We start from the raw sequence: 71,224 nt of genomic DNA on the forward strand, positions 1-71,224 counted from the left end.
TTTTAAAATGTTTGTCTAAAATAGCCATATTTTAACACAAATGGTGTGAAATGGATAAACAACATTTGTATCTTTGTGTTTAACTTGTGCTTGTGTTTGTTATGCATGAGACAGCATGTCCCTATTAAATGTAGCTTCTGACTCATATTCAGACCATATGTGGCTGATTTTGATTGAATTATTTCAAATTCTATGTATTTGTATATGCATATTAAATATGCTACAGTTATTACAAGACATTGGAATTTAATCAATCAATCAATCAATCAAGGCTTTATTCGCCACGTGCAGGTTGCCCTGCAGTGAAATAGGGCGCCCCCCCCAACCCCCCCAAGCTTACATACACAACACAGACATCACATGGGGATACAGGTCGGAGATCGGTAGCGTTACAGAAAAAAGACACTGAAATATACACTACAATGGGAAAGTACAAGAGGAAAAAATGAGACCTCTACTCGTGCTGGTCTCCTGGGAGGACAGCATGAGAACAGGAAACAAAAAAATTCCTCTGCACAAAAAAAGCACATAAATGTCCACAGCACCACATTATGGAACACGTGACAAGCCACAGGGTCGGGTGGGGAGTGAGGAGTAATCCGAAGCAAACACAGCAGCCATCCTGCCCAGCGCTACCATTCCAGCACGGGCTCAGACCCGCCGTGTTCCCAAGAGGGAACAAGCATCGGAGGCGTTTGGAAAGGAAGGGGGGATGAGTGTGTGCATATCAGTGTATATGTATGTGTGTGCGTGTCCAGAGTTCAGCTGAGACAGTGTCCTTCGCCCTGCTAGGCTAAGTAAACAGTCTTCCAGCCAACCCAGGTGGCCTTGCATGGAATGGGAAGAAACGGACTAAACACAGTCGTTATCAGGGTGTTTTTGTTCGGCTCCAGCCTTGAGACCGCAGCTGGCGCCAAGAGGGTTTCCGCATGAAGTGATGGTGCTTTTTACTTTAGTGCGAACAGCTCTAAACACTGAGTCATCGTTTAATAACTGCAGCTATGCATTAATGGAATTACGTGTACCTGTGCCAGTAACCTGTCAAGAGGGAATGAATGCATCACTCTTCCATTTTTCAAACTGAACTTAATTAAAAATACCTTCTTTGTTTGAAACTTGTTTAACTAGCACTGGAAACCGAAACATTTTACCACTCCCTTATTCAAACACTGAATTGTTCTGTTTTTAAAAGCACAGAAGCTTTACTGCGCTGTTCAACACTGGGGCATAGTTATAAAAGCATCTGCTTAAAACCTTCTTTTTTTTAAAGTTTTGATATTATATGTGGCTTTTTGGTTTTCAGCCTTATTACCATTTATTAAATAAACACAATATTGGGCAAGGGTTAACATGATGACCTGCTCTAACTGTACTTCTTGTAAAACTGTTCTTTTCATCCTTTTTACCCTCGTCCACTGCTTAACTCAGGTTACTGCTTAGCTTTGTAGCAATGAGCTTGTTTTAAAAACCAACAAGAATGAGACCATGGTTACAGCTCCTTCTTTTAATTACATCCTAAAATCATTCATGCCCTCCTTTTTGTTCAACTGATAAGTCCACCATTTGAAATCTTGGTGTAATATTTTATTCTTCTCTGGGCTTCGACGCACATGTAAAATCTTCGTTTCATTCCTGTTAAATTTATTTAAGGAACATTTCTAAATTCCAAAATATCCTCAGCTGAACTGCAAAACATATTCATGCATTGGTGTCATTGGGTTTAGATTATTGTAATGCCCTGTTTGCCAGCTTGGACAAATCTCTTTTATGCCTCCAAGCAGTACAAAATGCTGGCCAGACTATTAATATGTTCTGGCAAGCAAACTCACAGAACTACTGTTTTATATTCTACACATTGGCTCTCAGTAGAGTTTAATGATTAATTAACTTCTGATTAATTGAAAAAACTGAATGAAAAACTGAATGCCTTGCCATCAGGATCGCCGGGATATTTCTGAAGTGCTCTGAGGCTCATTTTGGTCTGCTGTGAACTGTCAGTGTGATGTGATATAGAAACCGCATATGTGTAGTTTCTCTTTCTCTGTGCAGTCTCCATGACGCACACAGCGAATGACAAAGATCCATGTAATTCATGGCATGCAGCCTCTCTTTCTCTTGATGGTAACACACATTATGACTACAATTGTACTTTTGTACAGTTTTTGTGTAGTTATGTGGTTAGAGGTTCTCTCCTCCTTTCTACACTTTATTTTAATTACATATGAATTTAATAAATGCATATATTCTTTAATCTGATGGTAATAAAACTGTTGTGAATTGTTTTGGTCACATGTAAGTCTGAATGTGAGATTTTGACAGCTCTAAGCAGCAGGTACAAATCATCTGCAAAATCAGCAATGTGGTGTTTTGGAGTTGCAAATATGACAAAGATGTGATCAATAAAATGACCAAGCTATCGTATTTGCTTAATGAAATCAGACATGACCTGGAAACCCCAACAACAAACTTTCTTCCATCTCTTTACTTTCTGGTATTGGGGTCTTTTCAACATTTTGTGGCTTCTGTAGCAGCAGTTTCACAGCGTGTGCAGTTAATAACCTCTGCTTTATCTGAATTCAGAAGCAGAAAATTAGAGGTCATCCAGGTCTTTATATCATGAAGACACCTGGATGCCTTCTCTCCTAACAAGACCAGAGGTCCTTTAGAAAGTTTTCAATTATCTATGAAGCCCATGTAGTTTTTCTGGACTACATGGGCTTCTGATTTTGCAGATGGAAATTTAAGAACATGCAGCTAAAGATGTCCCTGGCCCTGATCCAGTTTGGGGGGGGCAAACTTAATATAAATTTTAGTGACCTCTGATTGACGTAACATGGTGTCATTACTGCCGACGTAAATTGTAATTTTTTTCTGAATGAAATTATAATTATAAATTAAAAATATATTATAATCCATGTTGCGCATAGCTACTTCATGCTTGTCCACGTCCTGTTCAGTCATGGCCTACACTTCTAGCACGCCGCTGGTCACCTGCCATGCCACACCGTCACCAGTTGCCTGAAATGTTTCAGTCGCAGTCATCCATCTGAACTTGAATGTTGTATTGTGTCCCTTTTGTGTTTTGGGGGGATTGGTTTTGAGCCCTCCTGAAGTCAGCCACAACTGCTGCTCATCAGCCCTTGCCAGCTGCAGCTCATTGTCATCAACAGCAGCAGCCTCCCTACTTAACTGTGTGAAATGTACTAAAACAATAAAAATGTCATGGTCTTTTATATTTAGATGTGTTCTGTTGCTGTCTCACATGCAATTGGACAGTCTTAATAATCCCCACAATGCAATAAGCACTGCCAAGATACAAGTCAAACAGGTGCAGAACAAAACGAAAGGTGCAGTCACAAAGTCTTTGGGTTGTGAGTAATCGTGTGTCTCTGACCTGGTTTTGTTTCTTTCAGAAAGATGGACGGTAAGTTATTATCATTTATTCTGTATTAATAGTCAGCACAGGACACTTAACTCCATCTAAGAATAAAATGTTTGTTTTCATTGTCAAGATTATTTACTGCACTGAATACCTAAACAAAATTTTTAAAGTAAAAAATATTAAGTAAATAGTATAGTATGTAAAAATAGTGTTTAAAAAATATTTTTTACAGCAGCTTTATAAACAGGATAAGTTTGTTGTTTCTATTGCATCTAAATGCTATTTATCCTTTTGTATATATTATTTTATTACATTCTATTGCATATAGTATTTTATTTTATTTTATTCTATTCTGTACAGTTGTGTACAGTATATTGTTCTTATTGTATTCCAGTGTTCTCTAATTTTTGCTATATAACTTTGCACTGTCCACTTTCTGCTGTGACAAACAAATTTCCCACCTATGGGACTAATAAGGGTTATCTTATCTTATCTTAAATCAGCATCTAGCTGAACAACCTAGTTTAAACTGCACAATGGTCTGTGGAATTAAACTCTTTTCTACTTTTACATATTTACTTGTAAGCCAAAGCTGACTGATTTGTAAAGAATATGCAATTTTACTTACACTTAAAAAAAAAGCAGACTGGACATTCATTTTTTTAATTGTAGTGTCATTAAGGTTTAAGTGATATTTTACTACTTCTATACTATTTCTTGCACCTTTTTAGACAGAACAATAGATAAATAACTGACACTGAATCATTACTGTTTTATAGAGTCAGCAAGAAGGATTGTGGTCCTGGGAAAAACTGGAGCTGGAAAGAGCAGTATTGCCAACACCCTGTGTGGAGAGGCTGTGTTTGAAGTAAATCATACCCCGATATCTGGAACAAAGGAATGTCAGGCAAAGTTCATGTCAGTCGGTGGAAGAATGGTACTCTTTATTGACACTCCTGGATTTATTGACACAGACAGGTCTGAGGAGGACATGAAGTCTGAAATAGTGAAGTGTATCACAGAATGTGCTCCTGGTCCTCATGTGTTTCTCATTGTGCTTAAAGTGGAGAAATACACAAAGCAAGAAAAGGCTGTAATAGACAAAATTAATCAATATTTCTCAGATGAAGCGCTTAGATTTACTATAATAATCTTTACTCATGGTGACCAGCTTCCTGAGGAAATGAAGATCGAAGAGTTTGTGAATGAAAGTGAAGCTCTGGGCGATCTGATCAAGAAGTGTGGTGGCTGCTGCCACGTCATTGATAACAAATACTGGAAGAACAACCAGGGAGATGAATACAGGAGCAACCAGTATCAGGTGGCAGAATTACTCAAAACCATTGACAAGATTATTGAGGCAAACAAAGGAGGCTACTTCACCAATGAGATGCTGCAAGAAGTGAAGAGAGATATTCAACAAGAGGAAGGTCGCATCAAACAGTCAACTCCAGACTTAACAGAAGAGGAAACTGCAGCAAAGGCAAAACAATCTGTGTCTAAAAATCTGTTGTCAAAAGCTGCAGGAGTTACAGTAGGAGCTCTACTGGGTGCACTCCTTGGTGGAGCGTTAATGAAAGGAGGAGGAAGTCTAGGTTTAGCAGTAGGAGCAGCATTCGGAACAGCAGCAGGAGTAGCTGCAGCAGAAGGAATGATGGCAGACGCAGCAACAGCATCTGGCTCATCTGTCACAGTTCCGACTGGGTCTGCAGAGCCAGCAGCTGAGTAGCATCAAGGTTTGAAACAGGTGATAGAGCTGACATACAAACTATAGCACTAAACCACATTTTTTGAATGTATGAAAGGGTTAGAAATTAAATGTCAGATTTTTTCAGTCCTCTGTTAAGCTCTCAATAAAGTACCTTTAAAATCCAGGATCAGCGTATATTGCTAGATAACTGGGCAAAACTACTCACATTCACCTTTACAAGCTGCCATCAGAGCGTCATTATTAAATTTATAGAATGGGAAGTTTTGGAATCTTTTTGTTCATCGTGATTGGATTTCTGTATTTGCACAGCATAAAGTTTCTTACTTAAGAGTTTTTGTTGAAGACTTAGTGTTAACAAATAAATGAATATATATATTAATTAATATATATAAATTAATATATGTAAGCATGTGAGTTTTTCCCTGTCCATATGCTATTAAAAGCCTTTATGTTGTAGACTTTCAATTACTCCAGGTAAAAAAAAATAAATCTCTGGATATAATATTAATAGATCTATAACTTTCAAATAACTTTTGCTTTTGTTTTGTGATGTTTTCTTTGTTACAAATGATGTTCAATTATAAAACACCTAATTTTTTCACATGTAACCAAGTGTCTTCACTTGACAATATTCATCTTTTGGCTGGATGACTTCATGTTAATGATGAGCAGTAAATAACTTTTACTTTCAGTTACTTTCATTTTGATTAAACAATTCAGCTAAACTTGTTGAACCTCCTCAGCAGGTTCAGCCAAACATGTTTAAGAGGCAGTGCCAACTTAAACAGTAACTTTCATTTTTACTTAAATTGGCTTCCACTGACTTCACTTCAGCTGAACCTGCTGATGAAGTTTAACAAGTTCAATTAGAACTGCCACAGCCATTTTCAAATCAGAACAGTAATGGAAACTGCTGGGATGAGTGGACAGACCACTTTAAGTTGTTCTATTCTTTAAAAAAAAGATTTGATCTTAAATAAACTTTATTATAACATCAGTGTTAATGCTTTTAAGTGTTGCTCATGTTGCCAGACTCCTATCAAAGTTCACTTATTCAAAACAACGAAACAAGTTAGACATTGTCAGGTTATTTTATGAGAGAAGATGATCCAAACTCAAGAAATAACTTTCTCTTTTCTTTATTCAAGCAGTCAAAGGTTCAAGTTAAAAAATGGCTGCCGTGTCTTTTTGCTACCTCTTAGATCAAGATGGACAAAGAGCACCACACCCAGGCAGTAAATGCTTTTTATTATATGTAATAAACAGGACACTAAGGTGATTGGGCAAAAGTTGGAGGGAAGTTCTCCTTATATCACTGAGATCCAGTACTTCGGCTCATGTTTCTCCTGCCATTCTCTGGCCACTTCTTATGTGTAGATGCTAGCCTTGTAGTCAAGACCGCCCAAACTGAGACCAAGACAAGACCAAGACCAGAGGACAGACAGATGCTCCACTTGACTGTCGCGTCTCTCACCCTCTCTGTTTTTCACATAATGATATTATCCTATATCCTCGCGTGTGATTGGCCACAATATGGAGGGATTGGAGCATAGCTGAGCCACTGTGTGAGAGCTGAGCAGTGAAAGGAAATTAAGTGAGGGTTGAAATGACTGAAAGATTAATAGGCTCTGTTTTGAGTTTTGTTCAAAAAAGAATGACTTCATATAGGGAAAAAATAAATATCACATATGCAGGACACCTTAAACTAGTTTTTTTTTAATTAAGCAGCAAGGCAGAACAAAGTCGGGGCTGTATCAAGACACAGGGACTAAACCCCAATTCAACCAAACCCAGAACTGATCCGGAATTAAAACAGGACTACAACAGTTCAATATCAGGACTAGGACTTAACCAAGACAGAACCAGAATCAAAACTAGATGATAGTAGCACTAAAACATCCTGACAACAAAATTGTAAAACCATATCCCAGATTGCAATTCCAGTTTCCAACAATGGCTAGTACTTCAGCTACTTAGTTTTAATATTACTCTTATTTCTCTTTCTGGGTCGCAAAATAAACTTTTAACATATTTTCAGGCGAGAATGTAGCTGTGTAAACTTCAAATAACTTAAATATGTTGTTTTGCCTTTTTCAGTGTTCTATTTGTTCGTGAGTAAATTGGTTTGGCTGAGATTAAAGTTTTTATCTTAGATTAGATTAGATTAGATTAAATAAAACTTTATTAATCCCTCGGGAGGGTTCCTCCGGGGTTTTCACACAGCTGAATAAACGTCAAACAGAAAACTGATTAAACAGAAGTGTGAGATGGTCGAGAATCTACACCAGCGTCCAGTTATATTTTAGACAGCAAGGAACAGACGGCAGAGGTGACATAATTCTGAAGGCTAGACCGTCCAATTTCACAGTCGCTCATTTCCGGTCTACCTGGCTTTCGGACGACCCGGCCCACTTAGGTCGCGAAGGTGGACGCAGCCTCTGAATTTGGACACCCCCGGCCTGTTTCCGGCCGGACAATAATAACAGTGACATTTAACTTATTTTATCAAGTAAACACTGTAAAATTCAAATGTTTTGTATGTATATATATACCCGCCCCCCAATAGCCCTTTTGAATGTCTCCCTAATTCTGAGGTCTCAAGGTTGGCAAGTATGTGCCAGGCTTTGGCCCACATCAGTCTAAAATTGTATGTAACCATGAATAACGTGTTGCCATGTCCACCAGGAGAGACTGGACAGTATAGATGTAAAACAAATATGCCAGCAGTTTATCTCAGTTAACGAGAGGAGCAGGCATGTGTTTGGCTCCTTCACATAGTGGACATTGAGTTGTTGTGTGGGGCACCTGTAGTCCATGTCTGTTGCTGTAACAGTAGTTCATGTTTAGAATAAAAAATCCCAGCTCACTGATTTGACAAGGGCAATAGTGCCTAAAATGCTGCTGAGAGATCTTTTACTTTGTGGTAATCTGTGGTAAAGAGAAACTTGTAAATAACTCATGAAAGAATAAAGTTACGTTGAAACCAAGCACACAATTGTTTTTCTTGTGACATTACCAATGAGTTTGATGTGTCACATGGTCCTCTTCCTATTGAAAAAACAAAAGTTGTATCCAAGATGGCCGACTTCTAAATGGCCACCATGGTCACCACCCATCTTGAGGAGTTTGCCCCCTCACATATACTAATGTGCCACAAACAGGACTTTAATATCACCAACATATATATATATATATATATATATATATATATATATAAGATAAGATAAGAGATAAGATAAGATAACTCTTTATTGTCATTGCACAGTCATACATAGTACAGTAGTACAATGAAATTGGAGAAACTGTCCTACGTCGGCACTACATATAACACAACACGACACGATATGACACATCACAACGTAACAAACAACACAACACAGTATATTAACTTAGTATAAAAAAGAAGAATAAGTGTATGTGTATTGCACACTGTTATTATTGCACATTAATTATTATTGCACCTTGTTATAAATATAAATATTATTGTTATCGTTTTAAACATTGTTACCTCCCCCTAAAAAGTCCAGGGAGGTATCCAGTCAGGTCAGCTATTTACATTGATCAGGGCTATTGCCCTGTTGTAAAAGCTGTCCTTGAGTCTATTTGTTCGGGACCGAGATAGAAGCCACTGACATAAAGACAAGAAAGCTCCTTACCATGCATGGAGGGTTTCACCCCAAATCCAGCACCCTGAGGCTGTACGCTAAGCGGAAGGAAGGGGGCCGGGGACTGGTGAGTGTCAGCACCACAGTCCAGGATGAGACAACGAACATCCAAGAATACATTGGGAAGATGGCCCCAACTGACCGAGTGCTCAGTGAATACCTCAGGCAGCAGAAACCCAAGAAAGAGGAGGGAGACGAGGAACCATCATGGAAGGACAGGCCCCTGCACGGTATGTACCACCGGCAGATAGAGGAGGTGGCTGATATCCAGAAATCCTACCAGTGGCTGGACAAAGCTGGACTGAAAGACAGCAGAGAAGCACGAATCATGGCAGCACAAGAACAAGCTCTGAGCACAAGATCCATAGAGGCTGGGGTCTATCACACCAGGCAAGACCCCAGGTGCAGGCTGTGTAAAGATGCCCCAGAGACAATCCAGCACATAACAGCAGGGTGCAAGATGCTAGCAGGCAAGGCATACATGGAACGCCATAACCAAGTGGCCGGCATAGTGTACAGGAACATCTGTGCCGAGTATAACCTGGAAGTCCCGAGGTCAAAATGGGAGATGCCCCCAAGGGTGGTGGAGAATGACCGAGCTAAGATCCTGTGGGACTTCCAGATACAGACGGACAAAATGGTGGTGGCTAACCAACCGGACATAGTGGTGGTAGACAAACAGAAGAAGACGGCCGTAGTGATCGATGTAGCGGTTCCGAATGACAGCAATATCAGGAAGAAGGAACACGAGAAGCTGGAGAAATACCAAGGGCTCAGAGAAGAGCTCGAGAGGATGTGGAGGGTGAAGGTAATGGTGGTCCCCGTGGTAATCGGAGCACTAGGTGCGGTGACTCCCAAGCTAGGCGAGTGGCTCCAGCAGATCCCGGGAACAACATCGGAGATCTCTGTCCAGAAGAGCGCAGTCCTGGGAACAGCTAAGATACTGCGCAGGACCCTCAAGCTCCCAGGCCTCTGGTAGAGGACCCGAGCTTGAAGGATAAACCGCCCGCAGGGGCGTGCTGGGTGTTTTTTTTATATATTAGGGGTGCAACGATATTCGTATCGATATTGAACCGTTCGATACAGTGCTTTCGGTTCGGTACGCATATGTATCGAATAATACAACATTTGTAATTTATTTTATCAACTTTCCTTCTGACGATGCTGTCTGTGTTGAGCGCTCAGTGAATCTGCGTTCGACTACTCCGCCTAGGCTGCACTGTCGAGCGCAGATCCACTGAGTGCTCAACACAGACAGCATAGTCAGAAGGAAGAGCGCAGGGCAAGCTAGCAAGACAGAAGTTAAGCTCTCCAGATCTGGCGTTTGGAATTATTTTGGTTTTCATGTGATGTATGACCCTGAAGATAAGCGAGTCATGGACTAAAGTAAAACAGTATGTTGGATGTGCCGTGCAATGCTCAATTACATGGGTGGGAGCTAGTGTGTTAGCGCAGTTAGCTCGTTAACGTGTTGGCCGTCTAGCCCCATGCACGGGGCGATCGGCGGTAGCTCGTTAACGGAGATTTGCCGTGTTGTGGCGTTAAGGTCATTTCAACGAGATTAACCTGAAATCACAAGTGGGAACACAACGAATATGACTGCACATTTACGCCGACATCATCCTAGTGCAAAGACAAAAACAACAAGCATGCTACTAACTTTAGCCGAGTCATTTAGACAGCTGTTAGCACATGATTCTCCTTATGCTGCTGAGAATATAGCCCAGAAGAAGCGGATAGTAGAGCTTTTATTTTGGAAAGAGACATTTCTCTGTAATAAACTCTCTTTTCCAAAGATGAGTGATTCCTCAATCAGATACAGGGCTTGCAATATCGCTAGCCTGACGTCCTGGGGCTAGCGATTTTTTTCAGTCGGGCTACCAAAATCTATCTCTTCCCTGCCCGTCGGGCTATTGTAGGAAGAAAAATATATGTCAATGCTTTTGCATTCTTTTAGAAATGTAGCTGGGTAATTATGTCATTGGCATCGGTGAGCCACTGTCAATATGTGACATATTGAAATCGCGTTTGAATTTGCGCTTGTTTTTTTGCTTTCACTTTGCAATCACGCGAACTGTGTATAGAGAGCGACAGCACTGATCTGTGAGTGATGAAAATTTGTGCACCAATTCCTCTGACATCGTCTTATTAATCGTTAGCTTACTATGCAAACATGACAAGTGAAATCTCCCGCAGCAAGCTTAAACATGTGAGAGGTTGATCGCGCAGAGAATCGCTGAGCTTATGTGAGTGCATGTGTAAAAGCAGCAGGATATATATTTCATTTCTTCTGAGCCAAATAAGACAGGTCAGGGTGAAGAAGTGACAGCCAAAGAAAAGCTTACCACAAAACGGAGAAGTTATGACAAATCAGACTATAAGGCAAAAAGAAAGTGCAGCTTCATGGTTTCATGGACAAAAGAATTTCTGTGGCTGCAATATGACGAGCTAAATAACTAGGGCTGCACATAAGTGGTCCGCAGGTGCGCATTCGCTGTCAAAATAAAAAACGCGCACAAGGGTTAGGGTTAAATTTAAAAACTGTACTTTTGAGTTAAAATATATATTTATAATTTTAATAAATGACAAATTAAAAAGGCATGAACATTTTTTTTGTATCGAAAAAATATCGAACCGTGACACCAAAGTATCGAACCGAACCGAACCGTGAATTTTGTGTATCGTTGCACCCCTAATATATATATATATATATATATATATACATATACATATACATATACATATATACATACAAATACATACACACATATATATATATATATATATATATACATATATATATATATACACATATATATATATACACATATACATATATATATATATATATATATATATATATATACACATATATACACATATACATATATATATATATATATATATATACATAAAACAATCTAATGAGCAGATACACATTAAAAATATCTCTCTATTTCTTAACAGGTACATACACAGACATATCTTCAGACATATCTTCATATAATGATTGTAGGCAGTGTTGGGGAGTAACGGAATACATGTACCGCCGTTACGTAAAGCAGTGGCTAATGCCATATTTGGAGAGGCCAAATCAAAAATTTATTTGATTTCATTGAGTTGATCCAACCCATGCAAATCACATTAGACCAACAAAAGTACTTAATACTAATAGGGGGACATTTATTAACGTGGAAATCCTTTCCATGATTATTTTAGGTTTGTTTAAAGAGGGGTTTTTTTTTCGAATGTTCAACAAACTCAGAGTCTGGTTAACATAATTTAATGGATTTAGAACATCACTCCATCCATCCTTTAACGTTTGTCCTTATAGGTGTCGCAGGGCAGCAGGAGTCTATTCAAGCTGTCATCAGGCGAGAGGTGGTGCACACCCTGGACAGGTTGCCAGTCTATTTACAGACAACATTTCACTCTCACATTCACATCTATGGGTAATTTAGAATCATTAACCTAACCCCACATATTGTGTGTACCCAGAGAGGCACACAGTGCGAAATTGCTAACTCCACACAGAAAGATCCTGACCAGTTGATGGATTTGCAGGAGCTTCTTGCTTTTGTGGCAACAGTGCTAACACCCATCGAGCTGTCACTCCAGACATAAAGTAGTATGACAGCTACAAGGTTTGATACTGAATTTTCTTAATGTTTTTGTCCTTGATAGGTTAAGCCACAATAAATAGCAATAGCATATACATGGTGTCTTTAAGCTTTTCGTCCTCTTATAACTCCAGTGATTTTCCTGCGGTTTGCAATCTTGTGTGATCTTGTGAATTTAGCAAGGCAGGTAACCAACGACTCTCACTAGATTGTATCACGTCATCTCAACAAGAATAAATGTAGCAATTTTTAAGTTGTTGAATTTCATGCAGATTGTACATGATTTAATTACGTTAACCATAGAAATATAAAATATTTTTCTTCAAAATTACATGTTAGTCTTGTAAATGTAAAAAACCCCCAATTTCACTCTTTTGAGGCCATGATTAATAGTTTCACCAAAATTTAGCTTCTAGCTCATATTTAGACCACAGGTTTGGTTTCTGATTGTAAGACTTGGAGTGGGTGTAAAAATTGACTTAGTTATTAGAGCTTCTACATGTTTTCAGCCCTAAATATTTTATATTTTTATGAATTTATCAAAAAAAGAAATTAGATGTGATGCACTGATTGATTGTTTAATAATGGCAGTTATGTATTAATGGCGAAGCTTTACAGTAAACCTTCACAGGCATTACAGTAAACTGTCAAGAGGGAATGACTGCATCACTCTCGCATTTTTCAAACTGAACTTCATTAAAAATACCTTCTTTGTTTGAAACTTGTTTAACTAGAATGAGGAACAGAAACATTTCACCCCTCCCTTATTCAACCTCTGAATTGTTCTATTTTTCAAGGCACTGAGAGGATTTACTGACACTATGTCACAGTTCAGTGTGCAATCACAGTTATTGAAGTATCTCCATGAGACTATATTTTTTCCATTAATCGCCTTTTTTAAATAAATAGTTTTGATGTTATATGCAGCTTTTGATTTTCAGCCCTATTACCACTTACACAAGAAACAAAACGGTCCACATTTCATATATCAGTACTCGTCATTACAGTTTAATGTGATGACCAGTTCTGATACATAAATTATCAACAGTTATACAGTGACATGTTGTGGGTTTGCATGGATTTACAGCAAAACATATCTTCTGGGTGTACTGCAGCCTGCAGCATGAGGTGTTGCTCATTGTTTTGTGTAGTTACAATGTCAGTTAACAAGTTCGACCAGTGACAAACGAAAGCAAAGCCAAAGTGGAGCAAGAGAGCAGGTGAAAAACACACGGCAAGGACATCGTGAGGTCCCGGTGACGACTGTGATTTCTTTTTAACAACATGGACGGTCAGTCAAGCTTACTTTATATCAAATACAATTAAAGGGAACACATATGTGTTTAAAGGAAATGTTTTGTTTTGACAAACACAATTATTAGCTTCTGATTAATTGGAAAAAACTAAATGAATCAATTAATTGCTCCAAATATTAGAGAGGGGCAGCCTTGCCATCAGGATCACCAGGATATTTCTGAAGTGGTCTGAAGGTCGTTTTGGCCTGCTGTGAACAGTCGGTGTGATGTGATATAGAAACCACATATGTGTACTTTCTCATTTTCTGTTCAGCCTCCATGATGCACAAGGGTGCATGACAAATACCCAGTAACTTATGGCATTTATGGTAACACACATTATGCTTATAATTGTGCTAATTGTGCAGTTATGGTTACAGGTTCTCTCCTCGTTTCTACACTTTATTGTAATTATATATAATCTGATGGTAATAAAATTGTTGTGAATTCTTTTGGTCACACTTAAGCCTGAATCTGACATTGTGGCAGCCCTAAACAGCAGGTATAATTCATCTTCAGAATCAGCAAACTGGTGATTTGGAGTAGCTAATCTGACAAAGCTGTGATAGGAAATTTACCAAACCGTCAAGTTTGTTTAATGGACTCAGACATGACCTGGAACCCCTGACCTTAAAGTACTCAAAATAGAAGAGGCAACAAAATTTCTTCCATCTCTTCAGTTTTTGATCTTGGGGTCTTTTCAGCATAGTGTGGCTTCTGTAACAGCAGTTTCACAGCCCGTAAAGTGGAGTTTGAAGCTAATATGGCTGAAGAACGGAGAAAACAAAGGGTGACTTGTGACCCTGATCTGTGTGTTTACATTAAAAAGCTTTAGAAAAATAAATGTCTTGTTATTACACTCAGATTAAATTGTTATCATTTCAGGAACACAGCAAACACAGTTTTCACCGTAACTTATTACTGCTTGTTACTATGGCAATAACTCATTACTGTTTAGTGATGGACCTACACAAATTCAGCTGCATGCACTTTGACCATATGTGACACAGACACAGACACTCTGCAAATCAACTGTTAACACCATCAATCGCAAAATACAGACATAATGTTTTGTCAGTCAGGCATTTCCAGTTCAATCCTCGAACTGATGTACTTGTCTGTACTTGAATGTTACTGGATGTGATGTCATACATCTGAGGTTCTCAGTTGTTGAAGCCTGTTGCTATTGTAACAATTTTGTACTACATTTAACTTACACACGCATGACCTATGTTCATTAGTTTGTTCTTATTGCACCCTCCTGCTTCAGTATGTCTTACAGTTGCAGTTGACCCCACTCCTCATCAGTAATATTCAGTATTGATCTTGGTCTCTAATTTCAAATCCCATCTTAAAACACATCTCTTTAAACTAACAAACTGATCATTATCTGTCTGTCACACAAATTTCCCATTGTCTTATTTTACATGATGCAAAGTGATTTGAAAAGTGCCTGAAATAAAATGCATTACTATTACTATTGGTTTTTATTATTATTATTATTAGTGGCAGCAGTAGAAGCATTAGTATTACTATTAGTAGTAATTTGATTTACACATACAAAATTAATACATTTCCCATCATCTCATCACTCATTTCAGATGAGCACACATCCTCTAAATATCCATTTAACAGGCAATTTCATAGAAAATACATTTACTTAAGCAAAAACATAAAATAAAACATAACCAGCAAATTCAGCAGCAAACCAACAAGACATTTTGAAATTGACTTCTACATCTCTTCATTTACACAAGTGTTTCTTGTCTTCTAGCACTGACTTCAAAGAGGATTGTTCTACTCGGAAAAACTGGGGCTGGGAAAAGCAGCCTGGCCAACACCATACTGGGAGAGAATGTCTTCAACGTATGCCATTCACCCGTTTCTGAAATTAGTCTGCCCCGTTTAGTAATTAGGTCTGTAAATGGAAATAACATCAGTTTTATTGACACTCGTAGTATTTTTGACACAGGCATGTCTGAGCAATTACTCAGGGATGAGATAGTGAGGTGCATGACAGAGTGCGCTCCCGGACCTCATGCTTTTCTCATCGTCCTCAAAGTGGAGAAATTTACACAGCAGGAGCAAGATGTAATCAAAAAAATATGTCAAGATTTCTCTGAAGATGCTATGAAATACGCTGCTGTTGTCTTCACTCATGGCGACCAGCTCCCAGAGGGAACGAGAATCGAGGAATTCATCAGTCATAACAAAGAGCTCAGCAGTCTGGTGGAGAAGTGTGGAGGCAGATGCCATGTTGTTGATAATAAATACTGGAAAGACAACAAAGAAGATGACTACAGGAGCAATCGGTTCCAAGTAGCAGAGATACTCAGGACAATAGACAAGATAAGTGAGGCAAACAATGGAAGCTGCTACACCAATAAGATGCTACAGAAGATAGAAAGTGAACTACAGAAAGAGGAAGAGCTTATTAGACAGTCATCAGCAAACATGTCGGTTGAACAGATTGCAATTGAAGCTAAAAAGGGTGTGATGAACAAGCTGCTGATTATATTTGCAGGTACAGCAACAGGCGTATTGGTTGGAGCCTTTCTTGGTGTGGCAAAGATGGTCACATCAGCTTTTTTGAATCTGCAGGAGCACACAGATGCAACAGTATCACTGGCTGCTATACAGAAAGGGTTAGAGGGAGGTCGGTTAGGATATGCTGCAGCTGAACAATCAGAAAGTGCATCGGAAGCCTTTCAGAAAGCTGCTAAAGCTGTCCTGGAACACACTGTTAAATAATGGTTAGGATCATGACAACGACAGAGAGTGGACAGCAAAGAGAGCAGAGAAAGGAGTGTTGTTTTCTTATGACTTGTGTAATTACGTTATAAGTAGAGATAGTGGCAGTAGAGGAACTGTTTAGGTATTTAGTCAAGGAAAAGTAGCATTTGCTAAACACTTACACTACTTTGTTCCAGTTAAATATTAGCAAGTACAGGTACTTTTCAAGAATAATTTTCTTTATACAATTGGTTATAGATGCTGATGCATTTTGTTTTTACAATCTATCAAAGTACATCAATAAACACAGATGTAAAACAATATATTTGTAAAACATTATATTTGTTGGTATTCACTTCTTAATCATTTCTGTCAGCTGTAAGCAGAATAATAAATTACTATGAATTTGAAAAAATATTTTAAGCAACTTATAAATAAACACACATTTTAAGACCTTCAGGAGTGAACTTGTGTAAATGCTTTGATTTAAACTTGATTATGTCATACTACAATTCAATGAAACAGGTACATATTAAATGGAAATGTATATATCTGAATTTATTTCTTTTCTTTTCTTCCAGCAATAAAAAAAAACTATTGATGAATCTCTGTAGTTTCTTAGGGTGAACAATATTATATCGACCTGGGAGCTGGTTATAATATACCGTGATTTGGTATTTATAGTATTTGCTATGCTTTAGCCTTCAAAATTTATTACATTGTCTCTCCTAAAGATTGGTATGATTTTTAAATAACTCCTTTTACAAGCTTTTAAGACAGACGGTCCAACTTTCCATTATTATTATGAGAAACCCCAGTATACTAGAAAGAGATGCATATGGTAAGGACACAATTAATACCGGTTTTTCATTATAAAGCCTGTAAACACAAATTTCCTTCTTTCTTTCATTTCTTTCAAATCACAGTCACAGTATCATCTATTAAAAGACGCAGACACCACCCCCTTAATCCTTTCTTCTATCCCAAACCTGTGTGCCCATTATGTAAACACAACAACATTCAGCATGTCAGCACATAAGCCACGGACAAATAGACAAGTCTTTGACAAAGTAAGTCAGATAAATCAAGTCAAGTCACTTTTATTTAAATAGTAAATATAATTCTGGGAGGAGTTGTTTTAACAATGTAACCATGTCACTTAATCCTCTCTTTTTTTTCTGAGTACAAGTAGATAGACGCACCAGAAATAAGCAGGGTGTGTGGGCTTTGCCTCTGAAATATGGTGAGAAGCAGAGATGTTATTTCTCCATGCTGAAAATAAAACAGTTAACGTGGTGCAAGCATCTAAGAAGGAGACACCCGCTAGGTGGGTTGTTTCGTCCTGGACCCACAGCATACTGATCAGAATATATCTTTCAGCTGGCTCTGTTTCATGGAAGAGCTAGAGGAGGTGGCTGGGGAGAAGCTTGGACTGCTGCCCCCACCACCCAAACCTAGATAAGATGCAGAGTATGTATGTATGGACAGACTGACTGTTTATATTTATACTACAGGGGCAGATCTTGTGTCTAAGTCAGTGACCTCTGTTCCTTATGTGTACTACATAAGTCCACTCCTATGCTGTACTATTTCACTATCATCTCTCTATCACACAAATAACTAATACATACAGCCTGAAATTTCAATTCAACAATATCAGAGAATTATAGATTCTTTTGTTCTTCAAAGTATCTATCATATCTACCAGATATGGTGTCCAACATTAGAGGTATATCATTCCTTTGGCCTCTGTATGATCCTGTTACACAAGATGTCATTTGTAATAGATCCAACGTGATATCGTAGTTTACTTAAGTAGATAAGAGACCAGGCCCCACCTCACATTGACCTTTGTCATATTATCATCACATTTCACTTTTGGCTTATGTGTCCAACGTTCATAAAATCTTAAAGGAATAAAAGAATTTTACATTGAAGACTATACATACTCATGATTGTCATACTGTGATCAGACATAGCCTTCTTCTTCAACCGCAATGATTGGGAAAATCATGTAGGAATAAAAAGAAATGTCAGTGTAAATCATGATATGGTCCAGAGTGTCGATTCTGACACACAGAGGCCTACTAGTGGGTCCAAGGACAATTGTAGTACTCTGTCCGTACCTTTCCACATGAGCCTCGTGCATCAGGAGTAGTCTTTCAGCCTCTGTTTGCAATGTTGTTTTACCTTATCTGTTCTGTACTCCAGAACTTTATTGTTAGAACAACCAACAATGTCCACACATCTCATTATTACAGTTTTTCTTTCTGTGTAAAGGGCTGTAAGACAAACCTTTAGTTTTATTTTCAGTCTTAGTCAGGCATGCTGTGTAATTAAAGATATGGATTACGGGAATTATTTTAATCAGTGTATCTTTATTATCATAGTTTATGGGTTTGAATGCTCTGATGTACTTTAGAGGTATGAGTTGGGCACGTAACTTTGATCTCTAAATATGATAAAAGTTGCACCTATAGGGTAGTTTCTGGGCATTTCACTTCTGCTTCACAGAGAATTTGTCTTTTCTGAACCAAATAGTTGCTCATCACCACTTAACTGGCCACGAGTGTGTTTGCAAGTGTACTAGTATCTGTGTTGTATGCTGTCGCCAGGTTGCAGTGAAACAAGATATATAATATAGAATACAAACTTAATAATGGCATTACCAACACCAGGAGATCCTGATGGTGCAGTATAAGAAGATGCAACTAATAAGTTAAAGGTGAAATTAATCTAAATAGATATATACACTACCAGCCAAAGGTTGGGCACACCTTCTCATTTAATGGGTTTTTTTCCGCTCCACTTTTTAACCGCACCTCCGAGTAGAGCCCATATTAATGCCACACAGAATTCCAGTACCAGACACATCTCTACATGAACTGTTCTGGGGAGACAGCGCAAATCAGGCCTTTATGGTCAAATAGCAGCTAAGAAACCACAACTAAAGAAAAGTAGCAAGCAGAAGAGATTTGTTTGGGCTAAGAAACACAAGGAATGGACATTAGACCAGTGGAAATCTGTAATCAAAGTAATCAAAGCAGTGGGTGGCTATTCTGAGGAATCTAAAATATAAAACATCTTTTGAGTTTTTGTTTGTTGACACTTTTTTGTGTACTACATAATTACATATTTCATTCATACTTTAGATGCGTTCAGTGAGATCACAATATAAATAATCATGAAAATAAAGAAAAAAACATTAAATGAGAAGGTGTGTCTAAACTGACTGATAGTGTAAATATCCAGTAGCCATTGGAGCCGGATAGCAGTGGCTGGGATGTGCCAGGTATTTCAGTGAAACTGAGTTTCAATAGTGGGACCATAAGATATCTGTAGGCTAATCTGATTAAACTTTGTCTCTCGTCTCACATTCACAGGTTAATGCAGTTCAGCATCTGTCAGCCAATAAGGAAGTCAATCAGTATAAGTTTGTAAGTAAAGGTAGAGGCAACCAAATGCAAGCACAGATAAGTAAGGGACATCAAACACTTAGACTTGAGGATCTATCCGCCTGTTGCACTTCTCTTTCTTGCCAACATGAATGGTAAATTAAGTTTGTTTCTATTATCATCCATGTACATTTGCAGCTACTTTATTCATCACACAATATCTTTTTTCCAGATACTGCAATACAAATTTTATTTGCATCGTTGTGACTAAAGTTGTGTTAATAATTCAAGAAAATAAAAGCAATTCTATCAACTGTGCTAATTTATTCTATGTTAACGATGTATTCTTTTTTTTGTTGCTTCCAGTTGGCTCACATTATGCAACATTATGCTGTGTCCTAGTCTCAGGTTATTTAATAAATATCCATAATGATGATTCACTCTGGATGGTAAAGTGCAGTATAAGGAAAGCTGGAACTATATTAAATCACTTTTTTATTGTCACATCACATGTGCAGGCACACTGGCACAGCACATGCGAGTGAAATTCTTGTGTGCGAGCCCCACAAGCAACAGAGATGTGCAAACACAACAACACAAACGAGCAAAATACAAGAATGGCCAACCTGAAACTAATAAATATATGTACAATATATAATAGTGTATGCATTTCTGGATGTGTATACTAAATATTTTCCTACGTGTGTGTGTGTGTGTGTGTGTGTGTGTGTGTGTATACACATTTTTACAAATTAAATAGTAAAAAAATAAAATAAAATAATAATAATAATAATAATAAAATATATAAAATATACAGAGTTGAATATGTGCAAAACAAGTGGCATTTATATACAGTGTGGAGTGCATAATGTTGAAGTTATGCATTGTGAAGAGGCTGTGGCAATGTAATCCCAAGATATTATATATGTAGGTAATGTGTAAGACATAATGTCCTACATTTCTAGTTCTAATTTCTATGAACTTTAAATTTTCTCTATAAACTTGACAGAGACATAGATAATATACTTTTACAGCAAGTGAGCAGAGTGTAATATGATTACTGACTGAGACTGTCATGCTTGCATGAAGCATTTTTGTCTCTGAGGAATAGAGTTGAAAAATAACTTGCCGATAACAGTTGCAACATTAGAAATGATGCAATAAACAAAATGGTAAAAACTAAAAAAATACTCTGAAACCTTTTTTTTTTTTTTTTGTAGTGCCACCAACACGGAGGATTGTCCTCCTCGGGAAAACGGGAGCTGGAAAAAGCAGTGTTGCAAACACTTTATTTGGAGAATCCACGTTCAAAATGGGCCATTCCCCTGACTCAGAGACTAGCTTTTGCATTTCCAAGTCCAAACTCATTAACAGAAGATCCATAACTTTGGTTGACACGCCCGGCTTCTTTGACACAAGCGGATCAGAAGAGGACATGAAGCCCAACATACTGCAATGTATTGTTGAGTGCGCTCCTGGTCCTCATGCCTTTATCGTTGTTCTTAAAGTGGAGAAATTCACAGATCATGAAAAGTCTGTCATCGAAAACATGTTCCAGTATTTCTCTGAGGAGGTTTTACGATATGCTGTAATTCTTTTCACTCACGGTGACCAACTGCTGGAGGAAATGAAAATTGAAGAGTTCGTCAGTCAGAGCAAATGCCTGGCTGATCTCGTTCAGAAGTGTGGAGGCCGTTGCCACGTTATAGATAATAAATACTGGAATAATGAGGCAAAGAATGAATACAGGAGCAACAAGTTCCAAGTGGAACAGCTTCTCAAAACCATTGATGATATAGTGATGGAAAACAAAGGTGGATATTACACTAATGAGATACTGCAAGCAATAGAGACAGAAATACAGAAAGAGGCAGAGCGTATTAAACAAACATCAGAGACTATGTCTTCAGAAGAAGCCAGGGAAAGAGCTAAAAGTGGAGTCTATAAACAGCACGTGGCTAAATTTGCACGCATCGCAGGTAAAGGTCTACTAATTGCAGCTTTGCTTGGTGGATTGGAGTTTGCTCCACTTGTACCTCTAGCTATAAAAGGAGTCAGTACAATCAAACAAGCAGCAAGGAAGAAGAGAATAGAAACAGTGTCAAAGGAAGAAACAAGTACAGGAGTAACTGCGGTAAAGGCAGGAGGAAAAGCACAAACACAGTCAGTATCTACACCGAATAAAGGAACTCCAACAAAAGAAACAGCAGTGGAAAGGAGCGTCGCTGGAGCAAAAACGGGAGCTGATATTCTCTCAAAACTACTTAAAATTTTTAGGAAGACAAATGAAGAGGAAGTGAGCGCATCAATAACAGACGAAGCAGCGACACTGGAAGAAGAAGCCGAAGATGCAGAAGCAGAAGATGGAACAGAGGAACTAGTCGAAGAAGAAACTGGGACTGCAGAAGTTTTACCAACTATAGAAACAGATGTGCCAGTAGAAGAAGAAGAAACTGAGCAAGTAAAAGTGGAAATGACACAAGAGATGACAACATCAATGACAGGAGAAACACCAGAAGTGGCAGCAGTACTGGCAGATGGAGAAGGAGCAGCTGCGTTGACAACAGCAGTCGAAGAAGAAACAGTTGGGGCGGTGCTGTCAGCAGCAGAGGAGGCGGCTGAGGAGGTAGCGTTGTCTGCAGTGGGGGAAGCTCTTTCAGTAACAGCGGTGGTAGAGGGCATGGCTGAAGCTTCAATTGAAGGAGTGGAAATGGAAGTAGTAGAAGGAGCTGCTGGAGTAGTTGCGGAGGCAATAGATGGAGTAGTACAAGTGATGGATGTAGCTGTTAAGGTAGCTGAAAGCTGTTGCATACAGTGAATCAACCTGTACCAACAGAATTTCTGCTTTCAGCGATTCAACTCGACTATTTCTATTAAAACTATTGTAACACTGGCAACAATGGTGTAATCACTTACATCCCTGTAATGGGTGGTATGAGTTATAATATAGATCTAGTTGAGGCTGGCTCTTAATTAAAAAAAAAAGCAGTTAAGACATTGTTGCTAACATTTTTGGCTTTACTTTTGTGTTTTTAAAATGGATAGTGTTTCAAATACAGAGATTTAATTTCTTCTTTTTTTGTTAAATATAAAACTATTGATTGTATTAATTCTATCTATTAAGAAAACATGATCTGGTTAGGCTGGGAAACATTATAGCAGAGTTGTCCTTTAAACCATCTCAAGGATTTTATCTAGTAATGACAGAAATAATTATATTCTTAAAATGAAATTTTAAGATTACATTTTTGATGAAAAAATATAGTTAAAACAAGCAAACGGTTATAAAAGATCTGACTTGAGGGCGGATCAACCCTGGAGTCTTTTCTTGTCTGGGCAACTAATATCACAGGTGCATTAAACTGTGTCTGTCCTGTTTCTCCACACTTTTACCTTCAGTTTTCATCTCCTACAATTTGTCAGATTACAGCTGAATAATTTAAAGATTTAAAAACTTCAAAAATGCATTTAAGCAGGGTAAATGATGACCACAAAAAGTATAAAAATAAATGATATATTTTGAACTTCTATTTCATTAATAATGATGATATAGTTTGTCATTTTTTTATTTCTTTCCTTCCTGTTTTGTTAAGGTAAACATGTTGGTCAGCACTGACACATGTTCATTTTCTTCGCTTAGGTGGATTAAAATTAAAACTCTGTTCTTTATTTCCATGTTGCCATAGTGAATCATGGTTTATTATTGATTTTATTTAGAGGTCAGACATTTGTAGGTCTGTTGATGTAACAAAGATTACTCAGAGAAGGGAAGTTATTAACAAGAAAAGAAGCACAAATAGAGGGGGAAGCTCAAGCAATATAAAGTTGAACCTGGGAGGACTCATTAACTACAAGTTGTAAGAAGATGACTTGGCAACTGTTGTTTCACTAATTTGTGCCTTCTTGTCTCCTCGTCCTGCTGCCTATGAGGGAAAATTTATCTTCAGCGTGTCTTGCTATAGTTTATCACAAGTTGTGAAACTGATATGGAGGACAGAGGAAAGAGGAAGCATGCTAGAGGAGCTATAGTTGTGTATGCACAGGTGTGTGTTTTATTGAAGTGTTTTGGGGTTGTTTTAACTATAACAGAGCTGTGGCACAAAGCTGGAATGTACCAGTCATGGTGGGAGGACTCAGCAGCCAGACCTTTTTACCTAGAAGTCATTTCATTATTTAAGATCAAACTTTGTACCCTTCACTGTTCCTATAAAACTTTCTTGTCTCTTTGTGCTTTGTTGTGAATTTAACTGAAAATTAAGCTAAATAGTTGTTTAAAAATACATATATTTTAAATGTTGATCAACAACCTGTCATTTCTTATCTAGTGAATTTTTATTTTTATTCATCGCCTTTTGGGAGAAATTATTAGAAGCATCCTGTTTTACTTTAACTTTAGCGTGTGGGCTAAAAGTAATCGGTATGTTACTGCTGCTTAGAGGCTGCAGAACAGATAACCTGTAACTCTGATAAAGGAGCTGTTCTGATAAAGTGACCCAATTAGGGAATATTTTTAAAGTCTCCTATTCCACATCCTCCAACGAAACTCATCACTTTAAGTAACTGAAAATGTTCTCTGATGTGAAGCTCACAGTGAGGCATTTAATGTTGCAGTGTCATTTCCAATAAAACAAGCCCAAAAAAGGAGTGTCTGGTGAATGTTCTGATATCCAAAAAGAAAAATCTTCCACTTGAATGAAAATTTGTTGATGTTTTCAGGCATGGCCCTCAACTTACTAAACCACCCCCCTGCAACTGTGTCTCTGTTCTTAAAGTGGTAAGCACCTATTTTATCTCCTAATCACAAACAGTGCAATATGATTGTCTTGGCCCTGAGTAAACATAACTGAAATGTGCACATTACTACTCCTGAAATGATCAACAACAAATCTCTATGAAATATTAATTAAACATGAGCTAAATATTAAACTCAAAATATACAGTAGGGATTTTGCGCCTACAGCAGCTGGTGACGTGTAGGCGCAAAATCGTGTTGCTCAAACAAGAGTCCCGCTAAGATCCATAGAGACGCAAAAGGAGTCTCAATGATTAGAGTCGTAATTACAGTGAGTCACCACTAGATGTCAGCAGATCGCAGGATTTCTTTTCCCCAGACATAATTCTGTTAAACTTTCTGTGCCATGATGACATCCAGTTCAGCAAAAAAGTAACTTTTATACTATTAAAGTTATTTTTCATCTCTTTTATTAAGGCTTTTCTATTCTAAAGTTTATATTAAAACTAGCAGTAGCACTCACTGGCCTATTTATTAGGGACACTGTGACATAGAGATCAAAAAAACTTTAGACATCAAAAATTCAGACGGTTTGATTAAATTACATCTCTGCCTTGTATTACTTGAAGTGCCAGGTAGCTTTGTGGTCACTTTAAAAATCATTCTATCTCTTAAAGTCTGGCCATTAGTGAAAGGCTACTGTGCAAATATTTACACTCATTTTACCTCAATGCCAGTCACATTGTGTCTTTTCTTCATACTGTAGGTATGTGTAGCAGGTGTAGGTATGAGTCTGAAGGTGCAACCACAAATAAAAATTCCTTTGATTTTGATCAATTAATTCTAGGTTTATGCGAACACATCAGTTTGCTGGAAGATGTAAATTACATACTAATCAATGTATATTCATAATTAAAATACTGTACTTAAAAAAACTACTGACATCTATCTTTTATCTTTAAATACTAAAAGAATGATGTATTTATTTCTTTATGTGTACATTTATGTATATTCGAATGTACAAGATAAAATCATTTTGGCCAGAGGCTATTAGGTCTTTTTCTTAGGTAGCCACACCCATGTGTGCACACATATCAAAGGTCATAACTTACAGCACTAGAAAACAATCATCATTTGCTTCATGTAATGCTAATGTCTGCAGTATATTGCCTCACTGGGAAATGAGGAAATAACACAAGAATCATATCAGCAATCATATCTGTCCCGCATTTAGCAGGTTAAACTAAAATAAACAATAAAAGACGAATCAAATAGACCAATACGGCAAGGCTGGGTTGGTCGATTTGGTAAAGTAAATCCGTTGGGCATCTTTCTTTGCCTTTAGATAGTAATTCTGATGGCAAAAGAGCCAAACGGGACAGGCAAAAAAAAACAAAAAACGATCATACCAACAAGAGAAGAAACACCTTAATTACCAGCTTCTCAGCTGTCCCCATCCTGTTCCCATGCATTCGTGTATGTTTTTTTTTTAACATTTGCATTAACTTTGTAACTTTTTTAAGTTTGATTATGGTTTAAAAAATTAATAAAAAAATTAATAAATAAAATACATAACATTTGCAGGGAACAGTGGTTATTGTTTGCTTTTTATTTTTATATTTGTCATTATTTTAATGTATTAATTTTTTTTAAGTGGCGTTAGCAAGCTTTTATAACAAAACTGTCACATACTAATTGGTTTAAGACTTGCAGAAGTTGAAGCCCCACCCCACATTTCCTTGCGTTTCCCTTCAATTAGTTAAAAACTCCGCTGTGCACCTGTGGATTTCATCCAAATGGCAGAGAAATGGCCGCAGCAGTGTGCCGTCGAGTTGGACCTGTATCAGCTTTACTGCTCGGTATGTATGGACCTACTCAAAGATCCCGTCACCATCCAGTGTGGACACACTTACTGCAGAATCTGCATCGAGGGGTGCTGGGAGCAGGAAAAGGAGAAGGGAACGTACAGCTGTCCTCAGTGTAGGGAGACCTTCAGTCCAAGGCCTGTCCTCGGGAGGAACAACATGCTGGCTGAGGTGATGCATCCACCGTGCTGCTTGGGGGAAAAAAAAAAAAAAAAAAAATCCGAGTTAATTAATGTACCTTTTTTTTTTTTTTTGCTTGTTTTGTTAATTAAATACACATTTACGCCTACCGGTCACGTGGTTAGTGCCGTGTTTGACCCACTCCTTTCTTCAGACCTGCTTTAATTCTTCGTGGCACAGACTCAGCAAGGTGCTGGAAACATTCCTCGGTGTTTTTTGGTTCAACATTTCGTGACAGTATCACACAGTTGCTGCAGATTTGTCGTTTATGTCAGGTTTCAGCTTTGTGCCATGATCTGCAGCTATCTCTCAGATAAGCTCATCTCTTACTAAAGGACACGTGGTGTGTCAAGAAAATATCCCCAACACCATTAAATTATTAATTATTAACAGCAGTCTGTATCACTATCCAACTTGGTTTTAAGTTGGATAGTGATTTTTAAATTGGACAACCAAATCAGAGCAGTGGGGAAGTGCAGTTTTTATCATTTAAGGCGACTGGCAAGAGTAAAATCTTTTCTTTCGAGGCAGCACCTTGAAACCGTGATCCATGCTTTTATTTCTTCCCGCCTGGACTACTGTAACACACTTTATGTGGGGGTCAGTCAGTCATTGCTCTCACGTCTGCAGCTGGTTCAAAATGCTGCTGCACGACTCCTAACAGGAACTTGTAAAAGAGAGCATATAACCCCTGTCCTAGCCTCACTGCACTGGCTGCCTGTGTCTAATTTTAAAATTCTGTTTGTTTTTAAATGCCTTCACAATCTTGCCCTGCCTTACTTCTCTGAGCTTTATCTCCACACACCATGTCGGTCTCTCAGGTCACCTGACCAGCTGCTCCTGTAGGTACCGAGATCCAGGAGGAAGCTCAGAGGGGACAGGGCCTTTTCTATCGTGGGTCCAAAATTATGGAGTACTTTGCCCTGGCACGTTAGAGTATCCTTCACTATCCACTTTTAAATCGCGTCTTAAAACCCACTTTTAATCTTTGGCTTTTAACCTCAGTGAGACTTAGTTTTCCATGGAAATTAAATTAGTTATTTAATTCATTTTTTTTCTTTCTTTTATTTGGCTTTTATTTATATCTTATGTATTTTTATTTTTTGGTTCCTGTGTGTGTGTGTCAGTCCCAGAAGATTAGCAATTTCTGAAAGACTGACACCAGCATGTCTGCCACATTGAAATTAGTCTTTTTTTCCATTCTGGTTCTGTCTAATAACGTCCCAGGAGTATAATTTCTTATTTATTTTGGCATGGCATTAGATTTTTTGTAGGTGATTACCACACCCACTGTTGTTACTCCTAAAATATTTTAATACACATTATTTTCATAACCAGCTATTCTGTACACAACAACATATTATGTTTTTTTATTATTGCATTTTCTACAGTTTTAAAGAAAATACACAATTGGGATGCTTTTGCTGACTTCATCCTCTTTCAGTTCTATTTTGATTCTGTTTGTCGTGCAAAACCTTTGACCGCTTTTATTTGATCACTGTAGGTTGTAGAGAAGCTGAAGAGGACAGTAACCCAACAGGCCCGTCCAGCTTCTCCTCTTGCTCCTGCAGGACCAACAGACATTGCCTGTGATTTCTGTTGTGGGACCAAAAGAAACAAAGCCAGCATGTCTTGCCTGACCTGCTTGGCATCGTACTGTCCTGCTCATCTTGAGCCTCACCACAGTTTTCCTGTGCTGAAGCTTCACCAGCTGGTGTCTGCTACAGTGCCACTTAAGGATAAAATGTGCACAAAGCACAACAAGCTGATGGAGGTTTACTGTAAGACTGATCAAAGATGTATCTGCTATTTGTGCACCATGGACGATCACTGGCGCCACTCAACAGTGTCAGCTGCAGCAGAAAGAGCTGCTGAGCAGGTAAAGATCAATAAAAAAAAACAAAATGAATCTGGAGTGTTTTAATTTTTCTCTGATCCTGCGGTTTCTTCTTGCAGGGACGGCTTTTTCTGAGTCACTGTGCAGTTAAGCGGAAATCCCAGGAGAGACAAAAAGAGCTGAATGAGCTGGTCCAAGCTGTGAAGGACTTCAAGGTGTGGAAATAAGACTAGAAACCAAATATCTCTACTGACCACAGTGCTGTCTAGTACATGTGCTTTGTGGTAGTGTAAACTCATAAATTACTTGGTTAAATTCCAACTACTGCGTTCAGATTAATACAGCTTTCATAAGAATAACTGCCTCCTTAATGTGCTTTATACCGTAAGGTGAAGACCCTACAATCATACAGAGATGATACATATGAGTTATACAGTTTTTTTTTCTATTAAGAGCATTAACAGGCTTTAATCCTGTATTTTCAATGTACCTAATACAAGAGATTCAGTCAGCAAATGGAATTGGCTGACTGTGGCCCATTTCATCTGTGTGCAACAGGCACATAGTTGCATGTACACTTTGAGATATTGTTTACATGGAAACTTTTCACAGTGAGTCAAGATGCAAAGTAAACTGCAGATGAACCACGACAAACACATTTTTAACAATAAACCTAATTGGTCACTTAAAGGAGCTAATGAGGACAACATAAGTAAAAAATAAAGCTCTCCAGAAAACACTTGGAGTAAAAATCAGAAATTAAAATCCATCAATGAGACACTAACTATTACATATTTACTAAATGCAGTGGCTACATTTTATTTTCTTTATATTGGTTTATGAATTTTGCCGCAGTTTTCTAAATTCGCCTCCAAAAAGTATTTTTTTCCTAATCTAAACCTTCCTTGTATAAAACAGATTTATTTTCAGACTGCAATGAAGTCCAAAGACAAGCTCTTTGATGAGCTGATCTCCTCCATACAAAAGCAACGTACTTTAATAAAGCAGCTGATTGAGACTCAAGAGAAACTTGCAGTTGTTCGGGCAGAAGCTCTGCAGCTGCAGCTGGAGGAGGAAATCGCCAGGCTGAAGAAAAGAGACGCTGACCTGGAACAGCTTTCTCATACAGAAGATCACATTCATTTCATTCAGGTAGGAAATGTGTCTTTTGTGTTGTAGGCCAACTCATGTTTCTTTCTAAAATTCTGTCACCATTTAGACTCTATATTTAATTCAGTGTTTTATAACCAAAAGGTCACATCTGGAGCTATAAAAGCTCAAATGGTTGTAGAGGAAAACCTGTTTAAACATTACCTCATGAAGACATAAACACTGCACTATCACTATTTTGTTAATTGCTATGTTTTGTAGCGCTCATTTCATGTAAGGCCATCAAAGCTTCCCACCCGAGCAAAGAAAAATCCAGGTGAAAGAAACCTAATGTGAAACATGCAGTTTGAGCACACATTGTAACTTCTTGCTGGGGAGTTTATGAGGATGCATAAATTTGATTTAAAATGTGTTGCTGTGCAGCAAATGTTCATCAATGAATATGAGCATTTACATTGAAAAAATGAGAGGGAGGATATAAATTTTGTATATGGTGCACCATCTCTCGCTCTCTGTATGTATGTATGTATGTATATATAAAAACACTGCAGAGAGTAAAATTACTGACAGTCCACCATTGTACAAATGTAGAAATTAATTTCACTGAAACAATAATGTGGTGCCAAGCATAGAAAAATCTGCACTTTGAAAAATACCCGTGTACATGTGGACGTAGCCTGAGAGCCGATACTGATGGAGCCATATTAGAACAAGTCTTGAAAAACTAGATCTATTGTAGAAATACTTTTTTGAGAAAAGCAGGGAGCTGAAACTTTGCACACATCCTATTGGGATTTTTTTCTTCTTTTTCCTTTATAGTTACACATAAAATGTTTTTATTTAAATATGTTATATGTTCAAAAATTAAATTTCAACATCTTTGTTTTTTTTTTTTTTCCTTTTTTTCCCCAGCTCTTCCAGTCTCTCTCCATCTCATGTGAATCTCCAGACTTGCCAACAGGTGCTGTTGTTCGTCCTAAACATTCAGTGGAAACCGTGACCGAATGTCTGACTCAGCTGAGAGATGACATGAAGAAGCTTCTGGAGACCACATGGCCCAAGATCTCTGCAACAGGTACCTGAGAGAAATATCCATCCACTTGATTCCACTTAATCCAGTATTATTCATTTATTTTGTTCCTATCAGTTTTTGGTATAAAAGTTGTGCTGCCACCTGTGCCAAAGACCAGAGAAGAGTTTTTGTGCTGTAAGTATATCAGTACATCAAAGCAGTAATCACTTACTAAATACTTGAAGGCTGATGATATTCCTGGTTTGCTTGTCCATCAGATCACTGTCCTCTAACAGTGGATCCCAACTCGGTCAACAAATACTTGGACCTTTCACAAGATTCTCAACGAGTGACGAGTGGCTACTATGAGCATTTTCATTTATCTCACTCGGACAGGTTTGGAGGTGTGAAGCAGGTGCTGTGCAAAGAGGGTTTAACAGGGCGGTGCTATTGGGAGGTCAGTTGGAGTGGTGGCGCCTGGTCAGTGGCAGCGTCTTACAAAAACATCAGCCGGACATCATTTGACTCGGAATTTGGGAAGAATGACAAGTCCTGGTGTTTGGAGTGCTCTGCAAAAGGATATACTTTCAGACATAATTTAGTAGCAAAGGCGGTGTCAGGTCCTCGTACCTCTCAGATTGGCGTGTACCTGGATTACAGGTCAGGTACTCTGTCGTTTTACAGCATCTCTGACATCATGACTCTGCTTCACAAAGTGTGCACAGTATTCACTCAGCCTCTCTATCCTGGCCTTGGGCTGAAGGAAGGAAGCTCTGGCTGTTATGCAGAAGTGAAGAAGTTGTGATGCCAACTTTTTCACCTCTACCATGTTGATTAATGTCTTTCAAGACCTAAAATAAGCAGTGAAGAAACCTGTGAGTGACTCGAATGACTCACACTGTTTGGATGTTGAAAGGCGTGACTCTAGGTGCTCTATCCTCACCAGGCAGGTGTAGAGTTGTGGTTCTAGATTAGAACATTGGAGAAATAAAATCACTGCTAAGTAAATGTAAGAGTTTGTTGCTTTAAGTAATATCATTACCCCGGGTTTGTTTTTGTTTTTGTTTTGCTTTTTTTTTTTTTTTTTTTTTTTTTTTTTGTTTTGTTAAAGTGACTTTGAACGGTCACTTTATAAGCTACATGCACCCAATTGTCTTTGTTCTGTTTTGTCTTTAATGCCTCGGGGAAAAAGAAGTGTTACATTTGTGTTGGTGTATGGTATAAAATATAACTGCTAAAGAAAACATTTGTCTGAGACTTTTTAATGTCAGAATTAAAATATTCACAATAAAGAGCAGTAATTCAGTGTCTCAGATTTTGGCGAAAACACACAACCATGTCGGAGCAAGCGGCGGCGCTACCGGCAGCAGCAGCGACACCTGGCCCGGTTATGGCAGTGCCACCAGCGGCTACTTTCACCATCAAGCCACCGGAACTGTTCGACTTCGCAAAGCCCAAGGGATGGGAGAAGTGGATCAGACGTTTCGAGCAAGTAATCTGAACAGTTCCACAGATGCTAACCAAGTGAACACATTAGTTTACTGCATGGGAGACGAGGCTGACGACGTGCTAAGGGGACTTGACCTAACAGACGGGCAGTGCCAGTAGTACGATGCGGTCAGAAACGCATTTGATAGACATTTTGTCCCCAGAAAGAAAGTGATCTATGAAAGAGCAAGGTTTAATAAGCGAGTACAACAGCCAGCAGAAACAGTTGACTCCTTCATAACAGCTCTATATGCTCTCGCTGAAAACTGTGAATATGGTGAACTTCACGATGAACTTTTGAGGGATAGGCTCGTTGTGGGTCTTAAAGATTCATCACTGTCGGAGAGAATGGAGCTCAACAAAGATTTGACCCTAACCAAAGCTATCACAATGACGAGACAATCTGAGGAAATAAAAAGACAGCAAACTGTCCTAATAGGTGAAAGCAGCACGGACAAAACAGCCGTGCATGCCGTGCATGTCAGAAAATCACAGCCAAATAAATTCAGAAGCAGAGACCAAAAGCAGTTCAAGCCACAAAAACCACAAATAACAGAACAAGAGAATAAAACATGTTCTAAATGTGGAAAAGCACAGATGCGCCCAGCCAAAAATGCAGAATGCCACAACTGTGGAAAACGTGGACCCTACGGGAGAGTTTGTAGATCTACAACTGTGCATGAGGTGGCAGGAGAAGACCCGTGGCTTGCTAACATCTGCATGAGAGGCAAAAGCATGACATTTAAATTAAACTCGGGGGCAGATGTCACAGCTATCTCAGAGGAGACATTCAAAGACATTAAGCAGCCAAATGAACATTTGCAAAAAGCTGAAAAGCCACTGTATGGACCAGGAGGTGCAGCACTGATGGTACTTGGGTCTACAAAGGAGGACATTTCCTACAGTGACAGGAGCACTACAGAGACAATCTATGTAGTCAGAAATCTGCGTGTAGCTCTCTTAAGCAGGACAGCTTCTGTGAGACTGAAACTAATTGCCTGAATGGACAATGTTGACCTTGAGACAGTGAAGAAAGCGTACCCGAAACTATGTGATGGGCTCGGGCTTGTTCAAAAACCATACACGATTAAGCTGAAGCCCAACGCTAAACCTTATTCACTGAAAGTGCCAAGGTGTGTTCCACTGCCACTACTGGGCAAAGTCAAAACAGAGCTGGAAAGGATGGAACAGTTGGGAGTAATCAGTCGTGTGGAAGAGCCCACAGACTGGTGTTGCGGCATGGTCGTAGCCCCCAAAAAGGACAAAGAGAAAGTCCATATCTGTGTGGACATGACACCATTAAATGAGTCGGTGTGTCGTGAAAGATATATCCTCCCCTCTGTAGACCAAACACTAGGCATGCTCACAGGTGCGCAGTATTTCTCCAAGCTTGATGCTAACATGGGTTTTTGGCAAATACCGCTGTCCAAAGAATCTGCTCTCCTCACCACACTTATTACGCCATTTGGTAGATACCATTTCAATCGTTTGGCATTTGGTATTTCCAGTGCATCAGAGCATTTCCAAAACATGATGATGACGGAAGTGACAGCCGGCCTCGCGGGAGTCATGTGTAACCCAGAGTAATTTCCTGCACTTATTTCCTGCCATTGAACGCATCACAAATGCATGACTCCAACCACATGACTTTGCTCAGCCAATCGGATGGCATGTAGGTCATAGTAAGCCTGTCCCGGCTTCCTCCCGTCAGATGCGTGGAGGCAAGCCAGGTGACAGAGCTGTTGCAGGTGTGTATTGGCAAACATTTGCTTTTCCCGTTTTAATGCATTTTTTTTTAAACACCAACTAACTTATGCAACTTAGATGCTGATTACTAGTGATGGGCAGATGAAGCCCCATGAAGCACTGGAGCTTTTCATCCAATTGGTTCACCCCAACGCGAAGCTTCATGAAGCTTCATTTGCTCTAGCAGGACACCTACTGGACGTAAAAATAATTAGCTGGCATGAATTTGAAGAGTGTGGCATTTTGCACACAGCCTGTAAATGTCAACAACAAAAGGAGTGTGTAAAACATGTATATTGTAGTGATGGCAGTATACTGTGTATATTTATGCTGGCAGTATGGAAAATGATTATTTGCGGCAAAGTTCGAACCGCTTCATGAACCAGTCACGTGGTACAGCCGGGCAGCGAGGCTTCGGACGTCATCATTTTCAGCTCCTCCCATAAATGAAGCAAGCCTCGATACGCGCTTCGCGGAAACGCCCCCTCCATTACTCGACACACGCTCCGAAGCCTCGATACAGAACGTCCCATCACTACTGATTACTGTGAGCCAGAGCCATAATGTTGTTGTGCACTGAACAGAACGGAATTGGTGAGTTTGAACTTTTAATTGACTGTTTGTATTGCTACCAGCTGACCCTAATCGGCTGCTGCCGGTCCAAACAATTTGATTTTGATTTGACTGATAGTTGTTGAATAACAAATGTTGTGGAGCTACATAGTATGTATGTATGTAGCAGTTGAAATGTTTTCAGTTAAATCCTTATTGGTTAGAAATATTATATTTAACCAATATATTGTTTGTTTATTTATTTATAAATTGTGTACACAGGAACAAGAATAACTTAATGTATTTAGCTTAATTGGCTGACATTTTTGTATTATTCTTGTGATTTCTTATTGGCCTTGTTTATTTAATGCAGGCCAGGTGAACCTTTTTGGGGTATGGAAAAGGATGGCGAGCCAATGAACGGCTAGGAGCAGGACACATTCTGCAATTGACGCTTCCACCGGTTGGGTAGGAAGCTATCAAAGACAACGCTCTGTCCCCATTTTCCAAATACACTGATTTCCGCAATCATACACACCATTCCTTTCATTTATGGACAATAGCGCTTGGACATCTCTCATGGACATTCAGATTAAACTCATGGACTTCAGTGTGGATCAGTGGATTTGATATTAACATGTGGTGTTTATGGGGGAACTGTTTTTTTGAGAACCTGTGTTGCTTGGTATAAGCCAGATAAATCTGTTTAGTTGTCTTTGTGTACCCTCACTGGGTTTTTGATTAATTGGATAGCTGCAGCAGGAGTGATTAAGTTTTTCTTTTCTTGTTATTCTTTTTTGGGGTTTGGTTAAATACATGGTACCTGCAAAACCATTTTTTGTGTTGTGTGTATTTATTAATTACTGCCCATCAGCTCCAGTGGCGTCCCTAAATCTTCTGATTAATAATAACCATAAAATCACACTCAATCCCTAGCCTGTATTACTTCATTAGCGCTACATCAGTGTTACACATGTGCCACATGGATGACATCCTGGTCTGGGGATCCACGAGAGAGGAGCACAACATGAGACTCCACGCTGTCCTCGACCATGCAGAGAAGGTGGGCGTCACCCTGAACATGTCAAAATGTCAGTTTGGCAAAAGAGCAGTGAAATTCTTAGGATTCATTGTGTCATCTGAAGGCATGAGTCCTGACCCTGACAAAACTAGTGCGGTGCAGAATATGACAGAGCCAAGCACCGTGAGTGAGCTTAGGAGCTTCTTAGGAATGGTGAATCAGCTGGGGAAATTCATCCCAAACCTCTCCAAAAAAGACAAACCACTGAGAGACTTGCTTTCAACTAAAAATGTGGTATTGGGGGCACGAGCAACAAAACGCGTTTAGCAGTTTAAAAGAAGAACTGTCATCCGCTCCAGTACTGCAGCTTTACGACCCAAACAAACCCCAAAAGATCTCAGCAGATGCCTCTTCATACGGGTTGGGGGCAGTTTTGCTACAGAAAGACAATGACGTGTGGTCACCAGTTGCGAATGCCTAGCGATCATTGACAGCCACAGAGCAGCGCTATGCTCAGCTGGAAAAAGAAGCGCTGGCGCTCACCTGGGCCTGTGAAAGATTCAGTGACTTTATTCTAGGGCTACACTTTGAGCTTGAGACCGACCATAAGCCACTTGTGAGCCTACTTGGAGGACAAGCCTTGGATTTGCTTCCACCGCGGATACAGAGATTCCGCATGCGCCTAATGAGGTATTCTTACACTATAACGCACATTCCAGGCAAAAGCCTCACCACAGCCAACACGCTGTCACGGTTACCGCTGGCAGACAGCGTGATGCCCAGAGACAATGATCTTATGGAGGACACCGATATTTACGTTGACGCAGTGCTGGAGAGCCTTCCTACTAGCAGCAAATACCTTGCAGATCTCCGTGAGCAGCTACAGTCTGACAGCGTCTGTTCCCAAGTCATGAAGTTCTGTGCAGAGGGCTGGCCTGACAGGAACCAGCTGCAGGGAGTGGTAAAACACTACTGGTCAGAAAGAGCAGTTTTGAGTGTACACGATGGACTACTACTGCAAGGCACAAGGTTGGTCATACCTGCAAACATGCGAAATGCAGTTTTGGACAAAATACACGAGGGTCACCAAGGGGTAGTTAAGTGTCGAGAACGTGCCCGACAAGCAGTGTGGTGGCCAGGCTTAAGTAATCAGATCAGTGAACTTGTCCTTAAGTGCAGGCTGTGCATACAGGAGAGAGTTAATGTGAGGGAACCTCTTATGCCCATACGTTTACCTGAGAGGGCATGGTAGAATTTAGGAGTTGATTTGTTCACACTAAAAGACAAAAACTCTGTTGGTAGTAATTATTTCTCGAGATATGTCGAGATTGCTCAACTCAGCCCAACTCGTTCAGCCAATGTGATTGTGCATTTAAAGTCAATATTTGCATGCCATGGAATACCTGAAGCATTGATTACAGATAATGGCCCACAATTTGCCTGTCAAGAAATGAAAGACTTTGCAAAGGACTACTGTTTTGAGCATGTCACCAGTAGTCCCAGGTAGGGCTGGGCCATATTATACCGTTCACGGTAATACCGGTATAATGTTAGGCAACGATAGGAAAATGAAATATCGCGATAGAATATGAGTAAAACGCACATGCGCAGTGCCTTTGTTTTCATACGCACATGGCCGATTGTTGAGTGAAACAGATGAACCAGAATTGGTTTGTAAAAATGGTGCAACTTCAGTGATGTGGAACTGGTTTGGTGTTTGTCCGTCAGATACACGACAAAGCACATTTTTTTGCAGAACATGCAAGCGGCCGTCGTTATTGTCGTATTTGTCGGACTAATATGCTCTTAAATCTGGGAGTAATCTGGGTCCTAAACGCCGTATCTTCAGGTCAAACAACACTGCAGCATCACTGAGAGTTGTTAACTCTCTAAATTCTTTCATCTTTAATAAAACGATCAGCGTTGCTGCTTTACCAGGTGTAACTATGAAGTTTAACTTCCAGGCATCCATGAAAACAAAATTTATTACATTTAACAGAGTTAGAAGTTAGCAGGAAGCTAGCGGAGGTTAGCTCGCTAGTTTCGCTAGTTACCTAAGCATGATATAGCACGTTCTGACTGAGAGATTTCTGGAAAAAAATCAAACGTACAGCTCTGCTATCACTTCCAACATAAATGAAGACAGGAAACTAAACAGCAGTGACGTTTGTAGGGTTACTGAAGTTGGGCTAGCTGGTATATAATGATGTGATCGCTAGCGACACAGCTATGTTAGCATAGCATAAACAGTGAAGCTGGAGGACGAACACTAACACTTTTCCACTTATAAAAATTAATGTTAAGGTTCCTGATAGTTAGAGACAAATGCAATCGCATGGCAGGATGCTGTAAACGGACCAAACTTCAGTCAGGAGAACAACTGAGATAATCCATCCACAATACGAGGTTAGTCATTAATATACTGCAACAACATGGGAATAGAGCAGCTGCCAGAGAATTCAACATTAATTGATCAATGGTACAGAAGTGGAGGAAGCAAGAAGAATGAGTTTAATAAAGTTTAATTTATCTGACTGCTTTGTTTCGCTTAATGTGCCTTATAATCCTGTGCACTTTATGGTCCAAAAAATACGTACTGCACACTGCAGTTTAATGTTGCAAAGCTACGGAGCCCCCCAGGGGACATGGGAGAAAAAAAAATTACGGAAGAAAAAAAAAACAACGAGATCTCGCAAAAGTATTGCGAGCGCTCGCAAAAAGTATTGCGAGATCTCGCAAAACTCCAACAATGGCGGCAGCTACTTAGTTGTAATATTACTCTTTCTGGGTCACAAAATACACTTTTAAGATATTTTGAGGCGTGAATGTAGTTGTGTAAACGTCAGATACCTGCTCGGTTTACAAGACATCACATATTTGCAAAAGAGCTCCGAGGTTTTTGGAGATCTGACACCCACTAGCTCGAAGCTAACGGGAGGTCGAGACCTACTACAGCCGGGAGGAACACCGCTTTCCCGGCACATCGTGCCTCGACCTCCCGGTCGGCTTCGAGCTGGCGGCCACTAGCTCGAAGCTAACGGGCGGTCGAGACCTACTACAGCCGGGAGGAACACCGCTTTCCCGGCACATCGTGCCTCGACCTCCCGGTCGGCTTCGAGCTGGCGGCCTCCGAAGAATGCGGCTAAAACTTTTGCGAGCGCTCGCAATACTTATTGCGAGATCTCGCAATACTTTTGCGAGCGCTCGCAATACTTATTGCGAGATCTCGCAATACTTTTGCGAGCGCTCGCAATACTTATTGCGAGATCTCGCAAAAGTCCGTCTTAATTTTTTTTTTTCCTCCCTAATTTTTTTTTTTTCCTCCCTAATTTTTTTTTCTCCCATGTCCCCTGGAGGGCTCCGTACAAAGCACCTCTTTTTAACTTCAGTGGATATTATACATGGTTATGCTCAGGATATGTCAGCCCATTTCTACTGGAAATGCCTTTTGGTTAAACTTTCAGCAAGGAATTTGCATTTGCACTGTTAAATTTTTATAAAGCTTTAATGTACATAAAAACCAGCTTCTTGTTTAAGTGAAAATAAATGGAAGGTTGTCTTTTTGCGCTAGTAATGTTGTGGAGTTGTATTTTGTCTCGCATCAATTATATCGTCAGTTATATCGTTATCGCAAATTTTCAAATATATATCGTGATAAACGTTTTTGGCCATATCGCCCTGCTCTAGTCCCAGGTACCCGCAGAGCAACGGCGAGGTGGAGAGGGGTGTCCAGACCATCAAAAATCTCCTCAAGAAAGCCAGCGATCCATACAAGCCATTGCTGGCATACAGAACAACAGCACTGGCGAATGGCTACAGCCCGGCTCAACTTCTCATGGGGCGCAGGCTTCGTACTACTTTACCAATGCTTCCTGAAACCTTAGAGCCATGTTTGCCTGATTTTCAGCAGATTTGTCGTTCTGAGAGAGAGAAAAGGCTGAGACAAACTGAATGTTTTAACAAAAGACATAGAACAAGAGTATTGGATAAATTGTTGCCAGGGCAACCAGTCTGGATCACGGATGCAAAAGCACAAGGCACAGTGACATCAGTCCACCCAACTCCACGATCGTACATCATCAGTGGACCCCAAGGGACAATGGTAAATGGCCTGCATTTGTATAGCGCTTTTCTAGTCCATAGGACCCCAAAGCGCTTTACACTACATTCAGTCATTCACCCATTCACACACACATTCACACACTGGTGATAGCAAGCTACATTGTAGCCACAGCTGCCCTGGGGCGCACTGACAGAGGCAAGGCTGCCGGACACAGGCGCCACCGGGCCCTCAGAAGGAACCGCAGTCATCTTGTGCCGATCCCACAGAGACTCAAACCGAAGCAAAACAGATCCTGTTCACCCCTATAGAGACCGTTTCTGAGCCAAGCGCACCCCATACACCAGGTGTGGTTAGAACCCGGTCTGGTAGGGAAGTGATTAAACCAAAAAGACTTGATCTGTGAAGCTAATTGTTTGGAAAGGGAAAAGTTGTATTTCGAAATGCTAAGTTTTGTTTTTGAGAATAGCATGTTTAAAAGGACAAGAAGGTTTAACTTGTGTTAAGAGTGTAAGAGTTTATGTTTCCTGAAATGCTGGGGTATGTCTGTATTGAAAAAAAATATTACGCAGTTATGTTTTGTTTGAAGAGCAAAAGAATGTACCAGCCTAACTTCAGTAAGGGGGATGTGGTGTAATCTATATTGATGTACATCATACGCCACTAGGTGGCAGTACTTACCCACTCAACGGGAAGTGTGTGGCATGTAAAACAGCACAAGAGTAAGCTGTATTAAAGAAAGATTGTTGTTGCTCCACGTTATCGCTTGAGCGGGAGTTTTATTCAAGAGCTCAACACAACATCTCTCTCTCTCTCTCTCATACATATATACGTATATACATATTTGTGTGTGTGTGTGTGTGTGTGTGTGTGTGTGTGTGTGTGTGTGTGTGTGTGTGTGTGTATAATGTCCATTGTGTTGATTCAAATGTGCTCTGGGACAATCATAGGCATTGGTTGCTACTGAAAACAGGAAATAAAGCTGGTCCACACTATGGGCTGAACCATTTGTTAGTGGTGGAGGGGGGTATTCAATTCAATTCAATTTTATTTATATAGAACCAAATCACAACAAAAGTCGCCTCAAGGCGCTTCAGGGTAACACTATGCAATATATTCAGTTTTGGAATTTATTTTCAGTGCTAACTGTAGCTAGGCTCAAAGTGTTAATGCAATCTCATTTTGATAAACAATGTTATATTAAAAACTAGGGTGGCACTAGGGGTGGCAAGAGATCACTTCAGGGTGGCACATGCCACCCTATGCCACCTCTCTAGATCCGCCCCTGCTGAGCTCTTACAAATTGCTGCTTGTGTATAGTTGAGTTATAGCGGGATGATGGGTGATCTTTACCAGCACTCGGTTTTCTTAGAGTGTCACTGTCTTAAAGAAGAACATCTAACAAGATTACAAAAATATTTCAGCATTCGACGCAGATCAGGTGGAGGAGAGTGCGGACCAGTGACGAGAGTGGACAAAAATGTCTACAGTGTGGCTTTCAAAAATAAAAAGGGTAGGTTTATCATACATAGGTGTCAGCTGTTGGGGAAATATATATATATATATGTATATATATGTGTATATATGTGTATGTATATGTATGTATATGTGTATATATATGTATGTATATGTATATATATGTGTATATATATGTATGTATATGTATATATATGTGTATATATATGTATGTATATGTATATATATGTGTATATATATGTATGTATATATATATATATATGTGTATATATATGTGTGTATATATATATATATAAAAAAAAAAAACACCCAGCACGCCCCTGCGGGCGGTTTATCCTTCAAGCTCGGGTCCTCTACCAGAGGCCTGGGAGCTTGAGGGTCCTGCGCAGTATCTTAGCTGTTCCCAGGACTGCGCTCTTCTGGACAGAGATCTCCGATGTTTTTCCCGGGATCTGCTGGAGCCACTCGCCTAGCTTGGGAGTCACCGCACCTAGTGCTCCGATTACCACGGGGACCACCGTTACCTTCACCCTCCACATCCTCTCGAGCTCTTCTCTGAGCCCTTGGTATTTCTCCAGCTTCTCGTGTTCCTTCTTCCTGATATTGCTGTCAGTCGGAACCGCTACATCGATCACTACGGCCGTCTTCTTCTGTTTGTCTACCACCACTATGTCCGGTTGGTTAGCCACCACCATTTTGTCCGTCTGTATCTGGAAGTCCCACAGGATCTTAGCTCGGTCATTCTCCACCACCCTTGGGGGCGTCTCCCATTTTGACCTCGGGACTTCTAGGTTATACTCGGCACAGATGTTCCTGTACACTATGCCGGCCACTTGGTTATGGCGTTCCATGTATGCCTTGCCTGCTAGCATCTTGCACCCTGCTGTTATGTGCTGGATTGTCTCTGGGGCATCTTTACACAGCCTGCACCTGGGGTCTTGCCTGGTATGATAGACCCCAGCCTCTATGGATCTTGTACTCAGAGCTTGTTCTTGTGCTGCCATGATTAGTGCCTCTGTGCTGTCTTTCAGTCCAGCTTTGTCCAGCCACTGGTAGGATTTCTGGATATCAGCCACCTCCTCTATCTGCCGGTGGTACATACCGTGCAGGGGCCTGTCCTTCCATGATGGTTCCTCGTCTCCCTCCTCTTTCTTGGGTTTCTGCTGCCTGAGGTATTCACTGAGCACTCGGTCAGTTGGGGCCATCTTCCCAATGTATTCTTGGATGTTCCTTGTCTCATCCTGGACTGTGGTGCTGACACTCACCAGTCCCCGGCCCCCTTCCTTCCGCTTAGCGTACAGCCTCAGGGTGCTGGACTTGGGGTGAAACCCTCCATGCATGGTCAGGAGCTTTCTTGTCTTTATGTCAGTGGCTTCTATCTCCTCCTTTGGCCAGCCTATTACCCCAGCAGGGTACCTGATCACGGGCAGGGCGTATGTGTTGATGGCCCGGATCTTGTTCTTACCATTCAGCTGACTCCTCAGGACTTGCCTGACCCTCTGCAGGTACTTGGTGGTTGCAGCCTTTCTAGCGGCCTCTTCATGGTTCCCATTTGCCTGCGGGATCCCCAGGTACTTGTAACTGTCCTCTATGTCTGCAATGTTGCCTTCTGGTAGTTCAATCCCCTCAGTTCTGACTACCTTCCCTCTCTTTGTTACCATCCGACTACACTTCTCCAGTCCGAACGACATTCCAATGTCATTGCTGTATAGCCTGGTAGTGTGGATCAGTGAATCGATGTCTCGTTCACTCTTGGCATACAGCTTGATGTCATCCATGTACAGGAGGTGGCTGACAACTGCTCCGTTCCGTAGTCGGTATCCGTAGCCAGTCTTGTTAATGATCTCACTGAGGGGGTTCAGGCCTATGCAGAACAGCAGTGGGGACAGAGCATCTCCTTGGTAGATCCCGCACTTGATGGTAACTTGTGCTATGGGCTTGGAGTTGGCCTCTAGTGTTGTACGCCACATCCCCATTGAGTTCCTGATGAAGGCTCTTAGGGTCCCATTGATCTTGTACAATTCTAGGCATTCCAGTATCCAGCTGTGGGGCATTGAGTCATAGGCCTTCTTGTAATCAATCCAGGCAGTGCACAGGTTGGTCAGTCTGGTCTTGCAGTCTCGGCTGATTGTTCTGTCTACCAGTAGCTGGTGTTTTGCACCTCTGGTATTCTTGCCAATTCCTTTCTGTGTCCCGCTCATGTATTGACCCATGTGCCTGTTCATCTTAGCCGATATGATGCCTGACAGGAGCTTCCATGTAGTACTGAGGCAGGTTATTGGTCGGTAGTTGGAGGGGACCGGTCCCTTCTTGGGGTCCTTGGGGATCAGGACCGTCCGGCCTTCAGTTAGCCATTCCGGGTGTCTCTCGTTAACTAGCAGTTGGTTCATTTGTGCTGCCAGACGCTCGTGGAGTGCAGTCAGCTTCTTCAGCCAGTAGGCGTGAACCATGTCGGGCCCTGGTGCTGTCCAACTCTTCATACTGGAGACCTTTTCTTGGATATCTGCCACTGTGATGGTTACTGGACCCTGTTCAGGGAGGTCGCTGTGGTCTGCCCTCAGATCCTCTAGCCACTGAGCATTGCCGTTATGGGTTGCATCCTTCTCCCATATGCTCTTCCAGTATTGCTCCGTCTCCAGCCTTGGTGGTGCTGTTCTCTTATTGTTCCCTTGCCACTGAGAGTACACCTTTGCTGGTTCTGTGGAGAACAGCTGGTTTATTCTCCTGCCTTCTATCTCTCTGGTGTACCTCCTCAAGCGGCTGGCCAAGGCTGTGAGTCTTTGCTTGGCAGTTTCCAAGGCCTCAGGTATGGACAGCTTGCTGTATTTCTTAGGCACCTTATTTGTCGCACCTTTCTGCAACTCCGTTAGTTGGCTAACCTCCCTCCGTGCTACTTTGATCTTGCCCTCTAGCCTCCTTCTCCATGGAGGGTACTGCCCCTTGTGGCTGTTCAACTTGTAGCCAAGCATCTCACTGATCACTGCTGCCGTATTGTAGATCAGCTTGTTAGTGTCGGTAATCGTGGTTGTAGGTATTGCCCGTAGTGCTGCATTAACATCATCTAGCAGACCTTCTGAGGGTACTTCACGTAATCTTGGTAACCGGCTACGGGGGATCCAGGTTTCAAGCTTGGCCATGATCCTATTTTTCAGGTCAGTTCCTCTCGCACTCAACGATCCTTCTCCTATCGCACTTGGGGCTATGTACCCAATCTCGGGTGGGGGTGATGATATCTCCCCCCTGACCTGGCGTCCTGACTCCTCCTTGCCGTAGCATTTGTGTTGTACCTCGTCAATCTCTAGCTGTGAGAGCAGTCCCTTCTTTCGAATGTTGGAACACTGAGCTACTAGTTGTTTCGCCATCATTGTGGATGTTGGGTATCGAAGAATCCATAGGTCCCTCATCCTATTCATGTAGCCCCTTCCGCCGGGGTTACTTGCGTAGTAGCATTCCAACAACGCCCTGTTTTCGTCCCTTGCCCACCGATGCCTTCTTGTTCCAGTAGCCCACTTTTCGTCAGGGTGCCCTGGTTCCTCAACACCTGACGCGGACCTTGTTGATCCGGGCGACGTCCGAGCCGGCATGCCTTCATATTTATCTGTCTCGCTCATGTCTGCGGTAGGCTTGCTTAGCATAGGGGGTCTAGCCTTAGGACCCTTACTGGATACAGACGCCCCAGGCAGGAATCGAACTTGCGATCCTCTGTTCCAAAGGCGTGTAGTTTAACCACTACGCTATCCAGCGTATATATATATATATATATATATATGTATATATATGTATGTATATATATATATGTATGTATATACATATATATACATATATATATGTATGTATGTATATATATATATGTATGTATATACATATATATATATATACATACATATATATACATATACATATAGAGGAATTGTGAATTGACAGTTTGTCTCGAAAGTGAAAATTGCTAATGCTACAAAACATTTGGTGGTCAGTTGTTGTCATAATGTCAAGTTCAAGCTATACATTACATTACAGAAGCAGCGTACAATGTACCACCACCACTTTTGAACTTTTGTCTGTGAATAGGCCATTGCATAGATGGGATGACCAGATTACTGCAGTGTAAACAAATACAAATACAGTTTTAATTTCATTTGCTGTTTGAATGTTTAGTAGAAGAGGAAGTAAAGTCAGCTGCACAGACCTTAAAGACCTTAAAGCAGAAGTGGACTTTCCAATCAGCTCAGCAAGCGACTATAATTTATGTAGAGTCAGGAAAATATTGTCTTTCCTGCATTTGGTATGTACTTTTACAATTAAATTTTAGTTTGTTATAGGCATTTATTGGGTATCAGGAGAAAGAATAAAAAGAAGGCAAAAAGAAACTTAAAAGGAAAATGGGTCACATAAAAAATTCAGTCTGTAGCTCGAGATATCTGTTTACAGATCAACAGCGAGTCCTTCAGAGATCAGAGCATGTTTTGGAGCTTGGAGATCATCGTTTGGTGATCACAGTCCGAGAAAGTCTGGAAAGTGACGACACCTCTCATTTCATCACCCCTACTTCCACTCCAGCAGAGGTAAATTTCACAAATAAGTTTAATCAAAGTTTTATGGCTTCATATGGAATTAACATTGTCCATATGATAAAAACATTGACGTAACCTCTTACTTCAGTATTATTATGATGTATCAGCTTTGCTACAGATTGATACCTCCTCTCATTTGCATTTCTTCCCAATCACAGACTCCTGAGAACATTCCCGCCTCGTCTCTTCCACCAAGCGATGAAGAGTATGAACTACACGTTGATAATTATCTCCTTCGTTACCTGAAAGAATGTCCACATGCTCAGCAAGAACTTGAGAACATGCTTGCCTGTTTAGCCTGCTCTGCTGATCTTTACTGTGAGGAGGGGAGAGTTTTAGTCAGGAGGCTCTCTCAACCTGGTGCTGCAGATGAAGTTAGTGATTGGAAAGCTGAGGTAGACGCTCTCTTTGGTGGCTACTTTTGCCATTATGAGGTCAACCCTGACAAAGTTGAAGCTTTGGTTCAGTCCAGCAGCTCTTGTCAGACTGCAGGTGAGGTGAAGGTGTACACAGATGAGTCTGGGATGGCTGTTGTTGTTGGAGAACTGTCTCTGGTTCATGACAGGTTGTTAGACATTGAGCAACCTTCAAGTTTACGTGACGATATGGCATCTCTGAGTTTAAGAGAGGAAAGCACAACCATTGCTAGCTACAGCCTTTGTGATGGGCTCCAGGTGTTTGTGTGTCAGGGTGACATCACCAAGCAACACGCTGATGCTCTGGTAAATGCAGCCAATCAGGACTTGGAGCACTCTGCAGGTGTTGCTGCTGCACTGAGTCGAGCTGGTGGTCCTGAAATACAGAGAGAGAGTGATGAATTAGTGAAGTGTTTGGGGAAAATTCCCATAGGAGACACAGTAGTGACCACAGGGGGTAACTTAAAGTGCAAGAAACTGCTTCATGCAGTTGGGCCTGTAGGTGGAAAAGCAAGTAACAGAGATAAGATGTTACTGGAGAAAACTGTGCATTGTGCTTTAAAGTTTTCAGAAATAATGGAGTTTCAGTCCATAACCATTCCTTGTATCAGCTCAGGTGTGTCTGGGGTTCCTCTCACTGTGTGCACTGAAGCAACTGTTGCTGCTGTGAAGGACTTTGGCAGTGTGGGAGGTCGAAGTTTGAGGAAAATCATCCTGATTGATAACAGAGAGGAGGCGGTGAGGGCCATGCAGGAAGCATGTGACAGGCTTCTCCAAGGGATAGATACACCTGATGAAGATACAGCAAGAGGAGCCACTGCCAGAGCTCCTGGAGGCAGAGTCCACATGGAGGTTATTCAGGGATCGATCGAGAGCCAACAGGTGAGAAATGTTGCTGTAATTAAAATAAACAACACCTTGCAATAAAACACATTTTCTAAGCCCACCAAATCTCCTGCTCTTCTCCTAGGTGGATGCTTTGGTGTCTCCTATGGTTGGCCATGATCCTCTCTCTACCCGTGTTGGAAATGCTTTGTTTGAAGTAGCTGGACCACAGCTGACCACAAGGTTTAGAAAGGAAGAGGAAGATGAAACAATGCCTGGTGACTCAGTACTGCTGGAGGGCTTACCTGGACTTCAGTCTAATGCAGTCTTCTTCCTCAATCTTGTTCCCTGGGATGGTGACCCAGACGGAGTTGCAGTCCAGGTGAGATAGTAAAGGAGGGATTTTATTATTCTGTCTGTTTGTGAGGACATTTTTTAATGAAGCCATTTGTCTTAATCCAGTATTCTTATGTGTTATAGGTTCTTCGAATGGGCATCAACACAATCCTATCTTCTTGTGAGAAGAAAGGATTCAGATCTGTCGCTCTTCCCGTCCTCGGTGCTGGGATGGCACTGCAGTTTCCTGTCAGTGAGGTGGTGAGGGCTTTAAAGAAGGAAGTTCATGTATTTGAAGAGGAACGAGTGGGCATCACACCACTCCTGATCCACATTGTCATTCACCCCGATGACGAGTCAGATCAGGTAATGACAAAGCACTTTTTTCTTTAAAAATTACCACCAACACTAAAGTCTGATATTGATTTTGTTGTGCTTAGAAAAAATGAAATTGTAAAACACCACAACAGAAATTCATGTGGTACAATGGGATATATATGTGACAGTATTAAAAGTCATCTTGTTTGCCAATATCATTCTTTTCTGACACCAAATTTTGGTGTAGCATTTATTTTTTTCGAACGGCAACTGGGCTTTACAAAACTTAATTTATGCTCCTACTTGCTAACATAATGTGTATCAATAATTCACCAATCACGTTTTGTTTCCTCTGCATCTAATGAATATATAAAGGAACTCTTACTAATGTAATAATTTGTTGTCTTTGCAGACATTTGGCTCAGTCCAAAAAAACAAATTCACTGAAGGTGTTCACCATAAAGACCAAGATCAAGGTTGGTGTAGAAAATATCCACAGATAATAATCCCGACAGTGCTTATTTATATATATATATATATATATATATATATATATATATATATATATATATATATATATATATTTATTATTATTATTATTATTATTATTATTATTATTATTATATTTTTTTTTTTTTTTTTTTTTTTTTTTTTTTAAAGGGACTACATTAAAACATGAATAGTAAATTGTGACATCTAATAGAGCATTTGGAAAAAAAAATCATCAAAGAGCCAATTTGTAAATGATTGCATTAACCTTACCAATCACTGGCTTGACCTAGCAAATTTCCTTAGTGGACCAGTGTTCTCATCTTATCATTTAATATTGATTCTGTATCTGACTAAAACGGTTCAGTATCTATTGCATCCTGTTTCAAACTTCAAACCATAACCAAAACACCTTTTTAAGAAGGGAGAAAAAAGTAAGAAACAAATGTACTTAACAGAGTCATTGTTCTCCTCTAGATTCAACAACGATGAGGTTGGTCCTGCTGGGAAAAACTGGATCTGGGAAAAGTCACCTGGGTAACAACATTCTTGGAGAGGAGCTCTTTGCCACTTATGACTCTCCAAACTCTGGAACAATGAAATGCCAAACAGAAACCAAAACAGTCAGTGGAAGAAGCATCACTCTGATTGACACCCCTGGTTTCTTTGACACAGGAAGGTCTGAGGAAGATCTGAAGCCTGAGATAATGAGCTGTATGACAGAGTGTGCTCCTGGGCCTCATGCTTTTCTCATTGTGCTTCGAGTGGGTAAATTCACAGAGCACGAGCAGGCTGTCGTCACTAAGATAGTTCAGTATTTCTCAGAAGAAGCTCTAAAATATGCTGTAGTTGTTTTCACTCACGGTGAACAGCTCAAGAAAAATATGAAAATTGAAGATTTTGTCAGTCAGAACAAAAATCTGAGTGATCTGGTGTCAAAGTGTGGTGGTCGGTGTTACGTCTTTGATAACAAACACTGGAACAACAACCAGCTAAACAACTACAGGAGCAACCAGTTCCAGCTGGAGGAGTTGCTGAAAACAATAGAAAAAGTGGTGGTGGAAAAAAACGGAGGTTACTACACAAATAAAATGCTGCAACATGTGGAGACGGCAATACAGAAACGGGTAGAGCATATTAGACACTCAATGCCAGATAAAACTGCAGAAGAGATCAGAAACCAGGCTAAAACTAGTGTGTTTAAGAGGTTTCTGATCCAAACGACAGGGATTGCAACAGGAGCTTTGCTCGGTGCTTTTTTTGGTGTAGTAACATTGTGTGAATTTGCTGTGAAATCTGTGAAGATGAGTGTCACAGAAATGTTAGCATGTGTGTCTGCTGCTGCAACAGTAGGAAAAACAGCACTAGTAGCTGCTGGGACAGTAGGTTTGGCAGCAGCAGTAGCAGGAGGTGTAATGGGAGGCATCACTGGAAATGAAGCCGCTAAGGATGCAGAGTCACCTTTAGAAGCTGTACAGAGAACATATAAGGCTGTCCAAGAAAAAAGAAAAGCTTTTACTGAATTTTCGTAAGATTTTCTTAATAAGCAGATATTTATGTGAACATTTGATTATTTAATTACCTCTTGATAATGTTACATTACATATAATGTTCACATATTTAGGAGGCAGTACATAAATTTGTTTTTATTTGGAGGTTTTTGGGACTATTAAAGGTTTATTCAGCGGTTTCCGTCATTTAGGCGCCTATTTCTTTTTTCTTCGCTTACTTTGCCTTGGGCCACTGTGTCAAAATTTTTCATACAGTTGGGAATAAGGGAAATGTGGGGTAAAGCAAGTGAAGGCTCTGATTAATTCAACACCATTGCCAGCAGTAAGAGGGTTCATCTGGAGGAAAGATATTTGGAGGAGCTCACAAACAGCAATAGTGCCATCAGTGGAGGACAACGGCTATCTTTCCCTGGCAAAAAGCAATTGTGTTTCAGTTACTGGAAGGATGTAACTTTGCCAGTGCCGGACTTGAACTCTTGTCTTTTTTCACGTTACTCTGACACCCCATCCTTTTTTTAAAGCAACTCATTTGCTACTTTAGGGCCAGAATCTGTTGGTGTTTATTAACTATAACTGGGGTTTTACTTGAGCACTCATGTTGCAGCATAATGCAACCTTCCACAGCTTTAAGGTGAATAAAATGTTTAAATGAAGTGTGGTTTGCCTTTTTTTGTTTACAATCAAGTTTAATTTCTATCACAAATTCGCATGATAGTGCTTTGCAAACTGTGTAAGTTCGAGGAAGTACACACCAGACAGGCTATTTGTTATTTCATGTAAATATAGGTGAGGCCAAGCACACACCTATATTAGTCATAACTTAAGTGTAATAACATCCCACTAGGTGTGGCATGGAAAAAGGTTAGAGCTTTACCCTTAGTATTATTGCTGTGGCTCAAGCAATGGAAGCTTTATAACGTTCACTGTCACAAATGAGATATTCAGAGTTCCATTTTACTAGAAAAGTGTCCCCAGTACTGTCCTGAATTTATCATTAACAGCATGTGCAGTTGTTTGGTCATATGGCCCATATTTCAATTCAATTTTTAGTTTCATTTATATAGTACCAAATCACAGTAACCGTGTCCTCAAAATCCTTTGAAAAGTAAAGATCAGACAATAGCACAGAGAAAACCCCAACTATCAAATGAACCTCTATAACAGGGGTGGGGGAACTAAACCCAGGGTGATATCCTTCAGTATGAGAGAGCTGTGACTGACCGTTCATGGGGCTCATCTAGATTTCTATCTGCATCTCAAGTTATCTCATGTTACATACAAAACAAAGCACCGTCTGATAACCCATTTCTACATAAATGTGTAATTGCTGTTTCCAAAGAGAGGAACAGCTGCAAAAATCATCCCAAAACCTTCCATACACTTTCTTACTTAGACTACAAAGTCACATTGTCAAGTTTAAGATGGCCTGAATAATGGCCTCTCTCTCTCTCTCTCTCTCCCTCCCTTAGAGTAATGATAAAACTTATGTTTAATCGTTGCTCTAAGATATGCTTACAATACCTAATTCAAAGCTAATAATTATATCTAATGATGGCCCACTTAAAGCTGACGCTCCAGCACGTGTGTCAAAAACCACACTGCTTCAGAAGCACTGTGTCAAGGTTTGATTTGTTTGGCCAGAGTCATGTGATCAGTGACATTTAGAACGTAGCTGATTCGATGGTTTATAAGGAAGTGGATCATTCGCGGGATTTGTGGAGTGCTTTGATAGTGAGTGACAACAAACTACTGATCATTCTATTGAGCGATACTGAGCCAGCAAGGAAGAGGGGAGGTTCTGTTGTGTGGGAGTATTTTGAGTTGATTTTCCTCAATCGGGTGGGTTTGCCAGCTTTTTATTCTTGTTGTTTGTCTTTGTTTTGATTGTGTTTATTTTATTTTTAATAATATTATTTACAAACATACCTGTCCAGCTGTCCAGTGATTAATTGTATAAGTACCATAATGTGTTGTACATTATTATATGTATATTAATGTGTTTTTCATTTATTGTATTTACCAACATCAAAAAGTCACAAGCAAAGAAAGACCACACCATGGCACATGTTTAAATAAGGGAAGCTTATTGATCAAATTTATCTATTAAGCAAATAGACATAATTATTTCACCCAAAAAACATACATATTCAAAGCAACAAACGTGTAGGCCCAATATCAGACAGAACAGTGAACTCTGTAGAATGGGCAGTCATAATGAAGCACTACACTTTAATTTGTAGATTCAAGCTGTTCTTCATAATTTTGGCCACCAGATGTCACCAGAGAGGAATGTGTTGAAAAGCTAGTATGAAGCGTTTTTAACACAAGCTTCAATGCTTCAGAAAGCTTCATTTGAGCATCTAATAGACTCCAGTTTGTTCATGTAAATCAGGGGTGGGAGACTCCAGGCCCAAAGGGCTGATGTCATGCAGGTTTTAGATGTCACCTTGGGTCAACACACCTGAAACAAATGATCAGTTTTTTACCAGGCATCCAGAGAAATCAAAAACATGTTGAGGAGGTAATTTATCCATTTAAATCAGCTGTGTTGGATCAAGGACACATCTAAAACCTGCAGGACACCGGCCCTTGATGCCTGGAGTTCCCCTACCCCTGATTGAATGAGTCCATTGCCTATCCAAAACCTAGAAACCTTCCCAATAAAGCAACGGGGACAGAGACAACTATAAGTGTTGATATGTGAGTGCTAGGTGAACTTAAGTCTGCTACTGCAAATGAAAACATCATAGTTTACACATACTACAATTGACTAGACAAGCTAACCAATGCCAGTCTAGTGAAAGGTCCGAACAAGAACACACTCCTGTTTATAAAAAAGATATTATTTTTTTTTTTTAAGTAATCATTATTACTTAGCAGTGATTGTTCCAGAATAAAACAAATATGGATTTGAATGTATTTCTCTGCCTATGGTAGTGCAGTGCTCCATAGTTGTATATGAACATTTAGAATATTGCTTTGTTGTTCTAAAACTGTCATGTTGTTCTAAAACACAGCCCAGAAGATCACTGGCTGCTCTCTGCCCAGCCTGGAGGTCACTGCAAACTCTCGGTACCTCAGCAGAGCTGGCAATATCATCAAGGACCACTCTCACCCCAGCAACCAACTGTTTGAACTATTACCGTCAGGCCGACGGTACAGGTCACATAAAACCAGGACAAACAGATTCAGGGATAGCTTCTTTCCCAGAGCTATCACCGTAGTAAATAAGCACAAAAACAATTGAACCTATTCCATACCGTCACTGTCATTATAGTAATGCTGCTATTCATACTGTCATTATATTAATGCTGCTATCCTGTATATATTGTACATACTATTGTTTGAGTACTTACGATTGTTTTTTTTGTACTTTTTATATTTTACATTTATATTTATTATTGAAACTTGCACCAAGGGAGTGGCACTCCAATTTCGTTGTACTCTGTACAATGACAATAAAGGCTATTCTATTCTATTCTATTCTATTCTATATGCGAGTTTGCATATTTACTGTGCCACCCTACAATACTGTGATTTCCTACACATACTGTCAGTGCACTGTGTGCATGTGTAGTCATGTCATTACACTGACTCCATTAGTTACAGAAAACCTTGGAAGAACTTCTGCTTCCTAACAAAAGAATGATCAAAATACCTCTGAAATAAGTTTGAGTAGGGAGACCGGGGATAGTTGTAACACTTCCAATTTCTCCAATCAGGGCTAAGTTTCAAATGATGTGACTCATCCTGTGCATGCCCAATTCAGTTCTGCTATCACATGTGAAAAATCAGCACATTTCGTCAAACACAGACAATTTAACATGAAAAAAAGTAATTTGTATGCCAAAAAGTAAGTTTTTCTACTTTATTTCAATGTTTAATAGCATTATCTGCTTTGCAGTTAAACTCATCAAACTTGAATTATGTTATTTGTATGTCTATGGGGATATATTCTGTGTAGGTCTTTAGTGCTAATGTTTTAGCCGTTGGCTGTAATGTTAGCTAGTTCATGGCTATAGGAGTCAGTCAGTTGTAACAGCAACAGTCTGGGTTAGTTGTAACAATAACGCAGATGTTAAAACTTACCACACTATTACTTTAACTTATATTAAACAAGTTGGGGCAACGACATCAGCAGAGAGAGGTTCACTGGTCGCTTTTGTATATGCGGTTAATGCCATTGGCAACACAATTCCTCCACTGTTTGTGTTCCCACACATACATTATGCAGACCACTGTGTCAGAGATGGACCAGTAGGAAGTACTGGTAGTGGAAATAAATCAGGATGGGTGCAAGAAACAGATTTCCTCATCTTTCTGAAGCACTTTGCAAACCACACCAAGGTAAGCCAGGATAAAAAGTAATGGAATTGCGATGCTGGTGAACAACTACATTTTTTCAGCTTCATTGTTATGTTCAAAATTGGTGCAAGAGTTGTAGGTTTTAATGCCCACTGAGCCAATGAGGCCAAACTCAAGGAAAACCAACCAAAATGAATGAAATATTCAGTTGCAGAAAATTCCATAATTTGTCTTTTTTGGGGGGTTGGAATATGTTCAAAAGCTAGATTTCTGCATTCTGTCACACACACACACGTAGCTACATAAATGGATGTAAGTGCATTCATGCGTTGAATAAACAAAGATTACATGTTAATGTTTTGTCAGTACCCTTATTTCATTGTGTTACATTTTACCCCAGGATATGTTACAACTAACCCAGACTATGGGGTTAATTGTAACATTTCACTCTTCGTGTTTGAGACCATACCATGCAATGGGTAATTGTGCTGCAGAGAAAATATCTGCACTATTTAATAGCAGAGACATGTAAATACTTTGCATTACATTTTGAATCCACTACCTTAAAAGAGCTCCAATTTACAGACAGAAATGTCAAAAATGTTACAACTATCCCCGGTCTCCCCTACACACCTGCTAGACCTCATATCACTGGAAAGAAATCTATAAACAATAATCAACAAAACTTTGTGAGGAAGCAATTTCACTCTCCTTCTGTCCAGCTGTAGCTTCTCAGCACTCCCCACTTTTTTTGATTGCTTATTCACAATTACATTGGTCATTTCCTTTAAGGTAAAACTCAAGAAATTCCATTTGCGTATGAATTGTGTCCTATAAACACACTTTCTTTGTCTTCCCTATCAGTTATTGAATAGTTGCATCCACCTCTAAAGTAATTACATTTTAATCTGTTTTGCAGAGCAAGCAAACAGCATGTAAGTTGGTAGATTACAGAACTACCTGACATTCAGCCACAATGTAGACAAAGCAGGATAACTTCTAAAAGTCTACAAATTAGATCTTCAGTTAAAGTGACTGCAAGCTACAAAAATGATCCAGAAGATACGAGCCAGCTGCTAAACAAACAGATGAGATCAAGAAAGTTCACCATTGATGCTACATGAGAAACATCATTTCTACTTAAGAAAACTCTTCAACTCTTGATTGAATTTACTGAGATGGCTCATCTCAACAGGCAGCAAAGGACGTGTGATCTACTTGTTGTTCGTCTGAACAGATTTTGTGTCAAGTCATTTTTATTAAATGTTTTGATGTTATGTTAGCTGTTTGACATATACGTGTTATTCCGCAGTTTTATTTTATTTTTTGTAAAAAATGTAGACACTAATCATTAAATGTTACAATTAAACTAAATAACCTTGTTTTTTGTTTGTTTTTGTAAATATAGTAGAAGTTTGAAAGATTTCTGTGAAACAGTGACAGAGACAATCCCTGCACAATACTTATGATCAGCACGTTTTGGAGAAATCCCTGCACAAACAAGAGAGAAGGTATTGAGACCGTTGCAGACAGCAGGATGTGACTGTGGTGATCAATGTGCTTCAGCAACATTCGTGTTGCTCACAATAAATCAATTTATAAAGTAAAACATACAGAGAAAAGTCTGCGTGTTTGATGACATAACCACACAGATTTCCAGCTGTTTTTAAGGCTCTTTACAATCCACAGCAAAAATAATAATGAGAGAGATGGTGTTTTCTTTCGAGCATGTGTAATAAATAGAAGCGGTAGTATCAAATAAATAATTAAACAATTGCGGAGACCACCCCAAATGTCTCTGGCATGCGTCGAAGCAGCAGGTACCCATTACCTCGTTTAGTCGTAGTCACGTGACCTGGGTATTTAGCCCCGCACTTCGGAGGAGTGTTTTAATAAGATGGCAGTAATGCAACAGTTTTGGATACAAGCTGCCGTTAAACTCGACTGAAGAAGAGCGTTTTAATACGTCTGTATCGACTTTTGTTTTGGTTAGTACGCCCAGCTTTGCGGACCAACTTCTTTGTGGTCTGATGCTGCTGCGCCACCTCCACCCTTGTTACGCATGACACGTAGCACCAATCAGTGTTGAGACCCCGGATTGTTTGCCGCGCTTGGCTCACAGGTGAATTGATTACAGTGTTTCTTAGATAAGGTGCGACTATTTGCGGTTCCTGTCAATGGACTGCGCTTTTGATTTGGTGGGTCTCATATTACAGACAGTGTATTAGTAGAGCATGTACTGAAGAGGGTTAGGGCCACCAGGGGAAAAAAAAAATGTGACTGGTTCTGCAACCCAATTTGTCTCCTTGTTAAATGTTGAGTGTCCGTCCAGTTCACGTGGTCTGTTGCCGAGCCTGGTATTTTTATTTTCTGTACAAGTTTTCGTAATCTGCAGTTTATCGGTGGCATCTGCTAGTTCGTAACTCCCACAGTATATAAATTGTACAGTAATGATGAATCGGAAACGCTAAGATTTTAAACCTCCGCTTTTTCAGAGAAAACGAGAAGTGTTCTTCACGTGGGTTTCATCCAAATGGCAGAGAAGTGGCAGCCGCAGTGTGGCGTCGAGTTGGAGCCGAATCAGTTTTACTGCTCGGTATGTCTGGACCTGCTCAAAGATCCCGTCACCATCCAGTGTGGACACACTTACTGCAGAAGCTGTATCGAGGGGTGCTGGGACCAGGAAAAGGAGAAGGGAACGTACAGCTGTCCTCAGTGTAGGGAGGCCTTCAGCCCAAGGCCTGTCCTCGGGAGGAACAACATGCTGGCTGAGGTGATGCATCCACGGTGCTGCTTTTGAAAATAAATAAAAATAAATAAAATGACAATAAAACGTAGCAAGTTAACTAAAGTTCAGATACTCGGAGCTCAGAGAAATACTTAATGAGAAATATTTTTCTTTTTCTAAATTATTCTTTCTGATATTATCGTTATCCAATTTCTAGTTTGTTTTCATTTACAACATTTATAAACAGATTTTCATTAATGGTGTGGTGGTTTGCTTGGTTTGATTCTAGTCTGAGACACATCCCTTTGGGTTGAGTCAGGAAGGGCAGCTGGTATAAGTGAGTACAGTGAACTCATTGTTATGTTTAAGAAACCAGTTTGAGATGATTTGAGCTTTGAGATGGTGTGTTAGCCTGCTGGAAGTAGCCATCAGTAGATGACATGCTGCGGTCATAAAAGGATGGACATGGTAGGCAACAATACTTTGGTAGACTGTGGTGTTTGGACTGGGGGAGGCAAAGTGTGCTAGAGGATATCGCCTCTACAGCATTCTAACACAAACCGGAACTGATGCAAAGCAGGATGGATCCATGCTCTTATATTGTTCATGCCAAAGTTGCAGGAGAAATGTGTTCTTCAGAACCAGCGACAATCTTCTTCAGTAGTCTAATTTTAGTGAGCGTGTGTGAATTCTGGCCTGAGTTGTGTGTTCTTTGCTGTGGAAGTGGCTGTTGCAGATCATCTGCTCAGTTTGAAGTTCAGCAGGTGATCTTGACCATGTATACATGCCTAAACGCAGCGAGTTGCTGCCATGTGTTTAGTTGATTAGATATTTGTGTTGAAACAAGCAGATGAACAGATGCACCTCATAAAGTGTCCAGTAATCATAATTTTATATTTTCTTTGGCATGTCATTAGATTTTCTTGTGGGTGTTTGCATTGTCTGCTCTTGTTACCCCTAAAATATTTAAATGAATTATATTATCATCATAGCACATGCTTTCTAAATGATAGTCCATCCATCCGTCTTCATCCGCTTTGTCCGGGGCCGGGTCGCGGGGGCAGCAGCCTAAGCAAAGACAGCACTATCTAAATGATAGTGCTGTCTTAAAATAAATAACACATTTTTCTATAGTTTCGATTCTGTTTGTTGTGCAAAACCTTTGACCGCTTTTATCTGATCACTGTAGGTTGTAGAGAAGCTGAAGAGGACAGTAACCCAACAGGCCCGTCCAGCTTCTTCTCTTGCTCCTGCAGGACCAACAGACATTGCCTGTGATTTCTGTTGTGGGACCAAAAGAAACAAAGCCAGCATGTCTTGCCTGACCTGCTTGGCATCGTACTGTCCTGCTCATCTTGAGCCTCACCACAGTTTTCCTGTGCTGAAGCTTCACCAGCTGGTGTCTGCTACAGTGCCACTTAAGGAAAAAATATGTGCGAAGCACAACAAGCTGATGGAGGTTTACTGTAAGACTGATCGAAGGTGTATCTGCTATTTGTGCACCTTGGACGATCACAGGCGCCACTCAACAGTGTCAGCTGCAGCAGAAAGGGCTGATAAACAGGTAGAGACAAAAAGCCAATGTAAATCTGGAGAGTGGTTGAATTTGACTCCTGTGACTGAAATATTCACAATGACACATTCGTGGTTGCTTCTTACAGGTAAAACTTGGTGAGATCCAGAGTGCAGTCAAGCGGAGATTCCAGGAGAGACAAGAGGAGCTGAATGAGCTGGTCCAAGCTGTGAAGGACTTCGAGGTGTGGAAATAAGACTGGAAAACATGTTTCTGCTCTGACCACAGCAGTGTCTTTTGTACAGGTTCTGACATCTGGCAGTGAGAGCTGATAAGCATGACGGTCTGTAATTGCAACACGTATTCCTGCATTTTGGTGTATTTAATACACTGGTTATGTTTGTTTGAATTTATTTTATGTTCATATGTTTTTGCCAGGAACAAAGTGAATCTAGAAAACTTTCTGCTATGTTGTGCATCTATTGTAAATTGAACCTTCTTTATACATTATATATAAACAGATTTGGTGTCAGACTGCTGTGACGTCCAATGACAGGCTCTTTGACAAGCTGATCTCCTCCATCCAAAAACGACGTGCTTTAATGAAGGAGTTGATTGAAGCTCGGAGGAAAACTGCAATAGCTGAGGCAGAAGATCTGCAGATGCAGCTGAAGGAGGAGATAGCCACGCTGAGGAGAAGAGATGCTGATGTGGAGCAGGTTTCTCACACAGCTGACCATATTCATTTCATTCAGGTAAAAGTTGTGTTCTAGACCAACCAGTCTTTCTTTTTATAATTTTCACCTCGTACACATTTTATTATTTCAATTCAGAATCAATCAAGCATCTATAGCTGCAAGACACAAGTATTAGTAAAATGTGCTAGAGAATATTACACCCATGTTTCCATATTTTGGCTATATTATCTGTGAAACCAGCTGCCTGATTTGGACTTTGGGAATATTGTGTGCCTTTATATACGGAAAGATAAACATGTCAGGTTCCTATCTGCAACATGGCAGTTTCTGCAGGCCTCCAAATCTGTTAATTTGCAGAGCCATAGTGCAGGAGACGCCCCCACCCCAGATTTGAAGCACCTAGATCAAGTAGTTTTCAGTTAAAACTCCCAGAGAACAATGCTAGAAAGACTTCTAAAAACACTCTCACCTTGGCAGCAGGGACATGACACTTCCCATTAGGAAGTGTCATGTCCCTGGAATTGTTTTAATGAATGGAAACAGAATGTTCCATGTAACATGCAGTTAATATACTTTTTCTGTTCTGACTTGTCATTTTTCCTCTAGATCTTCAAGTCTCTCTCAATCTCATGTGAATCGCCAGACCTGCCAAGAGGCGCTGTTGTTCGTCCTAAACATTCGATGAAAACGGTGACTGACTATGTGTCTGACCTGGCAGATGACATGAAAAACCTTCAGCAGACCACATGGCCTGAGATCTCTGCTACAGGTGCGCATATATATATGTAAAGGTGCCTGAAGGAAATATTAAATAGTTGAATACAGTTCCTCTGTTTTCTATTTTTATATATATTTCTTTTCCCTGTTAGTGTCTGTTACAGATGTTGTGCTGCCACCTGTGCCAAAGACCAGGGGAGAGTTATTGCGCTGTAAGTAAAACCGTTAAGGCAGATCATTATATAAATGAAGTAATCACTTAATAAATACTAGAAGGCTGATGATATTCCTGGTTTGCTTGTCCATCAGATCACTGTCCTCTAACACTGGATCCCAACTCGGCCAACAAATACTTTGTCATTTCACGGCAATCAAAACGAGTGACGAGTGGCTGCTATGAGCATTTTCATTTATCTCACTCGGACAGGTTTGGAGGTGTGAAGCAGGTGCTGTGCAAAGAGGGTTTAACAGGGCGGTGCTATTGGGAGGTCAGTTGGAGTGGTGGCGCCTGGTCAGTGGCAGCGTCTTACAAAAACATCAGCCGGACATCATTCGACTCAGAATTTGGGAAGAATGACAAGTCCTGGTGTTTGGAGTGCTCTGCAAACGGATATACTTTCAGACATGACTCAGTAGCCAAGGCGGTGTCAGGTCCTCGTACCTCTCAGATTGGAGTGTACCTGGATTACAGGTCAGGTACTCTGTCGTTTTACAGCATCTCTGACACCATGACTCTGCTTCACAAAGTGTGCACAGTATTCACTCAGCCTCTCTATCCTGGCCTTGAGCTGAAGGAAGGAAGCTCTGGCTGTTATGCAGAAGTGAAGAAGTTGTGATGCCAACTTTTTCACCTCTACCATGTTGACTAATGTCTTTCAAGACCTAAAATAAGCAGTGAAGAAACCTGTGAGCACATTGAACTTGACACTTATTTGCTGAATGACTCGCACTGTTTGGCTGTTGAAAGGTGACCCAGGTGCTCCACTGTGACAAAGGACATTGAAATTATAAGGTTTTTTTTCCGCTCTAATTAATCTATTCTTAACAGGTGTTTGTTTTTTTTTTTTGTTTGTTTTTTTTAAATTGAGTTTAAATGGACTTTTTCACTTGCATGTACTTCATTGTTTTCTTTCCATTTTACTTCTTTAATTTCTGGGGGGGGGATAAAGTTGACAACATACTGCGCACAGGGCTTATTGTACTAATGATGAATGGGTTCAGATGAAGTCAGCTTTGCAGTCAGCTATAGCTACATTGATGCTGTATTGCACTATGACCAAAGTCTAGAAGATGGGAAAGCAGGATAAAGGTTAGTGTGGCTTTTGTGACACTTTTCCAAAGGTACTGCACTCATTTCTCTAAGGTTTGTCAAATTAATGGTCCTGTATTTTTAATTTAACTGTTTTTAGACTGCTTTCATAGGATTCCTTTCCTGTTTATCTGAGGTTGTGCTAAAAATCAATAAATAAAGATTGCCAATATTTAAACTGTTGTGAATGACTTGTTTGTCCATGATCTGTCAAATGTGTCTCTCATTAATGATATCCAGTCTTTTTGAGCCAAAGTATGTTCCTATCACAAGTTAGAAGCTGCAGTTTTGACAAAGTGACTTCATATACTCCCAAGTAAAGTGTCATGTTATATTAAAAATGTCTTCTTCAAAAGAGATCTGGTCTCGAGGCTGTCAGTAAGTGTAAAAAGCAGTTAGATATTTTAAGAGTCCAAAAAGAACTGTATTGGTTACAATGTAGGTGCAAACAGTCATTGCAAGATACTTTCAAAGCAGGTCACTTCTTTTATGCAACGCCTGTTGTTAATCCTCTTGACTAGTCGGTCAAAATAAGCAAAGATATAAGTCATAAAAAAATCACACGTCACTTTTCAGCAATGTATAATCTTCTACTGACAAAGGCAGGAGTACGCCTAGTACATGAGTACAAAGACATATGTCCCAAGGCTAGATTTGAATTGAACTCAAAGTCACATGTATTGAAAATATAGTTTTTTATAAAGCGAGACCATTATTGTTTTTCAAACATGTTGACATCTGCAGTGTAATCTATTTTGACATGTGCCATGTTATTATGTAAAACCTGCCACGTTTACCTCTGTCCGTGTCTTTTTAGTAGCCTGCTGTTAGTCTAATATTGGTAATGGCTCTTGTGAACAATCAGTATTCCAAAGTGTTCATAAGCAAAATCACTAATTACAGAGGCGGAGGCATTTATTAAAAAAAAAAAAACAAGACTTGGAAGAGGAAAACTCGTTTTAAGATGTTTACTGTGAGCTTTCTAACGTCTTGTAGACTGAGTTACTAAAAAGGAGTTATCACTGTTGTAAATTCATCATTGGGCGTGCGCTGTTGTTTGGTCATGTGACGCACAAACACGATTGTCGGAGGAAGCCATGCAGGATCATCACTCCTTTACTCCGATCCGAGCGTGCTGAGCTCTTACAAATCGCTGCTTATGTTTGGTTCAGTTACAGCGGGATGATGGCTGATCTTTACCAGCACCCGGTTTTCTTTGAGTGCGAGAGTCTTAAAAAAGAACATCTGACGAGATTACAAAATTATTTCCGTAATCGTCGCAAATCAGGCGGAGGAGATTGCGGACAACTGACGAGAGTGGACGCAAACGTCTACAGCGTGGTTTTCCAAAATAAAAAAGGTAAGTTTATCATGCCTTTTAAGATATCTAAATATTCTATATTTATTATTAAAATATATATTTTATATATATAATAAATAGATTTATTTATGCACGAAATATCTTATTTATTATTATTATTATCATTTCTCGGCTAAAATAGCCGTAACAGAAAGGTTTCAGCTGTTTAAGAAATATTACATTTTCACCGTTGAAGTACAGCTGTGGGTGGGAGTAGTGAGAAAGGAAACGTAAACCAAACGTTAGTCTGGAAACCGAAACTTGTTACGCAACGTTACGTTTCGTTTTCGGTGATCAGCAGCTGCCTCAATGCTGAGTTCAGGGAATTTGGGAAACTCTGATTTCCCACCGTCACATTTGAGCTCTTTCCTCTGTGAGTGGGCTGTTTAGAGGGAGAGAGCTACTATGAGATGACGATATTATTGCAAATACAGTTTTTTTTATTGTATTTTCTGTTTGAATGTGTTTTAGTAGATAAAGTGAAATGAGTTGCAAAGGCTTTAAAGCAGAAGTCAGCAATATATTGTGTTGGACATACTTCATATGTTCTATGTACTGATTTGGTAGCTTGTGAAGCTTGCACACAAGAATTTCACTCACATGTGCTGTACCAGTGCACCAGTAATGTGGTGTGACAACAAATTTGATTTGATTTTGATTTGACCACTGAATTATAGTTTCTACCAAACTGGCAGTGGGTGAAAAGAGGAGGAAAAAAAAAAACAAAGAAGGGCAAAGAAAACAAAAAGAAAGAGTTAAAGTTATATAATAAATTCAGTCTGTAATTTGAGATATCTGTCAACAGATCAGCAGAGAGTCCTTCAGAGATCAAAGCATGTTTTGGAGATTGAAGATTGTCGTTTGGTGTTCACTGTCCGAGAAAGTCTTCAAAATTCTACCTCCTCTCACTTCATGACCCCCACTTCCAATCCAGCAGAGGTAAATTTCATGTTTTTGTTTATCTAGGTTTTTAATAGTTTTATGCATCCATATGAAATGAACATTGTCCATTTTATTATAATATTAATGTAAGCAGGGGTTTGCTACAAATTGATAGCTGTTCTCATTTGCATGTCTTCCCAATCACAGACTCCTGAGCACATTCCTGCCTCGTCTCTTCTACCAAGCGATGACGGGTATGAACTACATGTTAATAATTATCTTAGTTACCTATATGTCCACATGCTCAGCAAGAACTTGAGAACATGCTTGCCTGTTTAGCCTGCTCTGCTGATCTTTACTGTGAGGAGGGGAGAGTTTTAGTCAGGAGGCTCTCTCAACCTGGTGCTGCAGATGAAGTTAGTGATTGGAAAGCTGAGGTAGACGCTCTCTTTGGTGGCTACTTTTGCCATTATGAGTTAAACCCTTACAAGGTTGAAGCTTTGGTTCAGTCCAGCAGCTCTCCTCAGACTGTGAGGTGAAAGTGTACACAGATGAGTCTGGGAAGAGTCTGAAGTAACTCTTGCTGCTGTGAAGGACTTTGGTAGTGTTAGAGGTTAAAGTCTGAGCCAAGTCATCCTGTTTGATAACAGAGTGGAGGCGGTGAGGGCCATACAGGAACCATGTGACAGGCTTCTTCAAGGGATAGATACACCTGATGAAGATACAGCAAGAGGAGCCACTGCCAGAGCTCCTGGAGGCAGAGTCCTCATGGAGGTTATTCAGGGACTAATCGAGAGCCAACAGGTGAAAAATGTTGCTGTAATTAAGATAAATCACAACTCACAATAAAACACATTTTCTAAACCCACTAAATCTCCTGCTCTTGTCCTAGGTGGATGCTTTGGTGTCTCCTATGGTTGGCCATAATCCTCACTCTACCCGTGTTGGAAATGCTTTATTTGCAGTAGCTGGACGCCAGCTGACCACAAGGTTTATAAAGGAAGCAGAAGATGAAACAATGCCTGGTGACTCAGTACTGCTGGAGGGCTTACCTGGACTTCAATGTAATGCAGTCTTCTTCCTCAATCTTGTTCGTTGGGACGGTGACCCAGACGGCGTGCCAGTCCAGGTGAGATAGTAAAGGAGGGATTTTATTATACTGCCTGTTTGTGAGGACACTTTTAATGGAGTCATTTGCCATAATCCAGTATTTTTACCCTCTATAGGTTCTTCGAATGGGCATCAGAAAGATCCTATCTTCCTGTGAGACAAAAGGATTCACATCTGTCTCTCTTCCCGTCATTGGTGCTGGGATTGCTCTGAAATTTCCTGACAGTGAAGTGAAGAGGGTGTTAACAGAGGAAATGCACATATTTGAACAGGAGCGAACAGGCATCACACCATTCCTGATCCGCATCGTCATTCACTTTGATGACGCGGAGACACTCAAGGTAATGGAAATATTTTTTTCCCTAAAAATCAACTACTGACAAATGCTGAGAGTTAAAGAATGCCACCATTCCTTATCTTAAACTCAGAATATAATAATCAAATATCTCACAATTGGAAAAGCTCATTTTCCTATATCAGTCGCCAGGAACAGTCTCATCTGACCCCAATATTTGGTTTATCCTTCATATTTTATTTTTCAAAGCAGCAAGGCTTCAGGAGGCTTCACAAACCTGATTTGACTTTAACTTGGAAACATACTGTATACACAATCATTAACCAATCAGCTATTGTTTCCTCTGCAATATATACAGTATATACAGAAATCATTACTAATGCTGGAAATTTGTTGTCTTTGCAGACATTTGGCTCTGTCCAAAATAAACAATTCACTGAAGATGTTCAAAATAAAGACCAAGATCAAGGTAGGTGTAGAAAATATCCACAGATAAGAATCCAGACAGTGCTTTTTAAACATAAATAATAATTTGATTCTTTTTGTTAAAAAAAAATCTTTTAAAAAAGAGACCATAATAAAACATCAACAGGAAATTACAACATCTGATGTAGAATATAAAAAACATTCAGTCCATCAAATGATACTAAATAGACAGCCTTTGGACAACAGCTCAAACACCCAGTATTTTGGAGGATTCAGACAGTCTTGCATTAACCCTCCAAAAACTGACCAAAAGCTTCACCTAACAGCAAACAATGTTCTCCTCTTATCATTTAGTATTCAGGTCTCATATTATCCTTTCTGATACCGACACATCTGTTCACACACCAACGTTGGCTGCTTTTGACCACTTCTGACCACTTTGAATGAAGTAGTCAACAACCTGAAACCCACAAGTTGTACTCTGGATATTGCTCCATCTCGCTGACTGAAATATGTTTTTGACACTGTGGGTATGAGTTTGGTTTCTATTATCAATAGCAGTCTTCAGTTTGGGTATGTCCCTGTTGACTTTAAATATGCTGTGGTGGAACCTATTGTTAAAAAGCAAAACCTGGATTCACCAGTTTTATCCAACTACAGACCAATTTCTAAATTACCTTTTCTTTTTAAACTCCTGGAGAAAGTTGTCATTCTTCAGCTCCAGACCTTTCTAGATAAAAAGGGCATTAGTGAAGTATTTCAGTATGGTTTTAAAGCGCACCACAGCACTGAAACTGCTCTTTTAAAAGTTTGTAATGACTTTTTAACTTTTACACACTTGGGAGATTCTGCCATTTTATTACTATTAAACCTCAGTGCTGCCTTTGATGCTGTAGCTCATAGGATTCTTATCTCTCGGTTTGAACGTTGTGTCGGAATCAAAGAGACTGCATTGGAAAAGTTTAAATCTTACCTGTCCAACTGAAGCTTTTCTGTCAGATCAGGGGATACATCACCCTCATAAACCTCACTTTCTTGTGGGGTCCCCCAGGGGTCCATTCTTGGCCCAGCCCTTTTTTTGAATTTACATGCTCCCTATGGGCTCAACCTAAAAACAAACAAACAAACAAAAAAAAAAAACATGGCATCACATTTGACTGTTATGTAGACAAAAAAAATTTACCTGCCACTGAAACATAAATCTGTGAGTCCTCCAAAGGTTCTACTAGATTGTTTGGAGGATGTTAACGCATGGATGGCTTTAAACTTTCTTAATTAAAAGGAACAGAAAAGAGAGGTTATTGTGTTTGCTCCCTGTCACCACTACGACTTTGGCTCTTGATTAAAAAAACCCTTTGCGAGGAACTTAGGAGTGATTTTTGACTATCTATCTGTTTATCAATCTAACGCTTGATAAAACAGATCAATGCTGTAATCAAAACTATTTTTTTTCATCTCCGGCTACTTAAAAAAGTGAAGCCATTTTTCCATTTCAGAGACTTTTGTAATAGTCTTTATTCAGGATTCAGTCTGTAATTAGTTAGCCGAGTGCAGCTGGTCCAAAACGCTACAACACAGTTACTAACTGGCACGCACTGTTTACCTAAAAATGCAGCCAAGGCATTTTTTAAAATAAACATTTCAAACTATTTACAGAACAATCAGCTGTTCTGCATCAAATTTGATGCCACACAAATTATTTGTGCCGCTCCAAAAAATAATTTCTGTCCACTATGAGATAAAGGAGAACAACAGCCTGATACCTGCAGGCCTGACAACAGGAGCTGTATCACTCCTGTAACACCTGTAACATTCAGCAGTCACCTCATTGTTCTGACACACACAACAAAACTATTGACTACACTACACACTAACTACACAAGATTTGCGCTAAACATCGCAAATTTCTCACATCTCAAAACACCGCCGTCACTCCTAAAACTCCCCCCCTCCCTAAACAACTAATTGCCATGTTGCCATATCATTTTTGATTGGTCGACATGGTACATTTTTTCCACCAATAGGAAAGGCTGGAGGGGCGGGAGGTTTGTTTTTGCTCACAGGCGGAGAGCGCTTTCGAGCGTTTTCCTTATAAAACACCATTTTACCGTTTCTTCCCACAGTAAATATAAACAACGACAGTATTCAGGAAGAAAACCAAACACTGCATATATTTTTTATCATAACTCTGGTTTTACGTGGCCTATCAACACAATTTAAAAACTGGTATAAAGTCTTTTTCCGTCAGTTGTTCCGTCTGTCCTGCTCATATCTCCAATGGTTGTACACGTTGTCATTAACGTGGCTTCACTCATCATCAGCCACGCCGCTTTGCTCGCTAAAACACTGGTGTCGGCACATAAGGACGCTGTCATAGCCTGTCAATGACGTTGATTAGCTGCGTATATACGAATGTGAATCGCATCATTGGCTGGACTATGGGATAAGGTGCCATCGTTCTAATCCCATACGGGAGCAGCCAGTCACTTACTAACAGGGCAAAACAGAATTGTTAAAGTATTAATTTTAATTTCAATTCAGGTTAGATTTTTTTTTCTGTGCGCAAAGACCGTGCCAGCAGTGCGCAATTGCGCACGTGCGCAGTTTAGAGGGAACATTGATCATGACCTCTCAGACATCAGACACTTTCAAAACCTTTTTTAAAAAAAAAACAGTTTTATACTTGGCTTTTAAATCAGAATGAGTTTGTACTACTTTTATTTGCCTTATTTCTTCCTGAAGTCTTCTAAATTAAGGTTTTTTTTTTCTTAAATTGCATCACATCTTCCTACTTTTATATCTTTTGATTGTTTTAAATTTGCAGCACTTCGGTCTCAGTTGTTGTTTTTACATGTGCTATATGAAGAAGTTTGACTTTGACTGTTGATTCTGTTTTAAACCTGAAACCCTGACCAAAAAGTATTTCGAAGGCAGCAAAAGTAAGAAACAAATGTACTTAACAGAGTGACTGTTCTCCTCTAGAGTCAACAACAATGAGGTTGGTCCTGCTGGGAAAAACTGGATCTGGGAAAAGTGATTTGGGTAACACCATTCTTGGAGAGGAGCTCTTTGCCACCTACCCCTCTCCAAACTCTGGGACAATGAAATGCCAAACAGAAACCAAAACAGTCAGTGGAAGAAGCATCACTCTGATCGACACCCCTGGTTTCTTTGACACGGGAAGGTCTGAGGAAGATCTGAAGCCTGAGATAATGAGCTGTATGACAGAGTGTGCTCCTGGGCCTCATGCTTTTCTCATTGTGCTCACTGCTGCATCCCTCTGCAAGATATCTCACTATTTTTGACTTTTCTGAGCCTGTCAAGTCCTTCTTTTGACCCATTTTGCCAAAGGAAAGGACGTTGCCTAATAATTATGCACACCTGATATAGGGTGTTGATGTCATTAGACCACACCCCTTCTCATTACAGCTATGCACATCACCTAATATGCTTAATTGGTAGTAGGCTTTCGAGCCTATACAGCTTGGAGTAAGATCTATCTATCTATCTATCTATCTATCTATCTATCTATCTATCTATCTATCTATCTATCTATCTATCTATCTATCTATCTATCTATCTATCTATCTATCTATCTATCTATCTATCTCAGAATCAGAATCAGAATCGTGTTTATTGGCCAAGTATATGTGCAGACACATACAGGGAATTTGGTTCCGGTAGATGGTGGCTCTCAAGCACAGCAATGTAAATCTCACACACACAAGTGTCTATATATACACATTACACATACATACACAAAGCTATGTAAACCAACTATAAATAACGAATCTAAACTTATATACATAAAATACAGAAATGAATGAGGTGGAATGAATACTACAAAATGTACATAAGGTGCAGTTGCAGTCTGGCAGTGGGAGCAGTGTGACAGGTCAACTGTTAAGAAGGGAGATGGTGAGGGGAAAGAAACTGTTCCTGTGTCGGGTGGTCCTGGTCTGCAGGCTTCTGTACCGTCTGCCAGAGGGCAGCAGATCAAAAAGTCTGTGTGCAGGGTGTGAGGGGTCTGCAATGATTTTCCCTGCCCGTTTCCTGGTTCTTGAGAGGTACAGATCCTGGATGGAGGGCAGGGGGGCGCTGATGATCCTTTCTGCTGCCCGTACAGTCCGCTGCAGTCTGCTCCTGTCCTGTTTAGTGGCTGCTCCATACCAGACTGTGATGGAGGAGCACAGGACAGACTCAATGACCGCAGTGTAGAACTGGATCAGCAGCTCCTGTGGGAGACTGTACTTCCCCAGTTGTCTCAGGAAGTACATCCTCTGCTGGGTCTTTTTGAGGATGGAGTTGATGTTGGTCTCCCACTTCAGGTCCTGGGAGATGGTTGTACCCAGGAACTTGAAGGTCTTCACAGTTGACACAGGGCTGTCTGATATGGTGAGGGGGAGCAGAGTTGAGGGATGTCTCCTGAAGTCCACTGTCATCTCTACAGTCTTAAGAGTGTTCAGCTCCAGATTGTGCTGACTGCACCAGAGTACCAGCCGCTCAACTTCCTGCCGGTATGCAGACTCATCACCATCTTGAATGAGGCCAATGACAGTGGTGTCATCTGCAAACTTTAGGAGTTTGACAGCAGAGTTATTGGAGGTGCAGTCATTAGTGTAGAGGGAGAACAGTAGTGGTGAGAGGACACATCCTTGAGGGGCACCAATACTGAGGGACCGGGTTTCAGAGGTGATCTCCCCCAGCCTCACTTGTTGCTTTCTGTCTGTCAGGAAGCTGGTGATCCACTGACAGGTAGCTGGTGACACGCTGAGCTGGGAGAGTTTGGAGGAAAGAAGTTCAGGCACGATGGTGTTAAAAGCCGAACTAAAGTCCACAAACAGGACCCTGGCATAAGTTCCCGGGCGGTCAAGGTGTTGCAGGATGTAATGCAGCCCCATGTTCACTGCACTGCATCTATCTATCTATCTAATTATTTTACTGTATATTTTACAGTTTTGTACTGTTCTTCTAAAATATCACTAAATCTACATAAATAGGCTGTGATTTTACATTTCAAATGTAAATTAAAGTAAAATCACTGTAAATGCAATAAAACATAATTTTCTTGTTTTTTAAATGTATTTGTCTGTAAATATGCATATTTAGATTGTTAAAATACATTCACAAATCTATCATAATTTCACAAATATTTGTCCGTTATTTGAAAGAAACTGTTAAATTCAAATGTAATGCTATGGAAAAATATATAAAATTATTCTTATGAACTTTTTTTTTTTTACATCAAATAATAATTATTATTATTGTTATTTAGGGCGATCGTGGCTCAAGCATTGGCAGATTGCCTTGTAATCAGAAGGTTGCCGGTTCGAGCCCCGGCTCGGACACTCTCGGTTGTTGTGTCTTTGGGCAAGACACTTCACCTACCACCTACTGGTGATGGCCAGAAGGGAATTGTAAAGCACTTTGAGGGTCTCAAAAAGCACTATATGAATGCAGTCCATTATTATTTAAACCAACTGGTAACTTTATATTTCTGTACATTTAAGTATTATTATTCATATTGCCGCATTCATTGACCTTGTTTATAGGTAATTTTATTGTTTGATCATGTTAAAATGGACCTAATTTAATGTTTAAAAGCACTTGAAAAAGGCAAAATCCCATGTATAATTAGGGCAACAAACTGTTTTGTCATTACTGAAAATAACCGTATTTTTATGAGAAAGTTATTTTCTGTTATTATTTTGGCGCCCCAGCTGCCGGAATATTACAGTTTGTTTAGTTTTGGGTTTTTTTACGGTGTGTGTGTGTGTGTGTGTATATATATATATATATATATATATATATATATATATATATATATATATATATATATATATAAGGTAAGGTGGTCTTTGTTGCCGATTGATACCTCCTCTCATTTGCATTTCTTCCCAATCACAGACTCCTGAGAACATTGCTGCCTCGTCTCTTCCACCAAGCGATGAAGAGTATGAACTACATGTTGATAATTATCTCCTTCGTTACCTGAAAGAATGTCCACATGCTCAGCAAGAACTTGAGAACATGCTTGCCTGTTTAGCCTGCTCTGCTGATCTTTACTGTGAGGAGGGGAGAGTTTTAGTCAGGAGGCGAGCTCAACCTGGTGCTGCAGATGAAGTTAGTGATTGGAAAGCTGAGGTAGACGCTCTCTTTGGTGGCTACTTTTGCCATCATGAGGTAAACCCTGACAAAGTTGAAGCTTTGGTTCAGTCCAGCAGCTCTTGTCAGACTGCAGGTGAGGTGAAGGTGTACACAGATGAGTCTGGGATGGCTGTTGTTGTTGGAGAACTGTCTCTGGTTCATGACAGGTTGTTAGACATTGAGCAACCTTCAAGTTTACGTGACGATATGGCATCTCTGAGTTTAAGAGAGGAAAGCACAACCATTGCTAGCTACAGCCTTTGTGATGGGCTCCAGGTGTTTGTGTGTCAGGGTGACATCACCAAGCAACACGCTGATGCTCTGGTAAATGCAGCCAATCAGGACTTGGAGCACTCTGCAGGTGTTGCTGCTGCACTGAGTCGAGCTG

At 40.0% G+C, this 71,224-nt stretch overlaps 6 protein-coding genes across 9 annotated transcripts in view; all 6 read left to right on the forward strand.

The window, feature by feature from the left end:
• The first annotated feature begins 3,334 nt into the window (after positions 1 to 3,334).
• LOC309701969 (GTPase IMAP family member 7-like) lies at positions 3,335 to 5,454 on the forward strand. Its single transcript, XM_082526322.1, has 2 exons — positions 3,335 to 3,424; positions 4,162 to 5,454. The coding sequence occupies exons 1-2, from the start codon at positions 3,418 to 3,420 to the stop codon at positions 5,109 to 5,111; spliced, it is 957 nt and encodes a 318-aa protein (XP_082382448.1). The 5' UTR covers positions 3,335 to 3,417; the 3' UTR covers positions 5,112 to 5,454.
• An 8,039-nt stretch (positions 5,455 to 13,493) lies between these two features.
• On the forward strand, positions 13,494 to 16,980 carry LOC309701967 (GTPase IMAP family member 7-like). The gene is made up of 2 exons (XM_082526321.1): positions 13,494 to 13,669; positions 15,448 to 16,980. The coding sequence occupies exons 1-2, from the start codon at positions 13,663 to 13,665 to the stop codon at positions 16,422 to 16,424; spliced, it is 984 nt and encodes a 327-aa protein (XP_082382447.1). The 5' UTR covers positions 13,494 to 13,662; the 3' UTR covers positions 16,425 to 16,980.
• Positions 16,981 to 26,261: 9,281 nt separating this feature from the next.
• LOC309701957 (tripartite motif-containing protein 16-like) lies at positions 26,262 to 31,781 on the forward strand. Its single transcript, XM_082526311.1, has 7 exons — positions 26,262 to 26,569; positions 28,083 to 28,457; positions 28,535 to 28,630; positions 29,334 to 29,567; positions 30,438 to 30,600; positions 30,673 to 30,732; positions 30,816 to 31,781. The coding sequence occupies exons 1-7, from the start codon at positions 26,330 to 26,332 to the stop codon at positions 31,340 to 31,342; spliced, it is 1,695 nt and encodes a 564-aa protein (XP_082382437.1). The 5' UTR covers positions 26,262 to 26,329; the 3' UTR covers positions 31,343 to 31,781.
• A 2,939-nt stretch (positions 31,782 to 34,720) lies between these two features.
• LOC309701954 (protein mono-ADP-ribosyltransferase PARP14-like) lies at positions 34,721 to 50,045 on the forward strand. 2 transcript variants are annotated; one of them, XM_082526307.1, is made up of 8 exons: positions 34,721 to 34,791; positions 40,829 to 40,917; positions 45,309 to 45,442; positions 45,610 to 46,749; positions 46,838 to 47,074; positions 47,173 to 47,394; positions 47,759 to 47,822; positions 48,313 to 50,045. In XM_082526307.1, the coding sequence occupies exons 4-8, from the start codon at positions 45,733 to 45,735 to the stop codon at positions 49,365 to 49,367; spliced, it is 2,595 nt and encodes an 864-aa protein (XP_082382433.1). In that variant the 5' UTR covers positions 34,721 to 34,791; positions 40,829 to 40,917; positions 45,309 to 45,442; positions 45,610 to 45,732; the 3' UTR covers positions 49,368 to 50,045. The 2 variants fall into 2 exon arrangements, with proteins under 2 accessions (XP_082382433.1, XP_082382432.1); XM_082526306.1 differs by lacking the exon at positions 34,721 to 34,791 and having other exon boundaries at positions 40,730 to 40,917.
• Positions 50,046 to 55,540: 5,495 nt separating this feature from the next.
• LOC309701955 (tripartite motif-containing protein 16-like) lies at positions 55,541 to 60,794 on the forward strand. 3 transcript variants are annotated; one of them, XM_082526308.1, is made up of 8 exons: positions 55,541 to 55,849; positions 56,147 to 56,424; positions 57,569 to 57,943; positions 58,041 to 58,136; positions 58,414 to 58,647; positions 59,197 to 59,359; positions 59,460 to 59,519; positions 59,617 to 60,794. In XM_082526308.1, exons 2-8 carry the CDS (start codon positions 56,185 to 56,187, stop codon positions 60,141 to 60,143), a joined length of 1,695 nt encoding a protein of 564 aa, XP_082382434.1. In that variant the 5' UTR covers positions 55,541 to 55,849; positions 56,147 to 56,184; the 3' UTR covers positions 60,144 to 60,794. The 3 variants fall into 3 exon arrangements, with proteins under 3 accessions (XP_082382434.1, XP_082382435.1, XP_082382436.1); XM_082526309.1 differs by having other exon boundaries at positions 55,541 to 55,773; XM_082526310.1 differs by lacking the exon at positions 55,541 to 55,849 and adding an exon at positions 55,856 to 56,008.
• Positions 60,795 to 61,668: 874 nt separating this feature from the next.
• LOC309701953 (uncharacterized protein) overlaps positions 61,669 to 71,224 on the forward strand; it is a 14,156-nt gene continuing 4,600 nt past the window's right edge. Inside the window, exons 1-3 of the mRNA XM_082526305.1 lie at positions 61,669 to 61,976; positions 62,782 to 62,915; positions 70,597 to 71,224. The exon at positions 70,597 to 71,224 is cut by the window's right edge and continues 512 nt beyond it. Of these exons, the coding sequence (XP_082382431.1) occupies positions 61,799 to 61,976; positions 62,782 to 62,915; positions 70,597 to 71,224 (940 nt within the window). The 5' untranslated portion in view covers positions 61,669 to 61,798. The remainder of the gene's footprint in view (positions 61,977 to 62,781; positions 62,916 to 70,596) is intronic.

Source organism: Aulonocara stuartgranti, assembly GCF_965226115.1.
Source record: "Aulonocara stuartgranti genome assembly, chromosome: 3".
Classification (NCBI taxonomy): domain Eukaryota; kingdom Metazoa; phylum Chordata; class Actinopteri; order Cichliformes; family Cichlidae; genus Aulonocara; species Aulonocara stuartgranti.

Excerpts from the sequence above, each read along its gene's own strand:
- LOC309701954 (XM_082526306.1), top strand. The coding sequence starts at position 40,740 with ATGATGGGTGATCTTTACCAGCACTCGGTTTTCTTAGAGTGTCACTGT. Across the intron at positions 47,075-47,172 it reads CAGACGGAGTTGCAGTCCAG|GTTCTTCGAATGGGCATCAA; the intron begins GTGAGATAGTAA and ends TATGTGTTATAG. Across the intron at positions 47,395-47,758 it reads CCGATGACGAGTCAGATCAG|ACATTTGGCTCAGTCCAAAA; the intron begins GTAATGACAAAG and ends TTGTCTTTGCAG.
- LOC309701957 (XM_082526311.1), top strand. The coding sequence starts at position 26,330 with ATGGCAGAGAAATGGCCGCAGCAGTGTGCCGTCGAGTTGGACCTGTAT. Across the intron at positions 29,568-30,437 it reads ATCACATTCATTTCATTCAG|CTCTTCCAGTCTCTCTCCAT; the intron begins GTAGGAAATGTG and ends TTTTTTCCCCAG. Across the intron at positions 30,733-30,815 it reads CAGAGAAGAGTTTTTGTGCT|ATCACTGTCCTCTAACAGTG; the intron begins GTAAGTATATCA and ends CTTGTCCATCAG.
- LOC309701955 (XM_082526308.1), top strand. The coding sequence starts at position 56,185 with ATGGCAGAGAAGTGGCAGCCGCAGTGTGGCGTCGAGTTGGAGCCGAAT. Across the intron at positions 57,944-58,040 it reads CAGAAAGGGCTGATAAACAG|GTAAAACTTGGTGAGATCCA; the intron begins GTAGAGACAAAA and ends TGCTTCTTACAG. Across the intron at positions 58,137-58,413 it reads AAGCTGTGAAGGACTTCGAG|ATTTGGTGTCAGACTGCTGT; the intron begins GTGTGGAAATAA and ends ATATATAAACAG.